This window comes from Neoarius graeffei, chromosome 16, assembly GCF_027579695.1.
Source record: "Neoarius graeffei isolate fNeoGra1 chromosome 16, fNeoGra1.pri, whole genome shotgun sequence".
Classification (NCBI taxonomy): Eukaryota; Metazoa; Chordata; class Actinopteri; order Siluriformes; family Ariidae; genus Neoarius; species Neoarius graeffei.
Genome location: NC_083584.1, coordinates 16,404,919 through 16,477,007, shown reverse-complemented (window position 1 = coordinate 16,477,007; position 72,089 = coordinate 16,404,919). Strand labels below are relative to the sequence as shown.

The 72,089-nt window shown below is 43.6% G+C and overlaps 1 protein-coding gene across 1 annotated transcript; it reads left to right on the top strand.

Moving 5' to 3' along the window:
* Nucleotides 1–36,331: 36,331 nt before the first annotated feature.
* On the top strand, nucleotides 36,332–65,327 carry rdh8a (retinol dehydrogenase 8a). The gene is made up of 6 exons (XM_060941995.1): nucleotides 36,332–36,443; nucleotides 57,428–57,589; nucleotides 57,770–57,949; nucleotides 60,100–60,193; nucleotides 60,294–60,477; nucleotides 65,100–65,327. Exons 1-6 carry the CDS (start codon nucleotides 36,338–36,340, stop codon nucleotides 65,325–65,327), a joined length of 954 nt encoding a protein of 317 aa, XP_060797978.1. The 5' UTR covers nucleotides 36,332–36,337.
* Nucleotides 65,328–72,089: the final 6,762 nt, after the last annotated feature.

Sequence of the window (72,089 nt, the reverse complement as noted above, 5' to 3'; positions counted from 1 at the left end):
AGTATCCTGCTGGCCAACATTCAATCCACCAAGAACAAGTTTGATGACCTCAGGGTCAGAGTCAGGTTCCAGAGGGACATTCAGGACTGCAACCTTGTCTGCTTTACTGAGACATGGCTGAACCCAGCGGTACAGGGGCGGGGTTCTTGGTTTGCCATATGGACAGAACAATGGAGTTGGGGAAGGCAAGAGGAGGTGGTGTGTGTCTGATGGTGAATAACAAATGGTGCGCTAGTGCGAGCATTTCTCCACTCACATGCTCATGTTCACCCAACCTAGAACTTCTGATCATCAAATGTCGCCCTTTGTATCTTCCATGGGAATTCACTGCATGTCGTACTTTGTATGATTGTGTAGGTGAATTTGAATTTGAAAATGCCTTGTTGATAAGAGAGGTCAGAGGAAAATGGCCAGTGCAGTTTCCCAAAAGCATCGTAACACAAAGATCATCGTTAAATGGTTGAGCGAGCAGCACAATGAACGCTCTCTCTCCTAGTTAAGCTGCCCTACGCATTAAGAGGCTCTTGGGAAACGCACCACTGATTGGTTTAAGTGTTTTGTTTTGTTTTTGCCAGGAAGGATATAGTAACTCATATCATCACTCTTTACAACTGTGGTGAGCAGAAAAGCATCACAGCATGCAACAGAAAACAGAAGACCACATTGGGTTCCACTCCTGCAGCCAAGAACAGGGATCTTAGAATCAAGAACAAGTTCCTATTAAAGTGGCCAGTGAGTGTACAGTGTAAGTCTTTTAAAAATAAGAAGTGCTGCTTTATTTACTGTTGATCCTGTCGGCCGCCATGTTTGTTCGAGGTCATTTCCTGAACTCGGGGCTGAGGAGACCGTTCCGAGGTTTCAGGGGCCATTGTCTTTTGGATTTTCCTACAACCCTGATTCCAAAAAAGTTGGGAGAGAGTACAAATTGTAAATAAAAATGGAATGCAATAATTTACAAATCTCAAAAACTGATATTGTATTCACAATAGAACATAGACAACATATCAAATGTTGAAAGTGAGACATTTTGAAATTTCATGCCAAATATTGGCTCATTTGAAATTTCATGACAGCAACACATCTCAAAAAAGTTGGGACAGGGGCAATAAGAGGCTGGAAAAGTTAAAGGTACAAAAAAGGAACAGCTGGAGGAGCAAATTGCAACTCATTAGGTCAATTGGCAATAGGTCATTAACATGACTGGGTATAAAAAGAGCATCTTGGAGTGGCAGCGGCTCTCAGAAGTAAAGATGGGAAGAGGATCACCAATCCCCCTAATTCTGCGCCGACAAATAGTGGAGCAATATCAGAAAGGAGTTCGACAGTGTAAAATTGCAAAGAGTTTGAACATATCGTCATCTACAGTGCATAATATCATCAAAAGATTCAGAGAATCTGGAAGAATCTCTGTGCATAAGGGTCAAGGCCGAAAAACCATACTGGGTGCCCGTGATCTTCGGGCCCTTAGACGGCACTGCATCACATACAGGCATGCTTCTGTATTGGAAATCACAAAATGGGCTCAGGAATATTTCCAGAGAGCATTATCTGTGAACACAATTCACCGTGCCATCCGCCATTGCCAGCTAAAACTCTATAGTTCAAAGAAGAAGCCGTATCTAAACATGATCCAGAAGCGCAGACGTCTTCTCTGGGCCAAGGCTCATTTAAAATGGACTGTGGCAAAGTGGAAAACTGTTCTGTGGTTAGACGAATCAAAATTTGAAGTTCTTTATGGAAATCAGGGACGCCGTGTCATTCGGACTAAAGAGGAGAAGGACGACCCAAGTTGTTCTCAGCGCTCAGTTCAGAAGCCTGCATCTCTGATGGCATGGGGTGCATTAGTGCGTGTGGCATGGGCAGCTTACACATCTGGAAAGACACCATCAATGCTGAAAGGTATATCCAGGTTCTAGAGCAACATATGCTCCCATCCAGACGACGTCTCTTTCAGGGAAGACCTTGCATTTTCCAACATGACAATGCCAAACCACATACTGCATCAATTCCAGCATCATGGCTGCGTAGAAGAAGGGTCCGGGTACTGAACTGGCCAGCCTGCAGTCCAGATCTTTCACCCATAGAAAACATTTGGCACATCATAAAACGGAAGATACGATAAAAAAGACCTAAGACAGTTGAGCAACTAGAATCCTACATTAGACAAGAATGGGTTAACATTCCTATCGCTAGACTTGAGCAACTTGTCTCCTCAGTCCCCAGACGTTTACAGACTGTTGTAAAGAGAAAAGGGGATGTCTCACAGTGGCCTTGTCCCAACTTTTTTGAGATGTGTTGTTGTCATGAAATTTAAAATCACCTAATTTTTCTCTTTAAATGATGCATTATCTCAGTTTAAACATTTGATATGTCATCTATGTTCTATTCTGAATAAAATATGGAATTTTGAAATTTCCACATCATTGCATTCCGTTTTTATTTACAATTTGTACTTTGTCCCAAATTTTTTGGAATTGGGGTTGTAGTTGGAGGTTGGAAATTACAAGTTATAACCTTGCAGCTCGGTGGTGTAGTGGTTAGCGCTGTCGCCTCACAGCAAGAAGGTTCTGGGTTCGAGCCCCGTGGCCAGCGAGGGTCTTTCTGTGTGGAGTTTGCATGTTCTCCCCGTGTCCGCGTGGGTTTCCTCCGGGTGCTCTGGTTTCCCCCACAGTCCAAAGACATGCAGGTTAGGTTAACTGGTGACTCTAAATTGACCGTAGGTGTGAATGTGAGTGTGAATGGTTGTCTGTGTCTATGTGTCAGCCCTGTGATGACCTGGTGACTTGTCCAGGGTGTACCCCGCCTTTCGCCCGTAGTCAGCTGGGATAGGCTCCAGCTTGCCTGCGACCCTGTAGAGCAGGATAAAGTGGCTAGAGATGATGAGATGAGAACCTTGCAGCTGAATGTATTGAGGCCTTCTAGCGAGAGTTAATGCAGCAACCAATAAAAGATGCTGTCATGCCCTGCTCTGGACACGCCAGCGCCGATCCGAATCCGGAATGGGAATTCGTTCATGCCTACATTCACTTCCTGGTTTTCTCTGCTGTTATAAAAACGCTGTTCTCAGACAGGAACTTTGCCAGAACATCCCGCATTGCTTCTCACCATTTCTGTGGCTCTGTTATGTTTCATGGTTGTTTGCTCAAGCTCAATTTTCTAGTTCATGTTTTTTGCACTAAGGGTTTATTCTAGTTCATGTTTTTTTGCACTTGGTTTTTTTTCTTGTTTTTGTTTTTTTTGTCCTAGCATTTTTTGTCCTTGCCTGTTTTTTGTCTAATTTTCTGCCTCTTGTTATCTGGATTATTTTTGCCATTTGTTTTTGTCCTGTTTGTTTACCCTTTTGCCATGCCCTTTTCCCTGGATTAAATCTCGCTATCTATTTGATTACTGTTTGCGTTCTGCTTGTGGATCCTTATCTCACCACACCTCCACGACCCCTAACAGAAGCAGAATTTCTAACCTCCAACAAGCAAAAATATATAATTCCAATTCAGAAAATCAGGAAAGTCTCCTCAGTCCCCAGTGCCACATCGGTTGGTACAATCTGTAACACAGAACATAGACTTTTATTGTTTTGAGAAAGTCAGTGCATCGTTAAAGATAAAGCGAGCTAGAGATTGCTGCTAGTTGATGAGTTTTGGGTGTTCAGATAGAGCAAATAAAAGACAAGCTTTCATGCCATCATTCATGTTGCTCCTACATTGTAGCTTGCGGTTAAAAAAAAAAACACGTAATTATACATGCTAAGGATAACATAAACATAAACTACATGCCTTGACTTTCCACTTCCAAAATGGTATGGATTACAGCATAATTTTAGCTCATGGTTCTAATTTTATGAGAAAAAAACGATCCTTTATAAAGAATCATGTGCAATAAGATGGACAAAACTCATTTAAAATCAGCTCGATGTACAATTGTATTTCAGTATTATTTTAGTATTAGTTCCTCCGATCCCTGGGGGGACAAAGGGTGGCAAGTCCTCTCCATCGTCTTCTATCTTGAGCGGCGTTGTTTACCTCTTCCCATGTGAGTCCCCTCACTGCCAAGTCCTCTCTAAATGTTAACCTCCATGTCGTCTTAGGTCTGCCCCTCCTGCGTCTTCCATCTGTTGGTGACCAATGTATCGCTTGCTTCACCAACCTGTTGTTTTCCAGTCTAAGTATGTGTCCGGCGAACCTCATTCTGCATTGTTCTACTGTTACACTTAGTGGCTGTTGTCCAGTTCTTGTTAGTATTTCTTCATTTCTGATTCTGTCTCTGTATGTGATCTTCAGTATTTTCCTCAGGCATCTTTGGTGGCATACGTCAAGTTTGTGTGCTATTTTGTTCGTGCTTTTCCAGGTCTTGCATGCATAAGTTGCTGTTGAGTTCACTATGGATGTGTATAGTTGTAATTTTAATACTCAGTGAGATGGTCTTCGAGTTCCATATGTTGTTAAGCTTCCCAAAAATTGCTGCTGCTTTTCCCAGTCTGACGCTGATGTCTTGGTCTGTGTTGCCATCACTAGCCATAGTGCTTCCCAAATATATGAAGTGGCTCACATCTTCAACAGGTTGTTGGTTGACAGTAACTGGCTGTGGACTAACATGCAGTGTCTTTGTCTTCTCACTACTTACAGTATATGTAGACCCACCTTGGCAGCATTTTGTTCCAAACTTCTTGTCATATCTTGTAGAGTTGTGTCATCCACTGCTAGTATTGCAAGATCGTCTGCAAAATCTAAGTCTGTAAGCTTCATCTGACAGACCATTCAAGGTTATTCCATATAATGGATTGTTCATTGCAGTTATCATAACGTAGTCAATGAGGATGATAAAGAGAAAAGGGGATTGGATGCATCCCTGTCTCACACCAGACACAATATCAAATTTTTCAATGTATCCACTGTGTGTTTGAACACAGCATTTTGAATTGCTGTAGAGGCTTTGAAAGGTATTATGGTAATATCTCATCTCATCTCATTATCTCTAGCCGCTTTATCCTGTTCTACAGGGTCGCAGGCAAGCTGGAGCCTATCCCAGCTGACTATGGGCAAAAGGCAGGGTACACCCTGGACAAGTCGCCAGGTCATCACAGGGCTGACACATAGACACAGACAACCATTCACACCTACGGTCAATTTAGAGTCACCAGTTAACCTAACCTGCATGTCTTTGGGGGAAACCGGAGCACCCAGAGGAAACCCACGCGGACACGGGGAGAACATGCAAACTCCACACAGAAAGGCCCTCACCAGCCGCAGGGCTCGAACCTGGACCTTCTTGCTGTGAGGCAACAGCGCTAACCACTATACCACTGTGCTGCCCCTGGTAATATCTCGACAATTAAATTACAAGCATTTCGGCATTTAGAATTGAATATGTGTGTGTGTATATGTGTGTGTATATGGTTTCCCCTAAAGCATCATAGTGTAGCGGCCCCACTATGCTTAATTTATTGACCGATACGCTTAGTGACCTGCTGCTACCCATTAAACCGCCACCACGACACTTACAATTTAGGCCTATGGTATAAAACTGGAATCAACATGCATGTGTTTTGTAACCTTTGAGCAGGTAATCAATACAGTCCATGCAGGTCCATGACCCTAAACTTGACCTAAGTTCACAGCTGATGTCAGAGAGGGGTATTCCACGCTGATTGGCTGAGTGTGTGCGGTATCCCGTGTTGATTGGATGAGCGATGCACAATTAATATTCATAGGTAACTTATACCAAAATGGTGGAGCCTTCAAGCCAGGTATGAGTGAGCAAAACACAGACGGGTCGCAGCTTAAATGAGAACTGAAGTCATTTTAAAACCTGTTTTATTTCTTAATTAACATGTTATTCAATTACGTTTTCTGTTTTAGTAACCTTATATCGTGACTCGTATTGGCAACTAATTGCAATTAAATATTATACTTATGGGCTTATTCGTTTTTTAGCCATGTTGAATTTAGTTCGTTTGGTCCACGGCAGGTGTCACTTATCCGCGCGATCTTCACGAGACTTGTGCGAGACTTCGAAACGTGAAGTGTCAGCCAGGTGTCAGTGCTGCCATTTTGAAAACTGTTTTCCAAACTAAATATTGCACAAAAACAAGTTTAAATGACGATTACTGCCGACTTTTTTCAAACTTTCCTGATTGCGATCAAAACAAACAAAACTTCCGGCTTGATTATGTCAGCATTCGAAAGAGGGCGCGCGCGTCTTTTGACAACCTTGGCAGATGTTGGTCACTTTGATTTCCGCTGTACATTTTACTTCCATCTTACGATGTCTCGCACAGGTCTCAACGAATCTCGTTTACGGCCATTGCTCTTGAATAATCATAATTATGATTGGGGCAGCATGATGGTGTAGTGGTTAGTGCTGTCGCCTCACAGCAAGAAGGTTCTAGGTTCAAGCCCAGCGGCCGTCGAGGGCCTTTCTGTGCGGAGTTTGCATGTTCTCCCCGTGTCCGCGTGGGTTTCCTCCGGGTGCTCCGGTTTCCCCTACAGTCCGAAGACATGCAGGTTAGGTTAACTGGTGACTCTAAATTGAGCGTAGGTGTGAATGTGAGTGTGAATGGTTGTCTGTGTCTATGTGTCAGCCCTGTGATGACCTGGCGACTTGTCCAGGGTGTACCCCGCCTTTCGCCCGTAGTCAGCTGGGATAGGCTCCAGCTTGCCTGCGACCCTGTAGAACAGGATAAGTGGCTACAGATAATGGATGGATGGATGTTCTATTCAGTTCCTTTAAATCTTATTTTCTGTTGTATTATGTCTGTTATATTCCGTTCAATCCCATTCCTTTTGAATTAATTTCTATTCTATTCTGTTAGACCCATTCCATTAATTTCTATTCTTTTCTATTTAATTCTATTCCTTTCAGTCATATTATTTCCTGGTGTATTATTTCTATTCTGTGGTACACCTTTCGAATTCCTTTCTATTCTATTCTGTTGTATGAATATCTATTCTCTTCTATTCTCCTGTATTCTAGTCTATTCTGTTCCAGTCTCTCCTGTTCTCTTCCATTAGACTTCTATTCGATTCCTTTTGAATTTATTTCTGTTCTCTTCTATCCGATGTCTATTCTATTTGTTCCTTTAAATCATTATTATCTGTTGTATTATCTCCACTCCATTCTTTTTAAATTCCTTTCTATTCTGTTAGACCTATTATATTTATTACCTCACCCGGGATGGAGTCCACCAGGGGGTGAGGTATTGTTTTCAGTCAGGTTTCTTTGTTTGTCTGTTTCTTTTTTTTTTTTAATTTGTTAATGATATTACGGGAAAACAGCTGGATCAATCTTCATGAACCTTTCAGGATAGATGGGCATTGGTCTCAAATAGAACCTCCAACATTTTGAGGGCCATCCGGTCAAGGTCACCAAAAAGGTCAAAATCATTTTTGTTATGGCTACTGCCTCATATAGAGGCGCTAGCCACTACGTCATCATGCTGTAAGAGTGTAACAATCACGCATTGCGCATACACGTGTTCCGATTAAAATGGCCGGTGTGTGTATGCAGTTCGGTTCACCATTCGAAATAAATGGACGAGACTAAAGAAATCACTTTCAGACATGTTTATGCTTATTACAGAGGGAAAGTGCGTTCCACTGAGCTCTAGCGCCGGGCCATTTCCGGGAAATAAGAGTTTGGGTCATGGCGACAGCGTGTGTATGTCAGCCTCGGTTCGGAGTTTTCAGTATCGAAAACTGTAAGAGGTAAGAGTAGAATAATATAAAGTACAGACACTTGGTACACTGTAAAAAAAAAATCCGTTGTTTTTACGGAAAAATACTGGCAGCTGTGGTTGCCAGAATAATCCTGTTAAATATACAGTGAAATGTAAACAACATTACAGAATAACTTGTACATTTCACTGGGATTCCATGTACAATTAATGATAACTAAATGTACATTTTACAGGTATTCAATGTACAATAATCAATACATAACTGTTAATTTTACGGATATTCATTGTACAATAAAAAAGCATCTAGGAATGAATTGCGAGTGTTCTCGATTATTGGTTTTTGTGGCTCCAAAATGATGGTTACAAGCAATGATCTACGAGACAGATATTTTATTTGATTTAGAGTTTTACGAAATGTGCCGGAGAGCCTCTACTGACATTTTTTTTAATTTTTTTAACAGGGCAATGATGTAATTTTAACTATCACATTCTGTTTTAGTATTACAGTTTGTCTGTGTTTAAACTACAACAATTTGTAAATTCTACAAAAAAATATGATCAATTCAACATATTCTTACTGTTAAATTAACAGTGGTATTTGGTTAGGAGCTTTACAGTATATTGATGTAAATTACACACTGCTTCATTGTTTTTGTATTTACAGTTTTTTTATGTCATGATTTTACATAAATTCACTGTTAATTCTACGGACATTTTTTACAGTGTATACTTTACGTCTGTGATTTTTGAATTGTTCATTTTTGGATTACGTTTCATTTTTGTTGCTACTGCCTCATAGAGTAAATATATATGTTATATTTACTGTATGGACATGGGATCAGAAAACTATTTTATTTGTAAGCAGTAGCTACATGTACCCATAGGGTACCTATTTTTTTTCCGTGATATCTTCCTTCATATTCGTCATACAGTAAGTGCTACTGGGCGAGATTTGTTTTGCCTGGCAACACTTGTTTCTATTGTATTCTATTCGATTAAAAGTTTATTCTATTCTCTTCCTTTAAACCATATTCTTTTCTTGTGTATTATGTCTATTATCTTCTATTCTGCCGTATTCTACTCTATTCTGTTCCATTCTATCCTGTTCTTTTCTATTAGACTTCTGTTCTATTGTAGGTCAAACTTTGGCTTCAACATTGCTTTAAGTTCTTTTTCATTTTTTTTTATCTCTCAGTGTGATTGTAAACATTTCTTTTCAGCCCCTGCTCCAGAGAGAGAGAGAGAGAGAGAGAGAGAGATCCTAAGTCCTTCCTAATATTTTTTGGTTGTTGTTGTTATTGTTGTTGTTTTTTTATGAGCCCCAGGGCAGAAGGGAATCCTCTGTACATGTCCACAGGGGAAGGAAGTGAGGGATGAAGTGGCTGTAATTGTGCATGCATGAATGTGTTTGATTGTGTTCCTTTTTTCCTGCTTCTTATGTTACAGATCAGTTTTATTGCTCTGCAGCTGGGGCAACAGTACACACACACACACACACACACAGTCCAATACACACATACACATATTCCGAACATTTGTATACACAATTCCTGACTTGAATATGTGACCTCTCTGGCTCACTGACTCCCATCACATGCACCTGAACATCTTGTGCTCCAACACTGGGGGAAAAAATCCCACTCCACCTTTTATGCCAAGTCCATTTCACATGTGTTTGATAGTCAAACTTGCTCGTTATTTATTATATTGACTCTTTTACATCCTGTCTTCTTTCCATGATATTTAGCTTTAATCCTTTTTTTCCAGAATGGAAAAGATAAAATGTTCCTGAAGTGAATGAACTGAGATGAATCGGAGTCCTCCTGCAGTGTTGTGGCAGCAGGGGGCGCTACAGGCTCTCATTAGCTCTCTGCTCTGCTTGGCTCAGGGGTGGGTGTGTGATCTGACAGTGGCCTTCTGTGTTGCGAATGAAAGAGAAGAATGCTGAAAAGTTTCAGGGCGTAAATGAGCTGCTTCAGGAGGACAATAGCTTCTGTCAGTCCGGGCTCAGGGCTCAAGTCTACTTAATTAATCTCAATTTCACACAGGATTGCACGTGACTGTGTGTTTTCACCTCTATCTCTTTCTCTCTCTGTTTAACCCTCATGGATCAATTCATCTTGTGTCTGTTTAAGGGCTTTATTCAACACAATCACTGCTTTTTAAAGGTTTTATGCATTACAAATCCGATCAGAGAACATCTGGATTATTGATATATCTCATCTCATCTCATCTCATTATCTGTAGCCGCTTTATCCTGTTCTACAGGGTTGCAGGCAAGCTGGAGCCTATCCCAGCTGACTACGGGCGAAAGACGGGGTACACCCTGGACAAGTCGCCAGGTCATCACAGGGCTGACACATAGACACAGACAACCATTCACACTCACATTCACACCTACGGTCAATTTAGAGTCACCAGTTAACCTAACCTGCATGTCTTTGGACTGTGGGGGAAACCGGAGCACCCGGAGGAAACCCACACGGACACGGGGAGAACATGCAAACTCCGCACAGAAAGGCCCTCGCCGGCCACGGGGCTCGAACCCAGACCTTCTTGCTGCGAGGCGACAGCGCTAACCACTACACCACCGTGCCGCCCCAAGTCTGACTCATCAGTGCTCAAGTCCAAGTCAAGTCACGAGTCCTTAAAATTAGGGCATGAGCATACATGTCAACCTTTGGTCAATCAAACCTGTATAACCAACCTCCAAAATCCGTATTTCCCTTATAAATTCCTTATAAGATGCAAATTAAAATAATTTACCTAAAATTTGAATGATAATTAACAATGATATATCCCAGTTACTTTTTATTCAATATTAATAACAATAAACCTTCAGAATGAATACAAAGCTCCAGTGTTTGACAAAAACACAAAATGTCACTCTAATATTCTGAATTGTACTCCATGACAGCTTTTTTTAGCACTCTGCACCAATACCTCACAAGGCTGCATGTCACAGCAAGTGTCTGTGTTGATCTTGCCGGAGTGCCCATTCAGAATCTTTTCAGTCGCTGGTGAAAGTCGCTCAGGTGGAAATACGCTTTTCAAACAAAATGCTCCTTCCCGGTTGGCAGGATTCTCGCAATGCGGTGTGCGAATGATCAAAAGTGGAATGAAGTCTCGCTACCACAAGATAACGCGTAATTTCATAAGACTCTTTACTGGCTGTTTGTGCTTTCTGTGGTGTACAGTACATTTGTAAATGTTATGCGCTCTTTTATCATCGTGGGAATTGATTATAGCCCTAAATAAATATTGAAGTTTTTTTTAAAGAATCCGTATAACTCTATTTGTACGCCCGTATACTACGTTTATTGAATCAAATCCGTATAAAATACGAACATTCCGTATAGGTTGACATGTATGCATGAGTCGGACTCGAGTACTACAAGCCTGATCATGAGTACGTAAAAACAAAAATAATAACTGTGTGAGCAGGTGGGATTAGTCAAACTATTGAGAGGGAATAAACAAACAGTCACATACATGCTTCTATTTCAGAGTCCATGATACTGGTCAGGTCACATACAGTGAAATGCTGTAGAGCAAAGATGCCTTCAGAAATAATTAAATTAAGTGTTTCTCCATTAAAAAAAAATACCATAAAGATCAGTAAGCAGTAATGCATGAAAAAAGTCAATATTTGGTGAGACGACTCTTTGCTTAAAAAAAAAATAATAGTAGTCTCAGGTCCAATGAGTGCAGTTTTATGCAGAAATGAGCTGTAGGTTTTCCTGAGCATCTTACAGAACCAGCCACAGTTCTTCTGGACACTTTGTCACACTCGTGTCTTCATTTTGCAGCAAAATTTTTCCAGCAGCCTTCATTATGTTTTCTTTTTTAATCTGAAAAGTGCGCGCTTGTGTAATATGCTGCTTTCTTTCCTGACGTACAAACATTTTTCTGTAACATTTACTTTTTTGCTGGAAAATGAACGTTTGGAACTCTAAAATGTTTTGACTCGATAATGTAGAAGTCATAAAACAGAAATCTATAACAAAGTTTGTATTAAAAGTAAAAAATCGGGTCCCTAAGACTTTTGCACAGTACTGTAGACTAATATATCCACTCTGAATAAATTATATACGACTTGGCGAGGAAAAATTGACAGCATCGCCACCAATCATGCGATGCACAGCATTCATAATGTTCTCCGAGCTCTGCAAGTTGTTTTTGTTGTGTCTCCACCTTGTGATTGGTCAAAAACATTGTGAAAAATTTCAATGCATGCATTGAATTTTGGTGATGTTTTCATCAGCAAACTCAGCGGCGAATACTCGCAGGTAGGATAAGTTTGAGAATATTTCCCAAAGCTCGGTATAGCATTGCCACCAAACACTTTATTTTCATCAATAACCCATCACAAAGCATCGCGAGCTGTAGTGTGACTATAGTCTAAAAGGGAATTATTGTCGCCAATCAGTCATGTTAGTCACTTATTAGCTCATCCAGCCAACAGGCGATGAACTTATGCCATCATGTGTTGTCCGTCATCCATATGGCGTCGTCCACATTTCAGGAAAATCGCTTCTTCTCCCTCAATTCTTCATCGATTTTGATTCTTTCTGGCATGAAGGTTGGGGTACCTAGGGTGCATATAGCTTCTAGCCAAATGTGCTTAATTACAATTATTAATGAAGTTAATAGTGGACTAATTAAGCCTTAATGAGTACTTCAACAAAAATCGCTTCTTCCTCGCCATTTTGGATTCTTTCTTGCAAATAGGTCGGTATTCCTAGGGTGTATATTGCTTCTATATATAGCTTGCAACATTCATTGCGCAAGGTGGCCCACTTTAGATCATTCCTTCTGGACTAGATGGGGCCGGAGTGAGCTACGCCGTCATTGATGCTTTCGTCCAGATCTTTGCAAGCAAATAATTTTACCTAACTGGACCTTCAGAAATTTTATTTGGCATAAACAGATAAAAAGTATAATGTTAGAAATAGCAATCCTTGGACATTTCTATGGAGTAAATCACTTCAGAAAGTGTTGTTAATGGAAAGTAATCAACTCTAGGGTAATATTCGTGCAAACCATCGAACCGTCTTCTGTAACCGTCTGACCTTCTCATGGTTGTTGTGACCTGGAGTGCAGGATGGGAATACACTCTGGAAGGGACACCGGTCCACACGGGCTGAACCCGATGCAAACGACCCCAAACAATTGGTTTTGCTCACCTGCATCCAGCTCGGCCCATGCAAAGTACGGCGCCTGACCCAGGCCCACCAATTTAGCGTAGCCAATTGCTAGGTTTCAGTCATGTGACTTTTCTTAGCGTTTTTACCAGAAGTGAAATAGCTGGTGGTCTAAACGGCTGCCGTAGTGCAAATAACTAGCGATAACTTATCAGAGAACACTCGTAATCTAGAAGCCACTGCTGGCTTTAGATATATTCAGAAGATTGCTATGTGCAATGGAATCGACCCCTACAGTCTGGGAAAGAAGGATTTGTCATACGATCTCAAAAAGACCCTTCAATCGAGTTCCCCGACATCTCGAACTATCTGGTGTTGCAGACGTCCTTCTACACCGCAAAACAGATGAAAGCGTGGAAGAGTATGGAGGCTTACAACTGTTTTGTATGTGGCTGGGTAAAGGACCTCGCTATCAAGTCGCTGCCGAATGAATCCTGGATTGTTTTTGCCCGTGTAAGTGTTTTTTTAAGCTTTTTGTTCGCATCTTTACAACGAAGCGCTGCAAGTTGAAGTGTAAACAACCAACAGTTGGCTTGATTCTCACTTGTCTTGGCTCTTATCTCTCAGCTAAATCATTCACAAAGATCATCAGAAACCCCTTTAAAGACCTGGATCTTAGTTAAACAAGACGGAGAAGTGATCACAGCGCACTGTAACTGTATAGCTGGGTAAGAATTTTGTCGCGACCTTCATGCATACAGACTTTGTGAGGAGTGAGGAGAAAACAAAGAAACAGCTGGGGACTTTAGCGCTTCATGACTAAAAAAGTACCGTCAAATAACGACACATAGCAAGAAAAGTACTTTGAAAACCCTAAGGACAGAGCTGAGAGGGAAATACAAACCTTTCACCAAGTGAAACTCGAGCGTGCTTCGACTCGGCTCCCTTTGATTTCACTGAAAGGTTCCCACCTTTCTCGACATCTTTTTGTGAAATCCTGTGTGCGTTCACCCTTTTTTATTAGTTCACGGGGAACCCTGAAGAAACTTTTATCGGTTTCACGGTTTGATCGATTTGAACAACGCAAGCGTGAGGCATTTTTCATGCGAGTGAGCAATGAAAGAAAGAAAGCACAACTTTATTCATCACACACTTGTGAAATTTCCTCTCTCAAATTTAACCCATCTGAAGCAGTGAACACACACATGCACACACACGTGAGCAATGAGCACACACACACACCCAGAGCAGTGGGCAGCCATGCTAACAGCACCCGGGGAGCAGTTGGGAGTTAGGTGCCTCGCTCAAGGGCACCTCAGCCCAAGGCCGTCCCATATTAACTTAACCGCATGTCTTTGGGGGAAACCGGAGCACCCGGAGGAAACCCACGCAGACACGGGGAAAACATGCAAACTCCACACAGAAAGGCCCTCGCCGCTGTGAGGCGACCGTACTAACCACTACACCCTGTACTCGAGTTGAGGGGGGATGCCATCCCCCCGGAATAAAAAATGGTCAAAATCATCCCCCCTCTAAAACGGGCATCCCCCCTCCCTTCTCTTGAGCAATTTTATCAATAAATGTGGACATTACTTCTATTTAACATTGGAATTAGAAATGCCATTCCACGTAGCTTTGCTGAAACTGAGCACACAATAAGCTACCGCGAGAGAGGGCGCGCGCAAGCGAAGCGTTTGAGGAGGTGACATTCAGTTGGGGTTCCGTTATTTTTTGATTTCATTCGGCGTCAGTGACAGCAGCGGACTGCAGCATCATGGCCAAGCGGAGTGGACAGCAAGACCTAAGCAAGTTTGGATTTAAGATCGCAAGAAAAAACATTTCAGGAGGTAAGTCAAGAGTTACGAATATCAGTCACACTTTCTGTGAGCCCACTATCATGCTGTAAAGTTACCGATATGTAGCCTAATTTGTGGGCGGCGGATAATAACACAGCTATCATAATGAATGTTAGTTTGGAGTCTATCCAGCTATCGATAGCTTACTCAGGTTCATGTTAGCTTTGATTTCTTGTATAAGGCCATTAATTTAATCAGCCTGGATGTTCGTTTGTTATTATTCAGGCAACAAAAAGTGTTATTCAAGACAGGAAGGCTAAAATAAACGACACTAGCAGTTTTGAAGGCTTCATTGCCTCATTAGAGAGCCGGTCACAACATGTAAGACTGATTTACAATTTACTGTTGCTTGTTTTAGCTTATTGGTTCCCTACCTACCTCTGTATTTAACTCAATGTTCCCAATGTTCAGCTTTGAATAAAAATTCTATTGACTTGATATGAAAAGATTCAGTTGTTCATTTACATTGCCTGCTGAGGTTTTAATAAATTATTTACCAAACGATTTAAAAGGAGCCTACCATGACTATGAAGTTACACTTCAAATTTGTCATCTGCATTTCACCCTAATATGGAGAATGCGGTAGGTATGTCAACCAGGAGACTGACTAAATATGACACATGACATCCACACTGTGCATGCTTTACAGTAAAATACCAGTGTATTATGTTTTTTACAACAATAAAAAGGGTACACAGTGTGTACTACACACTTTATCAGCACAAAATACTGTATGGCTGGTAAATGAACAAGGTCCACAGACCTACGTTGTGTGCAAACCCTCCTAAAAGCAAACCAGTTTCCCACCGACGGACCGACCGATGGGTCGACACGCGACTAAAAATTTCACCATCCCCCCAGTTTGATTTTACAACTCGACCACACCACCGTGCTGCCCAATGGACCTTCTCCATACAAACGCTTTGTCAACTGAGCTTTGGTAGACCGCCAGCTAAAGTTCTGAATAACTTCATGTGACGTCACGTGAAACCCAGGAGTCTCATCTCATCTCATCTCATCTCATTTTCTTCCGCTTATCCGGGGCCGGGTCGCGGAGGCAGCAGTCTGAGCATGGAAGCCCAAACTTCCCTCTCCCCAGACACCTCGGCCAGCTCCTCAGGAAGAACACTGAGGCGTTCCCAGGACATAGTCCCTCCAGTGTGTCCTGGGTCTTCCCCAGGGGGACATGCCTGGAACACCTCCCCAGGGAGGTGTCCAGGAGGCATCCGAAAGAGATGCCCGAGCCACCTCAGCTGATTCGTCTCGATGTGGAGGAGCAGCGGCTCTACTCCAAGCTCCTCCCGAGTGACTGTGCTTGTCACCCTATGTCTAAGGGAGCGTCCAGCCACCCTGCGAAGGAAACTCATTTCGGCCGCTTGTATCCGCGACCCAGGAGTGTTTTGGAGGGGACATGAGGAGAGCATGGAAGGAACTCAACGCTGACAGCAACCTGAGCTCAGCATCAACACACACACACACACACACACATACACACACACACGTCCATCTCAGTGTGCAACAATCAGGAATTACTGATATATCTACAGCATGGGTGTCAAACTCTGGCCCGTGGGCCAAATTTGGCCCGCAGTGTAATTATATATGGCCCGCGAGGCAATCCCAAATGACTACTCGTCGGATTTGTGTATACAGCGCATTCACCGCTAATACTATAAATCCCATAATGCTCTGCTGTTGTTTTGGCACGTCAATCAGGACAGGACCCAGAAACGCAGTAGGATGTCCAAATGTTCAACAACAAACGGACAGTTGCCATAGTGACTTCACGCTACAACTTTCACCGTGCTACCCCTTCCCAAAAATGCATACATGCCAACCTTTGGTCAATCAAACCTGTATAACCAACCTCCAAAATCCGTATTTCCCTTATAAATTCCTTATAAGATGCAAATTAAAATAATTTACCTAAAATTTGAATGATAATTAACAATGGCATATCCCAGTTACTTTTTATTCAATATTAATAACAATAAACCTTCAGAATGAATACAAAGCTCCAATGTTCGACAAAAACACAAAGTGTCACTCTAATGTTCTGAATTGTACTCCATGACAGCTTTTTTAGCACTCTGCACCAATACCTCACTAGGCTGCATGTCACAGCAAGTGTCTGTGTTGATCTTGCCGGAGTGCCCATTCAGAATCTTTTCAGTCGCTAGTGAAAGTCGCTCAGGTGGAAATACACTTTTCAAACAAAATGTTCCTTCCCGGTTGGCGGGATTCTCGCAATGCGGTGTGCGCATGATCAAAAGTGGAACGAAGTCTCGCTACCACAAGATAACGTGCGATTTCATAAGACTCTTTACTGGCTGTTTGTGCTTTCTGTGGTGTACAGTACGTTTGTAAATGTTATGCGCTCTTTTATCATCATGGGAATTGATTATAGCTCTAAATAAATATTGAAGTTTTTTTTAAAGAATCCGTATAACTTTATTTGTACGCCCGTATACTACGTTTATTGAATCAAATCCGTATAAAATACGGACATTCCGTATAGATTGACATGTATGAAAATGGCGAAAAGAAAGGCAGAAAACCGGAGCTTTATGGACAGGTGGGAGGAAGAATACCTTCGCTCGATACTGAGGATTTCCTCAGCTCAGAGCCTGAGCCCAGACATTGATGAACTAGCATCCAAGAAGAGATGCCAGGTCGTATCTGGCTTGGGCACATCAGATTAGATCAGTGTGTAGCAAACTGAGCAATAATTAACCTTTTCTTTATGCACTTTTTCTTGCTACTCCAAGGCACGGGCTTGAATGGTTGATTGATTTATTATTGTTGTTTTATTTTTAAAATTATTAGCCTGTGGAAAAAGTTTATTTTGATATTTAAATCAGAAGGCTGCAAATAGAAAAGAGGCATACAATTTTTATTTAAATTTCATTTAATAAATTAATGCCATTGATGTGTTTTTTTTTTTATTTGAAATTTGATTTAGCATGTGGGCGGCACGGTGGTGTAGTGGTTAGCGCTGTCGCCTCACAGCAAGAAGGTCCGGGTTCGAGCCCCGTGGCCAGAGAGTTCCTTTCTGTGTGGAGTTTGCATGTTCTCCCCGTGTCCGCGTGGGTTTCCTCCGGGTGCTCCGGTTTCCCCCACAGTCCAAAGACATGCAGGTTAGGTTAGCTGGTGACTCTAAATTGACCGTAGGTGTGAATGTGAGTGTGAATGGCTGTCTGTGTCTATGTGTCAGACCTATGATGACCTGGCGACTTGTCCAGGGTGTACCCTGCCTTTCGCCTGTAGTCAGCTGGGATAGGCTCCAGCTCGCCTGCGACCCTGTAGAACAGGATAAAGCGGCTAGAGATAATGAGATGAGATGAGATGAGATTTAGCATGTCTGCACTATTGTTATATATTGTATAGTAATATATGGAATCAATTTTGTGCCAAAATGTTCATACAATACTTTTGAAATATCAAACAAAAACAACAAATCAAAATACAAAAAAACAAAAAAAAGTAAATTTTTTTTAGACTGGCAAACAAATTATTCGTGTAATCGTGCAAAATATCAGTCTATTACTCTTCAGAAACCTTTTATTTTTGTTCCGCCTCTTTCTCAGTTTTGTTTGACGTAATTTATTTTGTTGCGATTCCAGCTTTCTTGTTTGCGCTCCCTGACTTTTTGCTTGCAGTTTTGGCACAAACTTCACGTGTGGGTGGGCTGTCCAGGAATGCATTCCCATTGGCTAACTTGTGTTTGACTGACAGCTACGCTCAGCCATTCCCTACTCGGATTCTGGCGGACTGTTTGACGAGTGACCGATCCATTGACGGTAAACAAGGATCGAGTGGACTTCAGTGGCGACTATGATATTGAATTAATTCAACAAAGTGTAAGCATGGGCACCGCCAGGGGGGGAAAGGTTAGAACAATTCTAGGGGCCCAGCACTGCCATGGGGCCCTTTAAGGGGCTGATAATATGCTTTTAATGATTTTAATAAGACTTTTGAAATAACAACAATGCAATATTCCATCTGGTAAAATGAGCTAATTGAACAAGGTTGTCTATTTCTTGAGTTCTTCAACATATTGTCATTTAACCCTCCCCCTTTTGCGAAATGGCATGGTCCAGTTCTGGTAGCGCGATGCGTTAAATCTGTGTGCTGATCAGTGCAACGCTACTTGCTGCTGTGTCGCGGTGCAGCAGCCAGCCAGCCAGCAGTGGAGTGCATACAGTCTATGATCGCTAAATATGAAGAGTGGCTGTCAAAAACGTAAAGAAAGGCAGCTGAAAGCTGAGAGGGACCGGAGAGGCAGGCAACTGGTCACTCAGTTTTTCCCAAAGAAAGCTAGCTATCGTTCACACGTGTATTCAAAATATTAGCGAATGGTAAATGAACAGTATGAACGTGGTTGGATTAGCCTATCAAGAGAACACTTTTACAGTTTGTACAGTGACATTTTTTCCATTTTAATAACTGAACTGACTTGTGTGATAAACAAGATGAAATATTACGTTATGCTGGTGCTAATAACTAGTGCTAATAACCAGTTTCATAACTAATGGGGTGTCCTAAATATGCACAGATTCAGCCTCAGGGGGACCTCCGCCCTACCAAACCACGGATTGAAGTTTTTAATGAGCGAGCGCCATATACAGTTTGCTAGATTAAAGTGTTGCTAATAACGGACACCAGTCAAGTGTTTGACATGGTTACGTGTGTGGAATGTTCACACGTTCTAAACCATTGGTTTCAAATTGAGGAGCTGGAGAAAGCGCAGCACACAGAAAAGAGGGATAGAGGTTACAACATATGAAGAAATACGTACGTAATTGATCAAATTGAAATGTCACTCCGTGTCACTTTGAAATAAATTTATAATAAGATGTTTCCTGTCTTTTATGGATAACATTTGTAAGGCTACTGAGTATGGCGTTCATTTAAATGCATCAAACTTGAATGTTGGGGGGCCCAAAATTCTAATCTTTCATGGGGCCCCCAAAATTTCTGGCGGCGCCCGAGTGTAAGTTCGGGACAAATGTGTTGTATGTGTTGCAGTAGTACACATTATGCAGGCGTGTTTAACGTTAGCAAGACAGCTATTATATTGGGTAGTGGAGCTAAACCCTACTAACAATTTTACGTTCCGGGAACGTTCTGGGAGCCTTTGGTTCCCGTTACGTTCCCTGAAAGTAACTTTTGGTTGTGTGAAGGTTGTCACTTTGTTTTTTTTGGAAAGGTTTTTTTTTCGTTCCCTAAACGTTAGCTGCTAGCTGTCTGCAACGTTCCAATGATGTTTGTGGTTTGTGTTCTTCTAACGTTCCCCCAACCTTGTTCATTGTGTGTGTTGGTTCCCACAAGGTTCCCCCACAACATTCCTGTAACCCTGTTTGGTTCCCTCAGTGTTCCCCTAACGTTCCTTCAACATAGTTGCATGTTTGGCTCCCTCAATGTTACCATAATACTGTCAATGTAATCAGTGATGAATAGCCAGGCAAATTTTGCAGGACATGAAAGTTTAATTTAAAATGGACATTTCAAAAACTATCCAGAGCAATAAAAAGCAATATATTAAAAAAACAATGTAAACACAGTGATATATAAAATAATTTAAAAACAAAAAAAGAATAATAATAACAATAAAAAATAATAAAAATGCTTTTAGAAATAAAGTGTTGGATCTTGTGTTCAAGTGGGTGTGTCTTGGGTCTTCAAGTGAGTGTGGCTTGGGTCTCCAGGGTCTTTACTCTTGAGGACCAGCTGACCTAAAAAGAATACGAAACCTTTGTTAGGTTCTTTGCATAACAAAAGGGAACGTTCTTTAAATGTTAGGTTTTGGTTTGGTTCTAACCTAACCTTTAGAGAACCAAATGCTAACGTTCTCCTTACGTTCTCTGTTACTAGTCAAATGTTAGCCTTAAGGCTAACATTTGACTTGCCACGAAACACCTGCATAATGTGTACTACTGCAACACATTTGTCCCGCACTTACACTTTGTTGAATTAATTCAATATCATAGTCGCCACTGAAGTCCACTCGATCCTTGTTTACCGTCAATGGATCAGTCACTCGTCAAACAGTCCGCCAGAATCCGAGTAGGGAATGGCTGAGCGTAGCTGTCAGTCAAACACAAGTTAGCCAATGGGAATGCATTCCTGGACAGCCCACCCACACGTGAAGTTTGTGCCAAAACTGCAAGCAAAAAGTCAGGGAGCGCAAACGAGAAAGCTGGAATCGCAACCAAAATAAATTACGTCAAACAAAACTGAGAAAGACACGGAACAAAAATAAAAGGTTTCTGAAGAGTAATAGACTGATATTTTGCACGATTACGCGAATAATTTGTTTGCCAGTCTAAAAAAAATTGACTTTTTTTGTTTTTTTGTATTTTGATTTGTCGTTTTTGTTTGATATTTCAAAAGTATTGTATGAACATTTTGGCACAAAATTGATTCGAGTAGAGTGGGGTAATATGCCCCCGTGGGGTAATACGCCCCCGGCCTGTTTTACCCAAAATAACCACCAGATGGCGCAAAGTTACATTTCTATTGTTGCTATGGACTGGCTTGACAACGGGGATATACAAATATTCACTGTGGATCGCATATCAGCAACGCAGCAGAGAGAAATCAAATTTCATGGTAAGTGATATAATTTTCAGATATCAGTAAAACTGTATTTAGATAGCTGCTATTTCGTCAGATATTACAGCTGTGTATGTGGTATGAGTAGACAAGTCAGTACATTAAAAAAAATACATTAGGTATAAAAAGTTGAATCACATTTTGAAAGTAAGCCCCTTTTTTGTAAAAGTGTAGTCTGTGGGGTAAAACGCCCCCTTAATGGCGGGGTAAATGGCCCCCAGGGGGCATCGTTTCCTTTTATCATAATTGCTGTATTTCATACATTTCTGAATTGCAGATACTTAGTTTTTAATAACATCTCGCTTACCTGGTTGAGTAAAGCAAGTAATTTGAACTTAATATTAAAAATTATTGAAATAAAAAAAAATTGAAATTAAAATGCGAAATATAGTAAAATAATGCATCTATTCATTAATTCAGGGATATTTTCTTGTTTCTTTCACATTATAGGCTTAAGTAAACACTTTTGCTATCCAAACAGCTTTTTTTGAGTGAGGGGGCCTATTGCCCCACCTCAGGGGGCCTTTTACCCCACTGGGGGGGTAAAAGGCCCCCTTGGCACAATGTTTGTTTTTGTTAAAAAAAAAATTAAGTATTAACTTTAGGCAAACTTTAGGTGGCATTATTGTTCATGTCACTGTTGTCAAAAACTATGATTAAAACTAAACACACGGTTCATTTCAACTTGGAGAAAAACTGAATTTTCCTTAAAGTGCTGATGACACGTTTTTGACATCTTTGGCGATGTTTTATAACATAAAAAGTAATTCCCGATGATCCATACATTAATTCACGAAGGTGCCTATTTTACAAGTTATGATAAAAAATGCGGCTATTTGGGCAAATTTGACGGGGCTGCAGCACCCAGGAGACGAAAGAGGAGAAGGAGCTATATGACGTCAGCGAAAGAACCTTCCTCCTAACTTACCAGTTTGTTGTTGATGCGACAGGTGTTCAGTTTGTCATTATTAGTATTATTATTATACATTATATATATATTTATATATATATATATATATATATATATAAAGTTTTATATATATATAATATTATAATAATATATAATATAATAATAATAATCATATAATAATATCAGCTGGATAGTACAGTGGTAATGCTCACTGACTACGACGCAGGAGATCGGGGTTCGAATCCCGGTCGGGGCAAAACATCATCCAGTAAGGGTCCTTAGGTAAAACCCCTCATGATATATCAGCCTACCTCAGGAATGAGTGAAAACATAACTGATAGAGTCATACCGGCTCAGACGTCGCCCGGGTCAACAAGGTCTGCGTCAGTTGCTAGGGAACCAGGGCAAACTGATGAGAAATGGGCTACTGGAACAAGACATCGATGGACGAGGACAGAAAATACGGATTTGCTGGAATGCTACTATACAAGCAATCCCAGAGAGAGGGGATACATGCAGAGAATGTGGGACCATTGGATACTTCGAAACCCACAATCAAGGCTAACAAAGAAACATCCATAATCGAAATCTGCTATCACAACTAGAGATTAATGAAATACAACAACGATGCTACGGCAAGGGGGAGCCAGGAAGACAGGTCAGCGGGGAGATGTCATCATCCCCACAACCAGAGATTGGGTACCAAGCCTCAACACAAGAGCTGCTGACCTGAGAAGAAAGATCGTGACCCAACTGGAAACCTGGAGCCCCCGACAAATACCGAAGCTGAGTTGCCAAGTACCTTCAGAAGATCTACTAGTAGATGTGAATGCTGCTCTGAAGACAATCTCCACAAGAACCATCACTGAGACCAACAAGCTGATACACAGTACAGCAACAGTAATCATGGAGATGCTTGGACACAAGGTGGGCTCGGGACATAACAAACAGTATCCACCATGGAAGAGACGATTAGAGGCCAAGATAAAGGCAGCAAGGAGAGAAGTTAGCCAGCTAGCTGAACTACAGAAAGGGAACATGGTGAATAAAGGGGCGCCCAGGAAGTACAACTCACTCTCCAGTTCGAAACTGCCGAACAGCGACTAACAGCTCTGGCCACCCGGTTGAGGAGATACACCAAGGAAGGAGAGGCCAGGAGAATCTCCACTGAACCAGCCAAGGTGTACTCTCAATGGCAGGGGAACAACAACCGGTCAGACCCACCAAGAGCTGAGGTGGAAAAATACTGGAAAGACATATGGGAAAGAAAGGCATCACACAACACCGATGCCCAATGGTTAGTGGACCTAAGAGCTGACCACAGCAACCTCCCAGAACAAGAACCAGTAACCATCTCAATGGCAGACGTCCAAGAAAGAGTGTCAAAGATGAAGAGCTGGACAGCACCAGGCCCCGATATGATCCATACGTACTGGCTGAAGAAGCTAACTGCACTCCATGAACGCCTAGCAGCACAGATGAACCAGCTGCTGAGGGATGGAACCCACCCAGAATGGCTAACCCAAGGCAGGACAGTCCTAATCATGAAGGACCCCCAGAAGGGACCCATCCCATCCAACTACCGGCCAATTACCTGTCTCTGCACAACATGGAAGGCCCTGTCAGGCATCATTGCGGCAAAAATGAGTAAGCATGTGGCTCAATACATGAGCGAGGCACAGAAAGGAATTGGCAGTAACACCAGAGGAGCCAAACACCAGCTACTGGCCGATAGAACAGTCGCCCGAGACTGTAAGAAGAGACAGACCAACCTGTGCACTGCCTGGATTGACTACAAGAAAGCCTACCACTCAATGCCACACACATGGATACTGGAATGTCTGGAACTGTATAAGATCAACAGGAACCTAAGGACCTTCATACAGAACTCAATGGAAATGTGGAAGACAACCCTAGAGGCCAACTCAAAACCCATTGCCCAAGTCAACATCAAGTGCGGCATATGCCAAGGGGATGCGCTATCACCTCTGCTGTTCTGCATAGGCCTGAACCCCCTCAGTCAGATCATCATGAAGAGCGGCTACGGGTACCGATTCCGTAGTGGGGCAACAATCAGCCACCTGCTCTACATGGATGACATCAAGCTGTATGCCAGGAATGAGCGAGAAATAGACTCGCTGATCCACACCACCCAGATCTACAGTGATGACATAGGGATGTCATTCGGATTGGACAAGTGTGGCCGGATGGTCTCAAAGAGAGGCAAGATGATCCGGACTGAAGGGACTGACCTACCAGAGGGCAACATGGGTGATATCCAAGACAGCTACAAGTACCTTGGCATCCCACAGGCTAATGGAAACCATGAAGAGGCCACAAGGAAGTCAACCACAGCCAAATACCTCCAGAGAGTAAGGCAGGTCCTGAAAAGTCAGCTGAATGGTAAAAACAAGGTCCGAGCCATCAACATGTACGCACTACCAGTCATCAGATACCCCGCTGGTATCATAAACTGGCCAAAGGAGGAGATAGAAGCCACAGATATCAAGACTAGAAAGCTCGTCACCATGCATGGAGGGTTCCACCCCAAGTCCAGCACCCTGAGACTATACACTAAGCGGAAAGAGGGAGGCCGAGGGCTAGTGAGCGTCAAGACCACGGTCCAGGATGAAACATCGAAAATCCGAGAATACATCAGAAAGATGGCCCCAAAGGATGAACTGCTAAGTGAATGTCTCAGGCAGCAGAACCCTGATGAGAGTGCAGAGGAGGAGGAGGAACAGACAACCTGGAGAGACAAACCCCTACATGGCATGTACCACCGTCAGATAGAGGAAGTGGCTGATATCAAGAAATCCTACCAGTGGCTGGATAATGCAGGACTGACAGACAGCACAGAGGCACTAATCATGGCAGCACAAGAACAGGCCATAAGCACAAGAGCCATAGAGGCCAGGATCTACCAGAGTAGATCAGACCCAAGATGCAGACTGTGCAAAGAAGCCCCTGAAACAGTCCAGCACATAGTAGCAGGGTGTAAGATGCTAGCTGGATCAGCGTACATGGAGAGGCACAACCAAGTGGCTGGGATAGTATACAGGAACATCTGCAACCAGTATGGAATAGAAATACCCAAGTCCCAATGGGCCATACCACAGAAGGTGGCTGAGAACAACAGGGCCAAGATTCTGTGGGACTTCAGCTTCCAGACTGACAAACAGATCCTGGCTAACCAACCGGACATAGTGGTGGTGGACAAAGAGCAGAAGAGGGTGGTGGTGATAGATGTGGCGATCCCAGCTGACGCCAACATCAGGAAGAAGGAACATGAGAAACTTGAGAAGTATCAAGGGTTGAAAGAGCAGCTGGAACGGATGTGGAAGGTCAAGGGTTGCGTGGTCCCCGTGGTAGTGGGGGCACTTGGGGCAGTAACCCCCAAACTGGGAGAGTGGCTCCAGCAAATCCCAGGAACAACATCTGAAGCCTCAGTCCAGAAGAGCGCAGTCCTAGGAACATCGAAGATACTGCGCAGAACCCTCAAACTCCCAGGCCTCTGGTAGAGGACCCGAGCTTGAGGATGACATGGATACCACCCCCCCGCCGGGGGTGAGAAGGAGATTTTTTTTTTTTAGTTATTATGCCTTCGCGTTGTGTTGCCGGCTTTTGCTCCAAAACCTACTGTTAGGACTAGGACTGTTTTGGCCTCTAGAGGCCGCTGTTATTTCCTTTTCATGTCGTGTTTATTTTGGCCTCTAGAGGCCGCCACTGTTCCTGTGTTTTGTGTTTGTGTTAATTGCCTAATTATCTTCACCTGTGTCCTTAATTAGTTTGTCTATTTATACCCCTGAGTTCAGTCCTCTTGTCACGGAGTCTTTGTGCTGTTATGTTTATCTCCAGTTTCCTTTGTACTGTGTTTTTTGATCTTCTTAGCTTTTGTATTTTTGCACTTTGCTTTTCTTTTGGATTATACTCTTTGGTTTTTTTTGTCTTTTGTTTTGCCCTGTATATAGTGTATATAGTTTAAATAAACCTTTTGATTCTTTTTCTACTTCCGCCTCACGCCTCTGCATTTGAGTCATCCCCCTGGTGGCCTAGTGGGGGTTTGCTGGATTATCACACCAACGAACCAGGTTCGAATCCCAGCAAAAACCCTAACAGAAAGACTCCGTCATGACCGACTCAGCAGAGGCTGCTTCAACTGTCTACCCGGCCAACCTTCAGGGAATTATGGCAGCTTTGACACGCTTCGGAGCGACCATGGACGCTCATGGACGTACGCTCACCAGCCAACGTGAGGCCCTCGCTCGCCACGAGGAACTGCTTCAGCAAATTGGGAAAACCCTGGCACAGCTGACATCTCTGCCTGCATCTCCTGATCCAGTTCCTGCTCCTGATCCAGTTCCTGCTCCTGATCCAGCTCCCACTCCTGCTCCAGTGCCTCCTGCAATGCTGCCTTCTTCACCTCGCGAACCCAGCCTTCCTGCACCACAGAGGTATGACGGCAAGCACAGTGAGTGCCGAGAGTTCCTTACCCAGTGTCAACTCACCTTTGAGCTTCAGCCTACCACCTACACTACGGATCGCCGCAAGATTGCCTTTGTGATCACCTTATTAGCTGGTAAGGCGCGAGCCTGGGCTACTGCTATCTGGCAAAGACAGGGACCTGAGTGCTTTGATTTCCAGCTGTTTTCTGAAGAGATGCTTCGGGTCTTCGATCAGGCAGACATCAGTACCGACGCAGCCCGAAAGCTCATGTCCATCCGGCAAGGAGGAAGCGTCGCAGATTACGCCATCTCGTTCCGAACACTCGCAGCAGTAAGTGGATGGAACGAGACTGCCCTGGTGTCAGCCTTCCACCATGGTCTGTCTGACCCCATCAAGGACGGTCTGGCCTCTATTGGATGCCCAAGTGACCTCGAAACCCTAATCTCACATGCTATTCGTCTGGACAACAGGATGAGAGAACGCCACCAAGCCTTGAGCCCCCCCAGCCTCCCTACCTCTACCTGGAGACCGTCTACCTCCTTCAGTGACTGTCCAGAACCCATGCAAGTGGGTCGTACTCGCCTCTCCGCATCTGAGAGGGAGCGCAGAAGGAGGGACAAGTGCTGCATCTACTGTGGCAAGCCTGGTCACTTCCGAGCATCATGTCCCGAACTCTTGGGAAAAGGACCGCCCCGTCCAGCCGAGGGAGGGTTGTGACGGGGCCTACCCTCTCTCCCGGACCAGGAGGAGGACGCGGGGGTGCCCTCGGTCAACCAATATGTGAGACGGTGTCGCAAGACCTGGAGCAAGGTCAGGAAGACCCTCATACAGACCTCCAGAACCAACCAGACTCAGGCCAACCGCCATAGAAGACCTGCACACGCTTTCCGCCCTGGGCAGCGTGTTTGGCTGTCCACTAAGGACCTTCCACTGCGGGTGGAGAACCGCAAGCTTGCTCCTCGCTACATTGGCCCCTTCAAGGTGGTGCGCAGGGTGAACCCTGTCTCCTACCGGCTCCAGTTGCCCCGGACTCTGAGGATCAACCCCACTTTCCATGTTTCCCTGTTACGGCCCGTACTGACGTCTACGTATGCCCCTGCCCCTAGGAACCCCCCACCCCCCCGCATCTTCCAGGGGCAGACTGTGTTCACTGTGAATCGCCTGCTTGACTCCCGCCGGGTCCGCGGCGGGTTGCAATATCTGGTGGACTGGGAGGGCTATGGTCCTGAGGAGCGCTGCTGGGTTCCTGCTCGGGATGTCCTTGATAAAGAACTATGTCGGGACTTCCATTCGGCCCATCCGGATCGCCCTGGGAACGTCAGGAGACGCTCCTAGAGGGGGGGGTCCTGTTAGGACTAGGACTGTTTTGGCCTCTAGAGGCCGCTGTTATTTCCTTTTCATGTCGTGTTTATTTTGGCCTCTAGAGGCCGCCACTGTTCCTGTGTTTTGTGTTTGTGTTAATTGCCTAATTATCTTCACCTGTGTCCTTAATTAGTTTGTCTATTTATACCCCTGAGTTCAGTCCTCTTGTCACGGAGTCTTTGTGCTGTTATGTTTATCTCCAGTTTCCTTTGTACTGTGTTTTTTGATCTTCTTAGCTTTTGTATTTTTGCACTTTGCTTTTCTTTTGGATTATACTCTTTGGTTTTTTTTGTCTTTTGTTTTGCCCTGTATATAGTGTATATAGTTTAAATAAACCTTTTGATTCTTTTTCTACTTCCGCCTCACGCCTCTGCATTTGAGTCATCCCCCTGGTGGCCTAGTGGGGGTTTGCTGGATTATCACACCAACGAACCAGGTTCGAATCCCAGCAAAAACCCTAACACCTACAAGGATGGGGTAAGTTTATTCAAGTTTCCCAGAGATCCCAAGCTGCATGCGAAGTGGGTGAAGCAAGTCAGGCGCACTCGTGACAAGTGGGAGCCCTCACCAACATCCGTCCTGTGCTCTGAACACTTCGATTTGGATTGTTTTGACACCCTTCCCAGCTTAAAAGAATCTCTTGGGTGTTCAGTTCATCACAAACGTGTGTTACTACCATCAGCAGTGCCTACGCAGTGTTGCCAGATTGGGAGGTTTCCCGCCCAGTTGAGCGGTTTCAAGTGCATTTTGGTGGGTTTTGAACATATTTTGGGCTGGAAAACGTCAGCAGTATCTGTTGCCAGATACTGCTGACGTTTTCCAGCCCAAAATATGTTCAAAACCCACCAAAATGCACTTGAAACCGCCCAACTGGCAACACTGCCAGTATTCCGGAGGGGGTCTACTAGTAGCTATGCCGGATCCAAAGACAGTCCTCCTGTCAGAACATGTGTTGTGAAATGACATAAGATAAAGGTACGTAGAGCTATAGATTCTACATGATAATCATAAATGTAATCATAAAGTCGGCGTGATATCAGTCATGTATTTGCTTGTGAAAGCTTGCGGCTTTCATGTAACTGCCGCCTAGCAATGAGAGGCAAAGGGTAAAGAGGGTAGGCTATCATAGATTCTATTCAGAAGAGATCAACACAATTCTAGACTCCCAGAAGAGGAAGAGCTAGCACTAGAGAGTTCACCGGCGTTTTCATGCGCCATTTCCATTGAGTAGAACCAGAGCAGAACAGCCAGTGAACCGCAGTGTGTTCTCCCGCTGACGTCACAACATGGCCGCGAGCCACGGACCCAGTTTTCTTGCGCTGTGCAATTAAAAGTTGGATATTTGTGTAACAACAGCTTCTTTTCACGTAATTATAACAGAAATCTAACATGTTTTGTTAGGACTGGGACTGTTTTGGCCTCTAGAGGCTGCTGTTATTTCCTTTGCATGTCATGTTTGTTTTGGCCTCTAGAGGCCACCACTGTTCCTGTGTTTTGTGTCTGTGTTAATTCCCTGTTTAGTCCTGATTATTTTCACCTGTGTTCAATTTAGTTTGTGTATTTATACCCCCTGAGTTCAGTCCTCTTGTCACGGAGTCTTTGTGCTGTTATGTTTATCTCCAGTTTCCTCTGTACCGTGTTCTTTGTTTTGCACTTTGCTTTTCTGGTTTTTTGGCTTTTGTTTTGTACCTTTGGATAGTTTTATTTTTGTTATCTTCTGAGCTTTTGGATTTTCTTTTTTTTTTGTTTTTTCATCGGATTGTAAATATTGTACATAGTGTAAATAAACTGTTGTTTGATACTTTTTCTACTTCCGCCTCACGCCTCTGCATTTGAGTCATCCCCCTGGTGGCCTAGTGGGGGTTTGCTGGATTATCACACCAACGAACCAGGTTTGAATCCCAGCAAATCCCTAACAGAAAGACTCCGTCATGACCGACTCAGCAGAGGCTGCTTCAACTGTCTACCCGGCCAACCTTCAGGGAATTATGGCAGCTTTGACACGCTTCAGAGTGACCATGGACGCTCATGGACGTACGCTCACCAGCTAACGTGAGGCCCTTGCTCGCCACGAGGAACTGCTTCAGCAAATTGGGAAAACCCTGGCACAGCTGACATCTCTGCCTGCATCTCCTCATCCTGATCCAGCTCCTGCTCCTGATCCAGCTCCCGCTCCTGCTCCAGTGCCTCCTGCCATGCTGCCTTCTTCACCTCGCGAACCCAGCCTTCCTGCACCACAGAGGTATGACGGCAAGCACAGTGAGTGCCAAGAGTTCCTTACCCAGTGTCAACTCACCTTTGAGCTTCAGCCTACCACCTACACTACGGATCGCCGCAAGATTGCCTTTGTGATAACCTTATTAGCTGGTAAGGCGCGAGCCTGGGCTACTGCTATCTGGCAGAGACAGGGACCTGAGTGCTTTGATTTCCAGCTGTTTTCTGAAGAGATGCTTCGGGTCTTTGATCAGGCAGACATCAGTACCGACGCAGCCCGAAAGCTCATGTCCATCCGGCAAGGAGGAAGCGTCGCAGATTACGCCATCTCGTTCCGAACGCTCGCAGCAGTAAGTGGATGGAATGAGACTGCCCTGGTGTCAGCCTTCCACCATGGTCTGTCTGACCCCATCAAGGACGGTCTGGCCTCTATTGGATGCCCAAGTGACCTCGAAACCCTCATCTCACATGCTATTCGTCTGGACAACAGGATGAGAGAACGCCACCAAGCCTTGAGCCCCCCCGGCCTCCCTACCTCTACCTGGAAACTGTCTACCTCCTTCAGTGACTGCCCAGAACCCATGCAAGTGGGTCATACTCGCCTCTCCGCATCTGACAGGGAGCGCAGAAGGAGGGACAAGTGCTGCATCTACTGTGGCAAGCCTGGTCACTTCCGAGCATCATGTCCCGAACTCTTGGGAAAAGGACCGCCCTGTCCAGCCGAGGGAGGGTTGTGACGGGGCCTACCCTCTCTCCTGGACTCCCTGGCCAAGGAATCTACATCCCGGTCTCCATCTCCTGGGGTGAGTCTGTCCACTCTTGTCAAGCTTTGTTAGACTCAGGGGCGGCTGGGAACTTTATGGATATTCACTTCGCCCAAAGCATCAATATTCCGACTGCACCTCTTGAAGTCCCACTGTCTGTGTCTGCCCTCGATGGCCAAGCGTTAGGTGATGGAAGAGTCACCCAAGTTACTTCTCCAGTCTTCCTCCAGTCTCAAGGTCACAAGGAAGAAATATCCCTGCACCTGATTCCTTCACCTGAGTTCCCAGTTATTCTAGGCCTTCCTTGGCTTACTCGCCACAACCCTCGCATAGACTGGGTAACAAGCCAGGTTGTGGAATGGGGCCCTGCATGCCATGCCTCTTGTCTGCTCTCTAGCTCTCCTGTGTCTCCTGCCGAGCCCCCTGATCTCACCGAGTTATCTCAAGTTCCCACAGAGTACTGGGATCTCAAAGAGGTCTTCAGCAAGAGCAGGGCCACCGTTCTTCCTCCGCACCGGGCCTACGACTGTGCCATCGACTTGCTCCCTGGGACTACCCCTCCTCGTGGCAGACTGTTTTCCCTCTCTCAGCCAGAACGCAAGGCCATGGAGGAATACCTCAAAGACGCCCTGGTCTCTGGGTTCATTCGACCCTCCACCTCACCTGCTGGTGCCGGCTTCTTCTTTGTCGGCAAGAAGGATGGGGGCTCCGACCATGTATTGACTACAGGGGCCTGAACAAGATCACTGTGCGCAACCGATATCCCCTTCCGCTGATGTCCACAGCTTTCGACCTGCTCCAAGGTGCCACCGTCTTCACCAAGTTGGACCTACGGAACGCATACCACCTCATCCGTATCCGACAGGGAGACGAGTGGAAGACTGCCTTTAACACCCCGTCTGGGCACTATGAATACCAGGTGATGCCCTTCGGACTCACCAACGCACCAGCTGTTTTTCAGGCCCTAATCAACGACGTCTTAAGTGACATGATTAACCTGTACGTTTTTGTCTACCTCGACGACATCCTTATTTTTTCCAAGACCATGCAGGAGCACCACCACCATGTCTGCCAGGTTCTCCAGAGGCTGCTATAGAACAATCTGTTCGCCAAGGCCCAGAAATGCGAATTTCATGTTTCCGAGGTCTCCTTTCTGGGATTTATTGTATGGACAGGCCAACTCCAAATGGACCCTGCCAAGACCCTGGCCATCCGGGACTGGCCTACTCCCAAGTCCATTAAGGAGGTTCAGCGGTTCTTAGGATTCGCTAACTTCTACCGCAAGTTCATCAGGAACTTCAGTTCTGTAGCAGCACCCATGTCGGACCTCACCAAAGGGACAGGTGGATCTTATGTCTGGTCTCCTCAGGCGGAAAAGGCATTCAAAGACCTCAAGGACCGCTTCTGCATGGCACCCATTCTGGTCCTCCCGGACACCTCCCAACCATTCATCGTGGAGGTGGACGCCTCGGACAGTGGTGTCGGCGCGGTGCTCTCTCAACGTTCGGAAGGAAAGCTGCACCCCTGCGCTTACTTCTCCCACCGCCTGAGTCCTGCGGAGTCCCGGTACGATGTGGGGGATCGAGAACTGCTAGCAGTCAAACTGGCCCTTGAGGAGTGGAGGCACTGGCTGGAGGGAGCGCAACATCCATTCCTGGTTTGGACTGACCACAAGAACCTGGAGTACCTCCAGCAAGCCAAGAGACTGAACCCTCGACAGGCTAGGTGGGCCCTGTTTTTCAGTCAGTTTGACTTCACCCTCTCGTACCGCCCCGGCTCCAAGAACACCAAACCTGACGCACTGTCCAGGCTGTTCTCTGCCACTAACAGGGAGAGTGAAGTTGGGCCTATTATCCCTGTGTCCCGGATTGTGGCCCCTGTCCGCTGGGGTATTGAGGAGGCTGTCCGACGAGCCCAACGCCAGGACCCCGGTCCTGGGACAGGGCCACCGGGCCTCTTGTACGTCCCACATCAAGCCCGGGCCAAGGTTCTCCAGTGGGGTCACTCTTCCCCTCTCACCGCCCACCCGGGAGCTCGGAGGACCCTGGACTTCCTGAAAAGACGCTTCTGGTGGCCTAACATGGAGAAGGAAGTAAGGTCATTTGTCCTGTCCTGTGAGGTCTGCACCAGAACCAAGAACCCGCGACAGCGTCCCCAGGGTCTTCTGCATCCTCTGACCATTCCCCGGCGTCCCTGGTCCCACGTGGCAGTCGACTTCATCACGGGTCTCGCTGAGTCACAAGGTAACACAGTCATTTTGGTCATAGTTGACAGATTCTCCAAGGCCTGCCACTTCATACCACTGTGCAAACTCCCCTCTGCCCTTGAAACAGCTAAACTTATGTTTAATCATGTCTTCCGAGTCTTTGGTCTCCCACAGGACATCGTCTCAGACCGAGGGCCCCAGTTCTTCTCCCGAGTGTGGTACGGGTTCTGCAAGGTCATCGGAGCCACTGCCAGCCTCTCCTCTGGGTTTCACCCACAGTCCAATGGTCAGACGGAGAGGCTCAACCAGGACCTGGAAACCACCCTGCGAGGCCTGGCTATGGATAACCCGACATCGTGGAGCACCTGGCTGCCATGGGCGGAGTACGCCCACAACACCCTGCAGTCATCGGCCACCAAGCTGTCGCCATTCCAGTGCCAATTCGGGTTCCAGCCACCTCTGTTCCCGGACCAGGAGGAGGACGCGGGGGTGCCCTCGGTCAAGCAATATGTGAGACAGTGTCGCAAGACCTGGAGCAAGGTCAGGAAGACCCTCATACAGACCTCCAGAACCAACCAGACTCAGGCCAACCGCCATAGAAGACCTGCACACGCTTTCCGCCTTGGGCAGCGGGTTTGGCTGTCCACTAAGGACCTTCCGCTGCGGGTGGAGAACCGCAAGCTTGCTCCTCACTACATTGGCCCTTTCAAGGTGGAGCGCAGGGTGAACCCTGTCTCCTACCGGCTCCAGTTGCCCCGGACTCTAAGGATCAACCCCACTTTCCATGTTTCCCTGTTGCGGCCCGTACTGACGTCTACGTATGCCCCTGCCCCTAGGAACCCCCCACCCCCCCGCATCTTCCAGGGTCAGACTGTGTTCACTGTGCATCGCCTGCTTGACTCCCGCCGGGTCCGCGGCGGGTTGCAATATCTGGTGGACTGGGAGGGCTATGGTCCTGAGGAGCGCTGCTGGGTTCCTGCTCGGGATGTCCTAGATAAAGAACTGTGTCGGGACTTCCATTCGGCCCATCCGGATCGCCCTGGGAACGTCAGGAGACGCTCCTGGGGGGGGGAGGGGGGTCCTGTTAGGACTGGGACTGTTTTGGCCTCTAGAGGCCGCTGTTATTTCCTTTGCGTGTCATGTTTGTTTTGGCCTCTAGAGGCCACCACTGTTCCTGTGTTTTGTGTCTGTGTTAATTGCCTGTTTAGTCCTGATTATTTTCACCTGTGTTCAATTTAGTTTGTGTATTTATACCCCCTGAGTTCAGTCCTCTTGTCACGGAGTCTTTGTGCTGTTATGTTTATCTCCAGTTTCCTCTGTACCGTGTTCTTTGTTTTGCACTTTGCTTTTCTGGTTTTTTGGCTTTTGTTTTGTACCTTTGGATATTTTTATTTTTGTTATCTTCTGAGCTTTTGGATTTTCTTTTTTTTTGTTTTTTCATCGGATTGTAAATATTGTACATAGTGTAAATAAACTGTTGTTTGATACTTTTTCTACTTCCGCCTCACGCCTCTGCATTTGAGTCATCCCCCTGGTGGCCTAGTGGGGGTTTGCTGGATTATCACACCAACGAACCAGGTTCGAATCCCAGCAAATCCCTAACAGTTTGCCATATTGTATAGTTTATTTAAGAAATTGCATAGAGTGATGTTCGTGTCATAAGCACTTTAAGGGGGGCTTTTTCCCCCACTCTACTCTAGTCATAAGCGTTGCTTTTTCCTTATTCAATGTTAAAGCAAAACTTGTTTGGGTCCATATTAAAAGGTTCATTTGTAGGACTCCCTAAAGTGAATGACGCATGAAATGGAATGACGAATGACAGGTAGTAAATTTGAACAATAAATGGTCCCTTGTCATTCAGATTCTTACAAATGGAATAACGATTGAAATCTTTAGTTTTAGACCTCCCTAGGATAAGATAAGTGGGTGCTTGGTGGGATATCAGCTTTTACAAATGGAATGACAGGGTTTCTATATGTATTGACTTACTTTGAGCTAATGTTGTAACATTGCCTCAAAGTATGTCATTCCACCTAAAAACACTGTCATTCCATTTGTAAAAGGGGATTTCACTGATAACATAACCTAAAAGTATGTCATTCCACTTAGAAACAATGTCCTTCCATTTCATGAGCTGAAAGCATGTCATTCCACCTACATTTCAATTGTTATTCCATTTATAAGAATCTGAATGACAAGGGACCATTTATTGTTCAAATCACTAGCTGTCATTCGTCATTCCATTTCATGCATCATTCACTTTGGGGAGTCCCTGGAATGACATACTTTGAGGCAATGTTATCAGTGATATCACCTATAACCTAACCCTAACCCTAGAAACAATGTCATTCCATTTGTTAATTTGATATCACTGATAAAATTGCCTCAAAGTATGTCATTCCACCTATAAACCTTATCATTCCATTTGTAAAAGGTGATATCACTGACAACATTAGCTCAAAGTAAGTCAATACATATAGAAACCCTGTCATTCCATTTGTAAAAGCTGATATCCCACCAAGCACCCACTTATCTTATCCTAGGGAGGTCTAAAACTAAAGATTTCAATCGTTATTCCATTTGTAAGAATCTGAATGACAAGGGACCATTTATTGTTCAAATTTACTACCTGTCATTCGTCATTCCATTTCATGCGTCATTCACTTTAGGGAGTCCCGTCATTCCACCTGGAAACGCTGTCATTCCATTTGTAAAAGGTAATATCACTGATAACATAACCTAAAAGTATGTCATTCCACTTAGAAACAATGTCCTTCCATTTCATGAGCTGAAAGCATGTCATTCCACCTACATTTCAATCGTTATTCCATTTATAAGAATCTGAATGACAAGGGACCATTTATTGTTCAAATCACTAGCTGTCATTCGTCATTCCATTTCATGCGTCATTCACTTTAGGGAGTCCCTCATTTGTTCAATGTTGGCCCGCGACTTTGTTCAAGTTTGAAATTGTGGCCCGCTGTGTGTTTGGGTTTGACCCTCCTGCTCTGCAGTGTGTTAGTGCGCGTTAATCACAGGTCGCGCATGTCCTCGGCCATGTGACCATGTCGCGCGCTCCCGCGGCCCCCTCGCGCTGTGAGAGAGAGAGAGAGACGGGAGCGGAGAGTGAGCAGCGCGCGCAGTGGTCATGGCGAGCGCGAGCCAGAAAGTGGTCCTCATTACCGGCTGTTCTTCCGGGATCGGGCTGCGGATCGCCGTCCTATTGGCCAAAGACGAGCAGAAGCGCTACCAGGGTAAACTCTTCCTCTAGCACAACCACCATGTGCGCGCGTGTGTGTGTGTCTATATATATATATATATATAAACTTTATTGCACATTTTTATTATTCCACAAGAAAGAAAGAAAGAAAGAAAGAAAGAAAGAAGCCTTGTGCATTTATTATTATTATTATTATTATTATTATTATTATTATTCTTTAATCTTTGGGAACTACTTTCGGATTGGCACGCAAGCTGAACTCGTGCCCGAGCTGAACTCTGGTGTGTATCGGTTTAGTCCCGCGCCAAAGGTCGATGCCCGGCGCAGATGCTCTTGCCTCGCGCGCAACTGCGATCTTTGCACCGGGTGACTCCGCCGATGCCGGTTTGCGCTGATTAGCATGTGAAAGGTCGGTTTCTAGGGGACGGCGATGCGGCGGAGTTCATAAAGACACTGCCAGCTCTTTAACAAGCCACTTCTCCGGCACAAAGCGCCCTTTATGGTCGCCAGTGGTGGACTTTAGTGGCGTGTCTAATGCGCCTGTGTGTGTGTGTGTGTGTGTGTGCTGGGGAGAGTTGGAGACCTGGATGAGAGAGAGAGGGAACTCTGAAATCTTCATCTGGAACACTATCTCATCCAGCCCACTCCAGGGTTACAGTAGTACAAACACAGGGTGAAATGAACACCTACAGAACTCTTATAATAATATGGAATAAACATATACAGGGTTCAGGGCGGCACGGTGGTGTAGTGGTGAATTAGCACTGTTGCCTCACCTGACAGCAAGAAGGTCCTGGGTTCGCAGCCGGCGAGGGCCTTTCTGTGTGGAGTTTGCATGTTCTCCCCGTGTCCGCGTGGGTTTCCTCCGGGTGCTCCGGTTTCCCCCACAGTCCAAAGACATGCAGGTTAGGTTAACTGGTGACTCTAAATTGACCGTAGGTGTGAATGTGAGTGTGAATGGTTGTCTGTGTCTATGTGTCAGCCCTGTGATGACCTGGCGACTTGTCCAGGGTGTACCCCGCCTTTCGCCCGTATAGCTGGGATAGGCTCCAGCTTGCCTGCAACCCTGTAGAACAGGATAAAGCGTCTAGAGATAATGAGATGAGATGAGATGAGATACCACTCAATGCCAGTCAATATTATTTAAATATGTCACTCAGATCTGTGATGTATTTCGTATGAAAAATACAAGTTTTTCAACGCGAGACGATAAACTTCATACCTTCACGCCATCATATGATTTTCTTTTTATTATATCGACACATTCGCAAACAAAAAGGACCCGAATTTATCAAAACTATTCATTGATTTCATCACAAGTGACATATAGAGATTTATGTCACGGTTTTGCTTCTCCATGTCCCGGATGGGGCTCGTATGGAAAATACAAGTGGCGTATTTCCCAGTAAAACACTTGTGTCCATATAACATAAACACTTACATACTTGCATTAAACATGATTGAATTGACTCTTCAAAAATAAATTAACAGTTATATCGTTAAAGAACATATTCTGGACCAATTTCATTTTTTTTAATATGAAAGTATGTGGCGGCACGGTGGTGTAGTGGTTAGCGCTGTCGCCTCACAGCAAGAAGGTCCGGGTTCGAGCCCCGTGGCCGGCGAGGGCCTTTCTGTGCGGAGTTTGCATGTTCTCCCCGTGTCCGCGTGGGTTTCCTCCGGGTGCTCCGGTTTCCCCCACAGTCCAAAGACATGCAGTTAGGTTAACTGGTGACTCTAAATTGACCGTAGGTGTGAGTGTGAATGGTTGTCTGTGTCTATGTGTCAGCCCTGTGATGACCTGGCGACTTGTCCAGGGTGTACCCCGCCTTTCGCCAGTAGTCAGCTGGGATAGGCTCCAGCTTGCCTGCGACCCTGTAGAACAGGATAAAGCGGCTACAGATAATGAGATGAGATGAGATGAAAGTATGTCCCTTTACACACTCATCCAGAAGGGTCATTTTGCACAAGGCCATCTGTCTACAGCAGAAAAAAATAAAATAACCAAATGCGTCTGGAAAAATCCCAAGGGAGTCTGGAGCCAGATTTGTGATGTCACCTGAGGAAGCGCCAGCAGGCTGCGTGAGCTTGCGCAGTTTCAGTGCACAGCCTGTGTAGACCAAGCTCTCTCATTGTCCGGTCTTTTGGAAAACGATGAGTACTAATCCCATCAAGATTGGTGTTGCTACACCCTCCTACGATACATCTGTTAACCATTTTAATAATTACGCGATAACGTTGAAGAAATTTGCAGAAAACCACCAGGTCGTTTTCCCATAAACAAACCAGCGCTGACGTAGGATTCAGAAGGAGGCGTCCCGCAGATGATGTCATGAAAATCAGTGTTTGCCTGGAAATCCAAATGCCAAGTTTTTTCAGAGGCGGACCATCTCATCTCATCTCATCTCATTATCTCTAGCCACTTTATCCTTCTACAGGGTCGCAGGCAAGCTGGAGCCTATCCCAGCTGACTACGGGCGAAAGGCGGGGTACACCCTGGACAAGTCACCAGGTCATCACAGGGCTGACACATAGACACAGACAACCATTCACACTCACACCTACGGTCAATTTAGAGTCACCAGTTAACCTAACCTGCATGTCTTTGGACTGTGGGGGAAACCGGAGCACCCGAAGGAAACCCACGCGGACACGGAGAGAACATGCAAACTCCACATAGAAAGGCCCTCGCCGGCCCCAGGGCTCGAACCCAGGACCTTAACTGTTAAAATATTGTATAAAAACATATACACTACCGTTCAAAAGTTTGGGGTCACCCAGACAATTTTGTGTTTTCCATGAAAAGTCACACTTTTATTTACCACCATAAGTTGTAAAATGAATAGAAAATATAGTCAAGACATTTTTCTGGCCATTTTGAGCATTTAATCGACCCCACAAATGTGATGCTCCAGAAACTCAATCTGCTCAAAGGAAGGTCAGTTTTATAGCTTCTCTAAAGAGCTCAACTGTTTTCAGCTGTGCTAACATGATTGTACAAGGGTTTTCTAATCATCCATTAGCCTTCTGAGGCAATGAGCAAACACATTGTACCATTAGAACACTGGAGTGATAGTTGCTGGAAATGGGCCTCTATACACCTATGGAGATATTGCACCAAAAACCAGACATTTGCAGCTAGAATAGTCATTTACCACATTAGCAATGTATAGAGTGGATTTCTGATTAGTTTAAAGTGATCTTCATTGAAAAGAACAGTGCTTTTCTTTCAAAAATAAGGACATTTCAAAGTGACCCCAAACTTTTGAACGGTAGCGTGTAGTTAATTTTAACAGCTGTATTGTTAAATACCTATTGTGTTGAATGAATTCTTAAAGTGTTAAATTAACACATACAAGGTTGAATTAAAGCGAGACAGCCTTTCGATTTCATAAAATCTGTGAAATTTAGTTCCCTCTGAAATGTGGTCATTGTGATATGTTTATTTGTGTAATATCTCACAAAATATCAGGCCATTCTGTGGCTGGGAAGTTATTTAATTTGAGGGGATTCCTGAGCAAATAATGCGCATGAAAATCACTCACTTTGCGCAGTCAAGCAGACAGAGGAGGTCCGTGTGCGCATGCGCAGGTTTACCTTTGACCGTGTACTGACAGTTCCATCATTGTCACTAAACGAACAGCTGATCACACCGAGGTGCTTGCTGACCACCAATATTTATTAGTTTGGTCCTGCGTTTCCTTTCCTTTGCAATATAACATCTTTTCTTTTCACTTTCCATTACTGTAGTCGGTCTTTCAGGTTTCATTCGCACACTCGTGTCCTCCATTTTTCTCTCCTGTTTCAAATTTGTATCCCACAACACCTTGCGTGAACAGGGAAAGCCCACCACGTGATGCATGACGTAGTATCTTGTATTGGGTCATGGTGAAGCAGGAAAAAATAGCAGAGAATTTAGGGCCACGTGGCCCTAAATTCGTTAATTTTTCTATTAAAAAAAACTAATAAAATTAGAAGTATGTGATTCGAATTCAGTAGCTTTCAATCACTAAACAAAAATAATTGTGTGTCGGAGAAAATTATTTTTATGACCTACACTTGAAAAATCTGAAAGGCAGTCTAGCTTTTACTCTTCCAGCAATGCGTCAGTTTTAACACCTACATCGTTCAGTTAACACCAACAGGATTGAAAGAACGCAAAGTGTTCAGTTAACAATGACATGGTTAAACTAGCATCTGCATAGCTAAATTAACACCTGCAGGGTTGAATGAACACTTAGAGATAAATTAACAGGATTAAATTGGCACCTACGTAGTTAATTGTAGCACATACACAGCTAAATTAACATCTCCAAGACTACATTAATGATAATCTGGCAGTGGTGAATCAACACCAATGGGATGAGATTAACATTTACAGCGCTGAATTAGCAACGAATGGGTTGAATGAACCCCAAAGTGTGTAACACATACTGTACATCGTCTAATTAACTAACAACACTGAATAAATACAAGCAGGATTTAATTAAATCCTAACAGGTCAAATTATTGTTTAGTGTTAAATCAACCCCTACATGGCTGAACAATTATTTACAGGATTTTATTAACTCGTAAAGGTTTTAATGATAAGCTATATGTTAAATCAGCAAAAGTCTTAAGCGCATGAAAAAAGCTGTCAACCAAAAATGGCTTAAAAAATAATGAAATGAAATGTTTCAACATAAAAAAAATACTATAAACTATAAGCAGTAAGCCATAATAAATGAAACAAGGTTGATATTTGGTGTGAGACGACCCTTTGCTTAAAAAAAAAAGTAGTCTCAGGTACAGTGAGTGCAGTTTAATGCGGAAATGAGCTGTAGGTTTTACTGAGCATCTTACAGAACCAGCCACAGTTCTTCTGGACACTTTGACTGTCACACTCGCTTCTTCATTTTGTACCAAAACCCAGTAGCCTTCATTATGTTTTCTTTTTTTAATCTGAAAAGTGCTCTCTTATGGAAAATGCTGCTCAGATACAAAAAAAACAAAAACCTAACATTTAATTTTGTGCTGGAAAATAAACGAACGTTTGGACTCTAAAATATTTTTCTGACTCAATGTTGAAGTCATAAAATAGAAATTGATAAAGTTTGTACGAAAAAAAAAACATAGGGTGCCTAAGACTTTTGCTCAGTACTGTATATAAAACCTTGGATTGTTGAATTAACAACCAAAAGTTTCAATGAACCAACTTTTACCCTGTTAAATTAACACCTAGAGGGTTTAATGAGCAAGATTCAAGATTCAAAGATTTTTATTGTCAATTCACTATATATCCAGGACATAAAGGAGAATTGAAATGCCGTTTCTCTCTCACCTTACTTGTAAAATCAGATAAAAATATTTATATTAAAAAAGAAAAAAGATAGATAGATAGATAGATAGATAGATAGATAGATAGATAGATAGATAGATAGATAGATAGATAGATAATATAGGTAAAAATACACTCAAAAATCAAACAATGTACAAAATAACAGTTGTGCAAATACAGTACATTAAAGCTTATGAGGTGTGAGAGAGCGGGGCCGCTGCGTCCGTTCACACCGCCATCTTGATGTTTTCTTTTTGTTTGTTTTTTTTTTTTTGGGGGGAGAAACAGCCTTCCTCCAGGGATTGTAATGCTGAAAGGACTGAATGATCTAACTCTAAAGGTGAGGATACGGGGGGCAAATTTTTGGGCAATGATGCCAGCAATGGGCAACCTAGTGAAACACAGGGCAACTAATTTGGACAATAGACAATTAGCAACAAGGGCAGCACGGTGGTGTAGTGGTTAGCGCTGTCACCTCACAGCAAGAAGGTCCAGGTTCGAGCCCCGTGGCCGGTGAGGGCCTTTCTGTGTGGAGTTTGCATGTTCTCCCCGTGTCCGCGTGGGTTTCCTCCGGGTGCTCCGGTTTCCCCCACAGTCCAAAGACATGCAGGTTAGGTTAACTGGTGACTCTAAATTGACCGTAGATGTGAGTGTGAATGGTTATCTGTGTCTATGTGTCAGCCCTGTGATGACCTGGCGACTTGTCCAGGGTGTACCCCGCCTTTCGCCCGTAGTCAGCTTGGATAGGCTCCAGCTTGCCTGTGACCCTGTAGGACAGGACAAAGCGGCTAGAGATAATGAGATGAGATGAGACAATTAGCAACAACCAGTCAGATAAGAGCAAAGTTATTGCCAAGGAGACCGACACGGCAAAGATGGACACAGACATTTGCAGCTGTCACTTTTGTCTTGGCTCCAACCTTTATTTCACTCAAGTAAGTATCACTTCTGGAACAAAACTGAATAGATCCTCTGGTCAAAAGATACTTTCCCATTATTTTATCATTTATAAGTCAAAATAACCACATTATTCTGTTGATAAACAAATGCCTTTTAAATCTCTTTAAAAATGCTATGAGCCTCAATGACATATGCTAGAACCAGAGGTGGACAGTAACAAAGTACATTTACTTGAGTACATTTACATTTACATACACTGCCGTTCAAAAGTTTGGGGTCACCCAGACAATTTTGTGTTTTCCATGAAAAGTCACACTTTTATTTACCACCATAAGTTGTAAAATGAATAGAAAATATAGTCAAGACATTTTTCTGGCCATTTTGAGCATTTAATCGACCCCACAAATGTGATGCTCCAGAAACTCAATCTGCTCAAAGGAAGGTCAGTTTTATAGCTTCTCTAAAGAGCTCAACTGTTTTCAGCTGTGCTAACATGATTGTACAAGGGTTTTCTAATCATCCATTAGCCTTCTGAGGCAATGAGCAAACACATTGTACCATTAGAACACTGGAGTGATAGTTGCTGGAAATGGGCCTCTATACACCTATGGAGATATTGCACCAAAAACCAGACATTTGCAGCTAGAATAGTCATTTACCACATTAGCAATGTATAGAGTGGATTTCTGATTAGTTTAAAGTGATCTTCATTGAAAAGAACAGTGCTTTTCTTTCAAAAATAAGGAAATTTCAAAGTGAACCCAAACTTTTGAACTTAAGTACACTTTTTGAGTATCTGTACTTTACTTGAGTATTTTTTTTTTGGCAACTTATGACTTTAATGTCACTACCTTTGAAAGACAAATATCGTACGTTTTTACTCGACTACATTTCGATCAAGGTTCTCGTTACTCGTTACTATGAAGCAGCTTTGAAAGTGGATGTTTTTTCTTTTCTAAAACGTGATTATTTTTTTTAGCAGGTGACACTGAGACAGCCGATCACTAATCACAAGGGTCACGTCACGTCCATAGACTGTATAAAATCAAGTTCAATGATTTCTCAAGAACATTATTTGAACACGGTCAGTTGCTGGCAGAATGGAAGGAGGCGGTTCTTCACGCACCCATGACCATACCTAGAACCCATGTTTCAGTTTTCTGAAAGGATTAAAGATTCATTTTGTTTTAAATGTTTGCTTTGTTTGCCTGAAACGAACCACATCACGGCCTTGAAACTCGCCATCCAACCTGCAGAAGCATATTGAGGAATGTAAATATTTTATTCCAAGAGAAAGCTTGCAGTGAAGCTGTCTGTGCTTTTAGAGCTAGCGATAACGTTGTAGTAGCTTTGCAGTCTGGTTAGTCAAATGACTTTCTATGGATTTGCCCACCAAGTTGCCGTCACCTTGTCCACGACTAACGATTACACAGAGCTAGTTAACTTGGACACTGTTAGTTAGCATGTAAAAACAGAGTTATGCTAACATGAATAACGTTAACTTATCTGAAGTGCTTTCAGAAAAGTTTTAGCATAATCTTGCCAAATAAACAGAATGTAGAAATCTTTCTTTTCTAGTAATGTTAGCTACCCAATATGATTATGAGTTTGAAAAGAGTTTGCTAGCATGTCAGATAGAGCTTCAGCTCTACAGGTTCTACAAGCTAGTCAGTAAATCCAGTCAGTCGCTTCAGGGGCATTAGATTTTGTAAGTGTTGTGTCAATAATACAACAATGCGTTGACATAAAATGTGCTTTTAATACTTAAGTATTTTTAAAAGCAAGTACTTCAGTACTTTAACTTAAGTAAAAATTTGACTGGACAACTTTCACTTGTATTGGAGTAACATCTGACCAGTGGGATCTGTACTTTGACTGAAGCAGTGAAGTTGGGTACTTTGTCCACCTCTGGCTATAATTAATAACTGACACACACATCACAAAAAACATAATGTCAAAAATGTAATTATTGAATTCTCACCTAAGCAAAAAAGAAAAAAGGACATGGAGCAGGAGATGGCTGCTGAGGAGGAAAAGGGAGTGACGGAGTTCCCGAAAGACTCTCTTTTTTAGATCCCTAAGTTTGTACTGTTTTGCCATCAGGTTCCACAAGCAGTCGTGCTCTGTAGGTGAATTAGATCAGACGATAAGTTCAACAATCTCTATTACAACTCAAAAAAAAAAACATGAGCTGCCCATCACTTTTAACTTGACACAAGAGAGCTAACATTATCCCTACATAGCTAATGATAACGGCGGCACGGTGGTGTAGTGGTTAGCGCTGTCGCCTCACAATAAGAAGGTCCGGGTTCGAGCCCCGTGGCCGGCGAGGGCCTTTCTGTGCGGAGTTTGCATGTTCTCCCCGTGGGTTTCCTCTGGGTGCTCCGGTTTCCCCCACAGTCCAAAGACATGCAGGTTAGGTTAACTGGTGACTCTAAATTGACCGTAGATGTGAGTGTGAATGGTTGTCTGTGTCTATGTGTCAGCCCTGTCATGGCCTGGCGACTTGTCCAGGGTGTACCCCGCCTTTCGCCCGTAGTCAGCTGGGATAGGCTCCAGCTTGCCTGTGATCCTGTAGAACAGGATAAAGCGGCTAGAGATAATGAGATGAGATGAGCTAATGATAACTTTCTGCTAACTATGTTAGCAACAATCACCTGTAGTTAGCTAAATCCCATTCAGTCTCTGTGGAGCGGTGGTTAGCTAACAGCAGTTTACACTTAGCCGAAAAAAACCCACAAAAACGTTGATGTCTTAATTACAACCTGAGCACATAAAAATAGACGTTTGTTGGTTTTTTAAGCATTTGATGAGATTCACTACTTTGGGTTTATACAGAACAACTTACCGGCATAAAAAGATACAAGTTGTCTCTCTTTTTCTTCGCTCCACTGCCGGAGACGTCGCCATGCTTGTTGAAAATTTCAGAAGCTCTCAGGTGGTCATGTGATTCGCTGCGAACACTCTGATTGGATGATTTTAAAAAGTTGCCGAAAACGATCAAAACTGTTCAGATAGAAATGATGTTGTCCAATCTCAATGGGAAAGTGTCGAAGCACAATTACCTGGCAACACTGCCCAAAAAGCTGCCCCGTGTATCATCGCCTTTACACTTACTCAGTTAACCCTTCATGTGCTGAATGAATGCAGTTTAACACTCAGAGCACTGAAAGAACACTTGTGGTTAATTAAAGTTTATAGTGTTTGTGTGTTGTCTGAATGGTTGATTTAATCTTTGCAGTGTTGCATTAAAACCTAGAAGACTGAATAAACACTTACAGGGGAGAAATTAAAGTTTACAGTGTTGAATTAACGAATGCGGGATTGAATTAATGTTTCCAGTTTCAGTGAACTCTTATAGTGTTAAAGTGTTGAATTAAAAAGTCAAATTTAACTACCAAAGTGTTGAATTAATACCAAGAAGGTTAAATAGACTCTTAAATTGTTTATTTTTTTATTCATATTTTAATTTTTGGGAGGGGGGAAAAAACTCAATTGGGCTAAACCTCATTCGTTAATTCTAACAACGTTGAATAAACTTTTCCAGATCTAAATGAGTTCCTGTGAGGTTCAAGTACAGGCTTTACTCAAACAAACACTGGGAAAGTAAATTCAACTCAGTAGATGTTAATTAAATATAGCGAGAGCAGCTTAACCAACCACGCACTGTAATTGTAGCCTTGAATGTAGACAAAATAACTCCTAAATGCACTTCCACCCATTTCACAGAGAAACACAGGAGACGATCTGTTCAGGCTGAAGGGAATTAAACAGAACAAAACAAAACAAAAAAAAAATCCCTGCGAGACCCCATTCAGTAACATTTAATCCGTCTTAAGTCTTATTTCACAAAAACAGCATGAATAATGGCGTGATTGTTCACTCCAGAATGTTAAAGCTTTGCCTGGTTTGTTTTCTCTGGCTTTAACGCACCGTCACGTGTGTTCAGATGAAAAGTGTGACTGACTGAATCACATTCACAGAAGAAGAACGTAGGATGGGACTCAAACTGAGAGCACAGTGTGTCGGAACATGAGATAAGATGCTTGTAGCCATGCATAGAAAATAAACCAGAATGGATCCAGCAGCTTGAAGAAGAAAGCTGCTTAACAGCTTAATGACTGTGCCCTTTAATATGACTTATTTCCACACCGCTGATATCAGAGCACCTCCCACACGTTTCCTTTGCTCTATAGCTCATTGGATGTTGGTATCGTCAGGCCACATAGCTACTGGTGTTCCCATGTGACCGACTTCAACCAGCTTGATGTTGTTTCAGCCGAGATTTGTTACAGATTGAAATCATTCTTTTGTTTCTCGGTAATCCGAGCCAACATTTTTTGCTGTTTGCATTCTGACACCAATCCTGGGTATCGACTCAGGGCCATCTCTAATAATAATCTCTTAATGAGAAATCATAGATTTGCTCATATCCAAAACTTGCTAAGACAGGGTTCTTGTCATCCTGGGCCTGTTTTTTTTATTTCTTTGGGAAAACTTGTTTATATCTGAAAATGCACCATGAGGAAGAGCACACATCATCAGATATCGTTCATATTTTTTTAATAAAAGGAATTTGTACTACTCTCTCTTGGTCGGCTCCATCTCATCCTAAACTGGAGAAACGAGAGACGGCTTTAACCACAGATTGCCATGCAACTCTGTCCTTGGCAGCGTTATGCAATTCACACTCATCGAATCTAGTCGCTGAGGTGCACAACCCAGTGCATTCTTAGTGCTGGTCCCAAGCCTGGATAAATGAGGAGAGTTGCATCAGGAAGGGCATCCAGCATAAAACTCATGCCAAATCAACTATGTGGGTGATGAAGGAGGGCGGCATGGTGGTGTAGTGGTTAGCATTGTCACCTCACAGCAAGAAGGTTCTGGGTTCAAGCCCAGTGGCCAACGGGGGCCTTTCTGTGTGGAGCTTGCATGTTTGCTCCGTGTCTGCGTGGGTTTCCTCTGGATGCTCTGGTTTGCCCTACAGTCCAAATACATGCAGGTTAGGCTTATTGGTGGCTCTAAATTGACTGTAGGTGTGAATGTGAGTGTGAATGGTTGTTTGTCTCTATGTGTCAGCCCTGCGATGACCTGGCAACTTGTCCAGGGTGTACCCTGCCTCTCGCCCATAGTCAGCTGGGATAGGCTCCAGCTTGCCCGTGACCCTGCACAGGATAAGCGTTTACAGATAATGGATGGATGATGATTGAGATTCATGGATGTGGTGAAGAAGGACATGAGGATGGTTGGTGCTACAGGAAAAGATACGGAGGACAGGAGGAGATGGAGGGACTTTCACCGCTATGGTGACCCCTAACAGGAACAGCCAAAAGAAGAAGAAGAGTTGAATTTCTTGGTTGGCATGCTTGGCAATATACTGCAAATAGCTGGATTTCTGCTGCTATCTGCTTCACTGACCATGTTGTGGAACATCCAAGCAATATGGTTGTATCAGGTCTTTCTTCTGCCTTCTGACGGACTGTCTGAGGAAAGAGAGCTGGCATTGTATGACAGTGTTGATTAGTGTTGATTATTGTCAAATTCAAGTCCTGTGGTGATGGGCAAGTGGCGAAGCAGCAGATGTGGAAACACTGGAAGCTGTAGTCATGAACCTGCACACAGGTGGCCCAGGATATAGGGTCGCTCTCTGCTGGAACGAAGCAGCAGCGGAGTTCGGCAGCACCCTGGGTGCCTGAGCAGCCCTGTGCTCACCTCCATGGAGGAAGGGGCTAGAAAAGTACTTCAAACGTAGCCTACTTCACCTCACCCTGGCCAGCACACTGTGGCTGACGGGGATCCCACTCAGTGGTCGAAATGCAACAAATAAGAAAATTAATAAGATAGCGAAGGTACTCAACATTGGCACATGGAACATGCACACTCTCCTGGATAACATCAAAGCAGACAGGCCGGAGAAAAGAATTGCACTAGACACCAGGGAACTAGCTCACTACAATGTGGGCATAGCTGCCCTCAGCGAAACACATCTAGCAGACAAGGGCCAACTCATGGAATGTGGTGGTGGTTATACCTTCTTCTGGAGTGGTTGTAGCAGCACTGAACGGTGAGAGGCAGGCATTGGGTTTGCTGTAAAGTCTCACCTTGCCCAGAAACTTACCAAACTCCCAGAGAGCATCAACGATCCCTCCAATGACACTTCAGCTCCCACTTGGAGGCAAGAAGAATGCAACGTTGATTAGTGTGTATGCTCCCACAATAGATGAAATGCATTGCTGAGGCCCAGAAGAAACGAGCTATGTGGAAGGCTCGAACTGTCACCACCCCCACTACAGCACCTGCCCACGCATGCCCAACATGTGAGTGTACCTTCAAAGCCCAGACTGGCCTCATCAGTCACCTCTGGACCCACAACCACCACCTACCAAATTGAAGTCATGGTCATCTTCAACCCTGGAGGACGTACATCATCATAATTATTGTCTCTGTTTGCTCATATATTTGCTGGTTTGATAAATGATCAGTTTGACTGATGTTCAGAATGATTCAGAGGCACTGTGAATCAATTCAAAGATCAATTCAAATCAATTAAAAGACATTGATTTTCTCCACAAATTTTTTTGTTAATCATGTGTGTCTCAGTAGCATAAAGAAGCATGGTGAGCACAGAGGCCTTGAAGAACATGATTTTCAATTAAATCAAAGCTACTTTTGAGTTGTGTTTTTAGATTTGAATATTGACAATACATGTTGTCGTTGTGGGCGGCACGGTGGTGTAGTGGTTAGCGCTGTCGCCTCACAGCAAGAAGGTCCGGGTTCGAGCCCCGTGGCTGGCGAGGGCCTTTCTGTGCGGAGTTTGCATGTTCTCCCCGTGTCCGTGTGGGTTTCCTCCAGGTGCTCCGGTTTCCCCCACAGTCCAAAGACATGCAGGTTAGGTTAACTGGTGACTCTAAATTGACCGTAGGTGTGAATGTGAGTGTGAATGGTTATCTGTGTCAGGCGTCTAGTTCGGGCTGCCCCCTCTGCTCTCGCTCTCCCTCCTTAAGTAGGGCGCGGTCACTGGGAAGACACACACATACACAGGTTAATTGATGTCAGGTGTAGTGATTCTGCCACTTACCTTTCCTGACTCCGCCCTCCTGTCACAGACCGGCGCTTGACCACACCCCCGCTGCCACATACCCCCACCGCCAGACTCAGGCCCGGCGGCCGTCCAGCCTGCAGCCGACTCCCCCCCCCCCCCCCCGACGGGAGAGGAAGTCCGCCACGACCATCTGCGCCCCCAGCCTGTGGACCACCTTGAAATTAAAGGGTTGGAGTGCCAGATACCAACGGGTGAGCCGCGCGTTGGCATCCTTCATGCGGTGGAGCCACTGGAGGGGCATGTGGTCCGAACAGAGGGTGAAAGCGCGCCCCAGCAGGTAGTACCGGAGGGCGAGGACCCACTCTTTACTAAGTGTCATTAAATCCCGAAATCCCAGCCAATCAGTCCCCAAAATTAAAGAGTGGGTAAGGCGAGGATTAACCGCTGCCTTCACTATGACTTTTTCCCCTCGGAAAAAAATGTGGACCGAAACCAAAGGGTAGCTGTGAACATCCCCATGCACACACAACACCTTCACCCCCTGTGCTCCCCCCAATGCCTTGTTTTGCACCAGGCTTTGGTGAATTGAGGTCTGATTACAACCCGAATCCACCAACGCCTGATATGTATCCCCTTGAATACTCACCGGTATGCGATACGCTCTGGCCCGATCGAGGGCGGCTTCTGGCGCGTCGGGGATCCGAACCACCGTGCCCACCTCCATTGCCGTGCACTGCTGTTGGAGGTGGCCCGGTTCCCCGCAGCGCCAGCAAACCGGCCCGGGCTTCCTCTCTGCACCGGTGTTCTGGGGCTCACTCACCTGAGGGGGGGGAGAGACAGACACAGAAGGGAGAAACGGGAGGGCACCGTGGGTACGGCAGGACGGCTGGGGTGGTGCCGGCCCCTGCCTCCACGGTGGGGGAATGGAGCGAGGACGGGACACAGGAGGAGGGGGAGAGAGAGAAGAGGAGAGAAGAGAAGACGCTGTCTGCTGTCCTGCCACCGGAACAGCCGCCAAATGGTCCTCCGCCAGCTCGACTGCCTGATCCAGCGATGCCGGGCGGTGGCACTGGACCCACTCCGCGGTTCCTACTGGCAAGCGAGCGATGAATTGCTCCAGCACTGCCTGGTCGATGATCCCCTCGGCGTCGCGGTTGTCGGCCCTCAACCACCGCCAGCAGGTGTCCCGGAGCTGCTGGCCAAACGCGAACGGCCGGCCGACTTCCTCCAAGCGCAAGGCGCGGAAGCACTAGCGCTGCTGTTCCGGGGTGCACCCCACGCGCTGGAGGACGGCCCGGCGGAGGTCCGCGTAGGCCAGCCGGCGGTCGGCGGGGAGCTGTAGCGTGGCCAGCTGCGCCTCTCCCGTTAGCAGGGGGAGGAGGCGCGCTGCGTGCTGCTCCATCGGCCACCCCGAGACCTCTGCGACTTGCTCGAAGAGCGTGATAAAAGCCTCGGGGTTGTCCTGCAGACCCATCTTAGTTACGGTGAGGGGGGACGGGCCCTCGGTGGGAGCGCTGGTGGACCCCGCCAACGCGAGGAGGTGCCGGAATGCCTCCTGATCTTCTTGCTGGGCCAGCACCAGGGCCTCGAAGCGCCGTTCTTGTTCCTTTCGGAGAGTGACTAGCGCCTGGTGCTGGCTTTGCTGGGCCGTGGCGAGGGCGTGGACCAAGTCGGCGAACGGGGAGGACTCCATGGGGCTGATCGGCTGCTGTGCTCCACAATTCTCCCAGGTTTCAGCACCACTGTAGCGGTTCACTATGCGTGGGTGGAGCACAGAGGATGGCAGGACAGAGATCAGGTTTGCAAATAGCCTTTATTGCCACACTTTTCAGTCTAACAATTTCCTAGACAACCATACATGCAACCAGCGTCTAGTTCGGGCTGCCCCCTCTGCTCTCGCTCTCCCTCCTTAAGTAGGGCGCGGTCACTGGGAAGACACACACAAACACAGGTTAATCGATGTCAGGTGTAGTGATTCTGCCACTTACCTTCCCTGACTCCGCCCTCCTGTCACAGACCGGCGCTTGACCACGCCCCTGCTGCCACAGTACACAATCTGTCTGACTGTGGATTGGTGGAGTCCAAACTCTTTAGAGATGGTTTTGTAACCTTTTCCAGCCTGATGAGCATCAACAATGCTTTTTCTGAGGTCCTCAGAAATCTCCTTTGTTTGTGCCATGATACACTTCCACAAACGTGTTGTGAAGATCAGACTTTGATAGATCCCTGTTCTTGAAATAAAACAGGGTGCCCACTCACACCTGATTGCCATCCCATTGATTGAAAACACCTGACTCTAATTTCACCTTCAAATTAACTGCTAATCCTAGAGGTTCACATACTTTTGCCACTCACAGATATGTAATATTGGATCATTTTCCTAAATAAATAAAAGTATAATATTTTTGTCTCATTTGTTTAACTGGGTTCTCTTTATCTACTTTTAGGACTTGTGTGAAAATCTGATGTTGTTTTAGGTCATATTTATGCAGAAATATAGAAAATTCTAAAGGGCTCACAAATTTTCAAACACCACTGTACATAATGGGTGACTTGAATTGAATTAATGCAACTCCACCTACAGGCATGTTTTTGGACAGCTGGAGGAAACTGGAGAACCCAGAGGGAACCTGCATAGATACAGAAACTACACACACACACACACACACACACACAGGATCCTGGAGCTGTGATGCAGTAACACTCTGCACTACACCACCATATCACCTTTAAATATTTATTTAATATAATAAACCTGGGCAGCACGGTGGTGTAGTGGTCAGCGCTGTCGCCTCACAGCAAGAAGGTCCGGGTTCGAGCCCCGTGGTCGGCGAGGGCCTTTCTGTGTGGAGTTTGCATGTTCTTCCCGTGTCCGTGTGGGTTTCCTCCGGGTGCTCCGGTTTCCCCCACAGTCCAAAGACATGCAGGTTAGGTTAACTGGTGACTCTAAATTGACTGTAGGTGTGAATGTGAGTGTGAATGGTTGTCTGTGTCTATGTGTCAGCCCTGTGATGACCTGGCGACTTGTCCAGGGTGTACCCCGCCTCTCGCCCGTAGTCAGCTGGGATAGGCTCCAGCTTGCCTGCGACCCTGTAGAACAGGATAAAGCGGCTAGAGATAATGAGATGAGATGAGATAATAAACCTGCTCATGACCACAAAAACTGTACAAGCGTGTTTTTTTTTTTAAAATATTAGTCCCTTTGTTATTTTTTTTTTAATTGCTGCTTGTGTGTGTATCTGTTGTTTTATTATTACTGTTGGCCATGTCTGGCTTTTTCTGACCCCAGTTACAGCCTATGATTTACTAAACTATTATTTAAAAGACCACACAGTTAGACTTAATTGCATTTCACTTCATTGCCATAAAACTATTTACCAAGTGAATTAACACAAAGCTGTTTATTATCAATCACAGACCAATTATTTCATATTTCAGCTAATGATGGCCTAGCCTGTTTGATTTGTGCAGATAAATGTGTTCATGGACACGAGGCAGCGTGATTTAGGTTAATGTTTAAAGGTTCAAAGTGCAGAAGGGGATCAGCTCAGTACTCTTGGCTCAAGTTTTTATCTTCTATCCCTAATGTGATTAGCACTAGTGCGCACTAAATAAAGTGTGTGTGTGTGAGAGAGAGAGAGAGAGAGAGAGAGAGAGAGAGAGAGAGAAATAAACAGACAGAGGGCTGACTGAGGACAATTTGCTGTATTGAACACAGTTTGTGTAATGTCTAATGTCCGTATTCAGATTTGAGCTCCATCTTAATCAGAGATATAATGAGGTTTACAAAGAGGACTAAATTCTTTATCGAACGTATTATGGATCAGATTATGAAGTGAGTTCTACGTGTACCAGAGGAGTGCTGGGTCAGCTTGACCTTCAAAGCACAAGCATGTTTTTGTTACAGGAGAAGCGAACTGAATTAACAATAAAACCACTGCCATTATTTTATGAATTCAACATCTCAAAGTACCTAATTGAAAGCATTTTAGTATCGTGTGGCTTCATTAAATTGTGCAAAAAAAAAAAATTCAACCATTGGTGTCCAGTTTTAAAAAAATACAAAATAATAATATAATAAGATATGCTGGATCAAGTGCTATTTTATACAGTCGTATAGGCTGCTGAATAATGGCACAGGAAGTTGAATATTGCACTGATCAATGTTATAATTACAACTAGGATTATTCATGTAGAAATGTATTCACAGTATTTATTGACAAGAATTCCTTAAATGTTTATTTTAATACTTATCAAAGTCTTGTTTGGGGCGGCACAGTGGTGTAGTGGTTAGCACTCTCGCCTCATAGCAAGAAGGTTCTGGGTTCGAGCCCAGTGACCGATGGAGGCCTTTCTGTGTGGAGTTTACATGTTCTCCCTGTATCTACGTATGTGGGTTTCCTCTGGGCGCTCTGGTTTCCCCCACAGTACAAAGACATGTAGGTTAGGTTAACTGGCTACTTTAAACTGTCCATAGGTGTGAATGGATGTTTCCCAAGCCCAGAAATGGGAGGGTTGCGGTAGGAACAGCATCGGCATAAACCTATGCTCCGATTAATATGACATGTGGATCAGTAGGGTCCACGTGGACCCTGACCTGATAGTAGTGCTGGACAAGGGAGAAGAAGATCCATCCATCCATTATCCGTAACCACTTATCCTGTGCAAGGTCACAGGCAAGCTGAAGCCTATCCCAGCTGACTATGGGCGAGAGGCGGGGTACACCCTGGACAAGTTGCCAGGTCATTGCAGGGCTGACACACAGAGACACACAACCATTCACACTTACATTCACACCTACGGTCAATTTAGAGCCACCAATTAGCCTAACCTGCATGTCTTTGGACTGTGGGGGAAAACGGAGCACCCGGAGGAAACCCACGCGGACACGGGGAGAACATGCAAACTCCACACAGAAAGACCCCCGTCGGCTACCAGGCTTAAACCCAGAACCTTCTTGCTGTGAGCCAACAGTACTAACCACCACACCACCATGCCACCCCGGAGAACAAGATAGTCTTGTTTCTATTTTTTGCATTTAGGGACACATTTGGATTTTTTTCACTACATTATTTATCATTTTTAAATTGTCTCATGTTTATATTACATTTGACAGCAAAGAGAGAGAGAGAGAAAGCATTATTCCTGTCCAGTCCGCATTTTCTAGCCCAAATTTAGTTGTTTTTTTTTTTTTCTAGTTTGAAGGCAGGTACTTAGGTTGAAAGGAATAGAAAAGGCAAAGTAAATACATGCATGGGTGGGTAGCTTGTAATATTGAGAGCCCGTAAGAAAAGTTTCAGGCATGTTTGACCATTTATAAGAAAGTTATGAGCGTTGTTGTATCGCTGCTCTAATGCCACCAGGAGGGTGCCATGTTGCCTGTTGGAAGGGCAATGCATGGCATCATTTGGGCGCAAGGCCGAGTGTCGCTCTTCAGTACTGAAGGGGCAAAGCGAAAGGTCTACTAAGGTGACAATGTCGATTTTTTCACGATGCATCTGAAATAGTGTATTAATGAGCTGCAACCCTGACTTATGGACAAACACCTGTAAAATGAGGCTGAAACTATGCGTTATACTACTCGTTAGCATGCTTAGTATGCTCTCGACTCATTCATGAAAAACTTCATCAAGATGTCCCCAGGCTAGCCTACCATAATTACCATAGTAGGCAGTCCAACCCCCGCGGCAACGCAGAAAGAGGGTAAACAAACACCGATTTACTATACAGGATTCATGTGAACATCACAGCAGGATGCACTTGTACGAAAAAAGGCGGAAATACTGCCAGAAACACTCGAACTGCTGGTATGGTATGGATTTATTTGGTAAAATTCATAAATGGAGAAGATACAGTATAAATAGCACTGAGGACAACACAAAGTATAAAATACACTTATTTCCAATGTGGTCCTCTTGATGACAGCAGGAAACTATAAAATATAAGAGACAATAATAAATTGACAAAATTGTATAAACAATGATGAAAAAGTCATAAACAAAAAATATATACTAACTGTAATTATCACAGAGTACAACTAGATTACAGAAATAGCACCAAAATAATTAAAAATTAGTTATATACACATCATAAAACTGGGTTTGGAATTTACTCCATAAAAACCATTTCACCCGTTTCTTAAAATTATCACGTGTTCGACTAGATTGCAGTGATCGAGGTCGGCTATTCCACAAACAAATTCCTGTAAACCTAAAAGAACTCCGAATGGTTTCTGTAAAGTGTGACGTCACTTACAATACACGGCCGTCTCATCTCATCTCATTATCTCTAGCTGCTTTATCCTGTTCTACAGGGTCGCAGGCAAGCTGGAGCCTATCCCAGCTGACTACGGGCGAAAGGCGGGGTACACCCTGGACAAGTCGCCAGGTCATCACAGGGCTGACACATAGACACAGACAACCATTCACACTCACATTCACACCTACGGTCAATTTAGAGTCACCAGTTAACCTAACCTGCATGTCTTTGGACTGTGGGGGAAACCGGAGCACCCGGAGGAAACCCACGCGGACACGGGGAGAACATGCAAACTCCGCACAGAAAGGCCCTCGCCGGCCACGGGGCTCGAACCAAGGACTTTCTTGCTGTGAGGCAACAGCGCTAACCACTACACCACCGTGCCACCCTGTACCAGGGATATAAATATGAAAAGTTACCTTCCGCCATTCAGTCACATAGGAGTAGATCAGCTGTTCACTATTCCGTCACTGTTTATTAGTGACATCTGTATTATCTTTCCCCCTCCACTTTTTTGTTAGATAAATGGATTCTCAAATTTTTTTTTAATATAAACTTTTAATGAAATAATCTCCAGCCAGGGACAGCTTTGAGTCTCACTTGCCATGCGGAGCTTCCTTGTCTTGCACCCAAATGATGTCAGAGCATTGCTGGAAACGAGCCGGGGGATTTTTCTCATCTCATCTCATTATCTGTAGCCGCTTTATCCTGTTCTACAGGGTCGCAGGCAAGCTGGAGCCTATCCCAGCTGACTACGGGCGAAAAGCAGGGTACACCCTGGACAAGTCGCCAGGTCATCACAGGGCTGACACATAGACACAGACAACCATTCACACTCACATTCACACCTACGGTCAATTTAGAGCCACCAGTTAACCTAACCTGCATGTCTTTGGACTGTGGGGGAAACCGGAGCACCCGGAAGAAACCCATGCGGACACGGGGAGAACATGCAAACTCCACACAGAAAGGCCCTCACCGGCCGCGGGGCTCGAACCCGGACCTTCTTGCTGTGAGGCGACAGCGTTAACCACTACACCACCGTTCCGCCCCGGGGATTTTTCTGATTGGTTAAAATATTTGCAATGGCGGCCTCCATGAAATCATCCATTCTGCATCGAAACTGACTTTTGGAGATGGATATCTTAGTTGTGTGAGCGCCTTATTTTCAATTATTCACATGAATCGTTAGTTTATATCATAATCTATCTTCATAACTGTATTTTAAAAATGGGTTTTCTTTTCTTTTAAAGCTGGTGGTCTAGAAGGTATTGAGTAGACAGTCTGAATTTTTTACTCAAGAGAAATGTGGGAGGCTTGAACTACATGCAGGTGATTTGCATAATCTGCACAGGGAGCTCAGAAAGCATGAGGAAATGTAAATATTGACATGACATTTGGATTTAAGTCACTGAACTCTGAATGTCATTACGTATATCCATGCCAACGTGTCATTTGGTCATATTCTCTCTCTCTCTCTCTCTCTCTCTCTGGTTTTAAGTGATCGCCACCATGCGGGACCTGAAGAAGAAGGATAAGCTGGTGCAGGCAGCAGGAGACGCTTTTGGAAACACCCTGACATTACAAGCTCTGGATGTGTGCAGCGATGACTCAGTTAGGCAGTGCATCAGCAGGGTTAAAGACCGACACATCGACATTCTCAGTAAGTCTCAGCTGTAATGACAATGGCTTTGCCCTGCAGAGACTGTAATGGAAGCCTGTGTTTCCTTTACACATTAACTTTAGCACATAGGCATGCACACTGACCTTGACCCAGTATTGTTAATCAGGCACAGTGCCATCCATCCAGCCAGCCATCCATCCTCTCCATCTCTCCCTGCAGTAAACAATGCAGGCGTCGGGTTGCTGGGCCCAGTGGAAAGCATCAGCCTGGACCAGATGAAGATGGTGTTCGAGACCAACTTTTTTGGCACTGTGCGCATGATTAAAGAGATCATGCCTGACATGAAGAAACGCAGATCAGGGCACATCATTGTCATGAGCAGCGTCATGGGCATGCAGGGTAATGTTCAGAAATATAGATCATGTCAAATAGAGATGATATCATGATACCGCTTTTTCTTTAAGGATACTAAAATCTTGAAAATCAATATCCATTTGATCTTTTTTTCCTTTAAAAACTATTAAAACAATTTTTAAACAGACACATTTATAACCCCAGTTCCAAAAGTGTTGGGACGCTGTGTAAACTGAAAATAAAAACAGAGTGTGATAATTTGCAAATCATGGAAACCCTATATTTCATTGAAAATAGTACAAAGACAACATATCAAGTGTTGAAACTGAGAAATTTTATTGTTTTTTGAAAAATATATGCTCATTTTGAATTTGATGTCAGCAACATGTTTCAAAAAAGTTGAGACAGGGACATGTTTACCACTGTGTTGCATCACCTCTACTTTTAACAACACTCTGTAAACATTTGGGAACTGAGGAGGCCAATTGCTGTAGTTTTGAAAGAGAAATGTTGTCCCATTCTTGCCTGATATACAATTTCAGTTGCTCAACAGTTCAGGATTTCCTTTGTCGTATTTTGCGCTTCATAATGCACTAAATGTTTTAAATGGGAGACAGGTCTGGACTACAGGCAGGCCACTTTAGCACCCCGACTCATTTACTACGGAGCCATGTAGTTTTAATATGTGCAGAAAGCAGTTTGGCATTGTCTTGCTGAAAGAAGGAAGGCCTTCCATGAAAAAGATTTAGTCTGGATGGCAGCATATTGCTCTGAAACATGTATATATCATTCAGCATTAATGCTGCCTTCCCAGATGTACAAGCTACCCATGTCATGTGCACTAATGCCCCCTCATACCATCACAGATTCTGGCTTTTGAACTGTGCACTGATGACAAGCCGGATGGTCTCTTCTCCTCTTTAGCCTGGAGGATGTGGTGTCCATGATTTCTAAAAATAATTTCTACTTTTGATTCGTCAGACCTCTGGACAGTTTTCCACTTCGCCTCAGTCTACCGTAAAAGAGCTCGGGCCCAGAGAAGGTGGCGGTGTTTCTGGATATTGTATATATCTGGTTTTAACTTGCATTTGTGGAAACAGTAATGAACTGTTTTCACAAACGATGGTTTTCTGAAGTGTTCCTGAGCCCATACAGTGATTCCCACTACAGACATGTGTCTGCTTTTAATGCAGTGTCTCCTGAGGGCCTGAAGATCACAGGCATCCAATGTCAGTTTTCAGCCTTGTCTCTTGCATACAGAGATTTCTCCAGATTCTCTGAATCTTTTAATGATATTATGGACCAAAGATGATGTGATCTACAAATTCTTTGCAATTTTACATTGAGGAATGTTATTCTTAAATTGTTGCACTGTTTGCCCACGCAGTCTTTCACAGAGCAGTGAACCCCTCCCCATCTTTACTTCTGAGAGACTCCGCCTCTCTGGGATGCTCTTTTTATACCCAATCGTGTTACTGACCTGTTGCTAATTAACCAAATTAGTTTTTTTAGTATTACACAAATTTTTCAGTCTTTTGTTGCCCCTGTCCCAGCTTTTTTGAAACATGTTGCTGACATCGAATTCAAAATGAGCATATATTTTTCAAAAAACAAAAACATTTCTCAATTTCAACATTTGAAATGTTGTCTTTGTACTATTTTCAATGAAATATAGGGTTTCCAAGATTTGCAAATTATCACATTATGTTTTTGTTTTTAGTTTACACAGCATCCCAACTTTTTTGGAATTGGGATTGTAAAAATACATGAAGAAATACAGAGCTAAAGTACATCTTGCACAAAATGGTAGGTTTTTTGTTTTGTTTTTTAGCAATGAATGAATGAATGAATAAATAAATAAAATTAAGCATAAAGTAAAAGTGTATAATAAAAAAATAATAATCCTAACATAAAAGTGCAATTAAGTCTACTTAATATGATACTGTATTTAAGCATTTCTAATTTTAAAATAAATTCCAAATATTTTCTGTTCAAATTCATTCTTTTTTTCCCCCTCTGATATCCGATCCACCTTTTCTTTTTTTTTTTGCTGGTATCAGTCCAATAACTGACCCTAGGCATCAGATCGGTGCCATGTCTAGTCCCAAAGCATGTTAACAGACTTTATAGACTTTCTTAGATGGAACCTTGAACTTGTAATATCTTAGAACATATGTTTGTGTCTGTCTGCGCAGGCGTAGTGTTTAATGACGTCTACACAGCCTCCAAGTTTGCCATCGAGGGTTTCTGTGAAAGCTTGGCAGTCCAGCTGCTCAAGTTTAATGTCAAGTCTGTATACTGGCTCCTCACACTGATACATAAGATCTAAATCCATGAGATAATGTGATAAAGTAAGAACACCACTCTTCCCTGCCCTCTCCACCCACAGGTTATCTCTGATTGAGCCTGGGCCTGTGCACACTGAGTTTGAGGCGAAGATGATGGAAGAAGTGGCCAAGATGGAGTTTCCGGGAGCAGACCCAGACACAGTGAGATACTTCAAGGACGTGTACATGCCGTCCTCCATTGATATCTTCGAGGCAATGGGGCAGACTCCAGACGTCATCGCTAAAGTAAGCTGAAACCTCTGCTGTGGTCTGGAGGGTTTGTTATTCATACATGGCCAAAACATAAACCACTAATTAACCTCCATAAAAGAAACAAGTTGAAACACTTGTTGGGGAAGAATCTCCAGTTACCTTGTGATTAGATTTGATTTCTGTTTAGTGTGCCAAGATGCAATTACAAATCTTGCTCCTGTACATGTTTTTTTTTTTTTTCATTTTTAAAGCCTACTTTCTTTTTTTCAGGTTCTACTTTTGAAACATAATATTCCATCTAATAAGAAACCTACATTTAACCTTTTAAACTTTTATAATATCATATAATACATACGGGCCACTTTTTCCATGGAATAAAAACATGTATTCTATTCCTTTCTAGTGGGTTTATCGATGGCATGCAATATACATGTCACTTATCCTCCATGTATTACGCCACTGAACCCAATGGAGAATGAGCGTGCAATATTGTCACGACAACACAACGTTATACATCAGAGCTCATGCGAAGATCCGCGAACAAAACTTTTCTGCTGCATATACGCAGAATCATTTCTTTGTCCACCGGGAAAGATAGAAGACGAGGCTAATCCAGTGCTACTGCTAGGAAAATAAACTGAAAACTGAAACTGAAGTGGCGCTGAACACCCGAAAGGCTACCAAAACTTGATTATATATTCTTCATGCACATTTACAGCAGAAAAACAGACCAACGGACATCGAAAAACTGGAAAAGAGACATGTCGTAGATGTAAAACTGCAGTGCTAGTGAGTGATTGTGACAGTTTGTAAACAAACATGGCCACCAGGATTGCTTCAATAGAAGCGGAAGATTTTGAGAGAATTTTGGCTACCAGGTCACTCCGTTGTGTGTAGCTGTCGATGTTGATTTTAAAAGTAACTAAGTAAATTACACTGGGAAAATAATGATAATAATAATAATATTTGGCTTGACTGTGCTAGCATTGGCCTTCGCTAACACTACTGCTACACTGGCTGGAAGGTAACTGGACTGCTGCGCTAACAGCACCGAGTCGCAGGTAAATTAGCGTTGGCCTTTGAGAATGCTGATATGAAGAGAGTGTGTATATAATAATAATAATAATAATAATAATAATAATAATAATGGCTCTTTTTCATGGTATATCAGATATATTCCATTCAGCTACTCATCTTCGACTATTCAGTATCATGCTAGCTGAATGGAATATATCTGATATACCACTCAATGCCAGATAATATAATATCTCATCTCATTATCTCTAGCCACTTTATCCTGTTCTACAGGGTCGCAGGCAAGCTGGAGCCTATCCCAGCTGACTATGGGCGAAAGGCGGGGTACACCCTGGACAAGTCGCCAGGTCATCACAGAGCTGACACATAGACACAGACAACCATTCACACTCACATTCACACCTACGGTCAATTTAGAGTCACCAGTTAACCTAACCTGCATGTCTTTGGACTGTGGGGGAAACCGGAGCACCCAGAGGAAACCCAAGCGAACACGGGGAGAACATGCAAACTCCGCACAGAAAGGCCCTCGCCGGCCATGGGGCTTAAACCCGGACCTTCTTGCTGTGAGGCGACAGCGCTAACCACTACACCACTGTGCCGCCATAATATAATATAATAATACTACATATTTCACAGAGTGTTTAGGTGTGTATTTCCAGTGTTCATTTTTTTAGGTTTGGTAGTGTTGATATCTTTTAATACTTAAAAACAAAAATCTGATTTAAGCACAACAACATTCATCAGAGTTTTCTACAAGAGTACTGACACACCCTTGGAGCAAAGTAAGCTTTAGGTACACTTTTTACCAGTTTACACTTAATATAGTAATAGTTTACTTTTGAAATACTAGCATTTCTCAGCTGTAGTGGACTCAGAGGTCTTCTAAGATATCTGTACAGTAGATAAAACATGATTAATGCCCTTACGCTACTCTTACAGTGGAGAAAATGTGATGAAATGCCATCTAGGATGCACCTGTGTCTGAGGAACCATGATGAAGTGACCTGTAGGGTGCCACTATGGCTGAGAAACCATGACGTGCCCTCTAGGGTGCCCCTACATGTGAGAAACCATAATGAAGTGCCCTCTAGGGTGCCACAGTGTCTGAGAAACATGATGAAGTGTCCTGTAAGGTGTGCCTGTGTCCAAAAAAACATGATGAAATTCCCCTAGGGTGTTGCTATGTCTGAGAAACAATGAACTGCCCTCTAGGATGCCCTTACATGTGAGAAACCATGATGAAGTGCCCTCTAGGGTGCCACTGTCTGAGAAACCATGATGAAGTGATCTCTAGGCTGCTCCATGTCTAAGAAACCATGATGGCATGCCCTATAGTGTGCCCCATGTCTGAGAAACCATGATGAAGTGCCCTCTAGGGTGCTTCTACATCCAAGAAAACATGATCAAGTTCCATCTAGGGTGCCCCTATATCTGAGAAACCATGATGAAGTGATCTCTAGAGTGCTCAATGTCCAAGAAACCATGATGAAATGCCTTCTAGGGTGCCACTATGTCTGAGAATCCATGAAGTGCCCTCTAGAGTGCCCCTATATCTAAGAGACCATGATGAAGTGACCGCTAGAGTGCTGTTATGACTGAGAAACTAGAAAGTGCCCTGTGGAGTGCCCTGATGTCTGAGAAACCATGATGAAGTGCCCTCTAGGGTGCCGCTATGTCTGAGAAACTATGAAGTGCCCTGTAGAGTGCCCTGATATCTGTGAAACCATGATGAAGTGCCCCATAGTGTGCCCCCTGTCTGAGAAACCATGATGAAGTGCCCTCTAGGGTGCTTCTACATGCAAGAAAACATGATAAAGTTCTCTTTAGGGTGCCCCTACATCCATGAAAACATGATGAAGTGCTCTCTGGGGTGCCTCTATATCTGACAAACCATGATGAAGTGCCCTCGAGTGTGCCCCATGTCTCAGAAACCATTATGAAGTGCCCTCTCAGGTGCCCCATGTCTGTGAAAACATGATGAAGTACCCTCTAGGGTGCCCGTACATGCAAGAAGTCATGATGAAGTGCCTTCTAGGGTGCCCCTATATAAAAAAAAACATGATGAAGTGTCATCTAGGGTGCCTCTATATCTGAGAAACCATGATTAAGTGCCCTCTAGTTTGCGCTTCCAGTAAAGAATATGCAATGCAGTGCCCTGTAGGGTCCCCGTACATGCAAGGAAACATGATGGCATGCCCTAATGGCTGTCCTTCCAGTGGATAAAACAAGATGCAGTGCCCTATAGGCAACCCTAAAGATGAGAACATGAGATGAAGTGCCTTCTAGATGCTCCTCCATGTGAGATTTTTTTTTTTTTAATTAGATTCAACTTTGTTATTGTGCAGAGTGCAAAGTCAGTGAAATACATTTAGCATCTAAACAACCGTGCAAATAGCAATGTAGCAGAAAAAAAATGTGCCCTCTAGGCCACCATAGTAGTAAAAAAAAAAAAATCAGTTAATGCCCTCAAGGTGTCTTGTTTCTGCAGTGTAAGTCCAAGAGTTGCATCAGTACTGTATTCATATTCATATTCATAATCAGGTTCTGCACCGACTTAAGCTGATTTTCATTCAGATTATTAAAATCATCTGCACGCTGTCAGAAATATGGCTGCAGTAGGAGTCCATTTCTGTCCCCTTAGGTACAATCTACACTAATTGTACGTACCTTTTAAGGGCCCAAAAGGTACATATATGTTCCCAAGCAGTATATAAAGGATACAAATAAGTACCTTAGAGCTTACTGCCCCAGTGACAAGCCATTGTACTCTTAAAGGGAAAATAAGGTACTTGATTTTTCGAGAGTGCATGTACATAGATCACTCCGTTGAGGTTGCCAGATTCCTGGGGGGATTGAACAGCATCTAGACCACCACCTATAAACACATGTACTTGCCTTTTGGCCAAAAAATAAATCAGAGTTGGAAAAAGCACACTGAGGAAGGAAATATGTTTTTTTTCCTCCTGTTGTCAAACATAAAAGCAAGAGACCATTTAAAATATGAGAAATAAAAAAAGAACTAATATAGTGTTGTATGAATGAGAAAATGTAAAGCATTTAAATAAATAAATAAAAACTTCTAATAGAAGTCTTAGTTAACAATTATTTGCCGAAGGTGAATAAATTGAATATCAGTGAAATAATTCACTGAGCCTGAGGTGGAAAATTGTTTTAGCATAAATACACAGGTGATTATTTTTAAAAAAATAATTTTTAAAAATAATTTATTTCAAAAGCGGCATGCAAATGTAATAAAGGCACGGTGCAGACTTGTCACTTATCTACGCCGAGTCACATAAAATCCTTTGTTTTGAAATCGATAAAATAAATCACAATCTCGCCTTACCTTTGAATAGTTTTCGACCAAACTTTGTAGCATCTTTAGTGCTTTTATGAACAGCAATTTCTTTCATAATTAGTCATTCTTCCTCACTTACGGTGACAAAGTGATCGGCCGCCATTTTGCCGAGTCGCTCGAGATGATTATCGAGAAATAGTCCGAATTTCTCGACCAATCAGTGCACACGATTTCCTATAATCACCTTTGTATTTATACTAATTGTAATTATCACATTTAATTCACACAACTTGCTACCTGGATTTTTTTTCCCCTGTAGTGCACTAAGAAGGTGATCGAGTCGAGTAACCCTCGCTTCAGGAACCTCACGAACAGCCTTTACACCCCCATCGTAGCCATGAAGTACGCAGACGAGACGGGCGGCCTGTCAGTACACACCTTCTACAACCTGCTGTTTAACTTCGGCTCCCTAATGCACATCACCATGAACATCCTGAAATGCCTGACCTGCAGCTGCCTGCGCAGACGCACTGTATCACCTGACTGAACACACACACACGTTCACAATGAACAGACTGATATACAGTATATGATGCTGATACGAATACATTTGTGGATTTCAGACTTCCTGAAGTGTGTGACTTGATTTCCTGTTCTGACGCTTCGGATTCAACTCACCAACTAACTCAGACATTTGTGTTCTTAATAGTATTAAACAGCTGCAGAAGATGTTAGAGTTAAAGATGTTAAAGCAAATCAGCAGTAAATTATCATGTTATTTATGAGGACTGATATTATATCGGGAAATTGAGAATTTAAAAAAATGTTTTTGAAATCAGACGATATAACACAAGTTAACCAAGAGCAGTGTAAAAAAAAAAAAAGTGACCTTGTAAAATTAATCCTTGTAAGACTAAGTCTTAATCTTAGTGCTTGTACAGTAATTAGATGTTTTTATGCACTAATGATTTCAGTGAAGTCTATTGTGAAAGTGTGTTAAAGCTTTTCATTGTATTGTATTTGATATAGTCTCGTGTTTTTGTCCTATCTCCATCCTGATTTGGAAATAATATATTTTTATATTGAATGTGAATATTTAACAGTTATTCCATGAAATCGAGTCGTACATGAGCTGATAGTCGACGAGGAGCGTAGCACCGAGTTGTCTATAAGCCATGTATGATGAGATTGAGTGGAATAACTGTTTTATTCTATCCACATTCACTGGATTTTGAAAAACAGAGCATTTTTATTTTTAGCAAATTTGATAAATAAAAACTTTATACAAACGGTCCGACAAAACCATTTCTGCTTTCAGTGTAAACAAACCGGCAAAATGACAGTAGCAATTTGTGAAAAATGCTATAATAATAATTCTTGAAAAATAAAAAAGGCATGTTCTTACTATGAAATACTTTCATTCCATATTTTTTGGGTTTTTTCTTTTTTGTATTTTTGGGGGTTTTGTTTTCAAGTCGAGTTTTTATTTCGTCCTCGGTTGGTTCAGCAACACGCTCCGCCATTTTGTTTTCTTCTTCTGTAGGGTTTTTTGGTGATTGGCAAACCAACTTATAGGTGCATTACTGCCACCAACTGGGCTGGAGTGTGGAACAGGAGATGGGGGGGGGGGGGTTTTCCTCATTCTCATCTCATTATCTCTAGCCGCTTTATCTTGTTCTACAGGGTCGCAGGCAAGCTGGAGCCTATCCCAGCTGACTACGGGCGAAAGGCAGGGTACACCCTGGACAAGTCGCCAGGTCATCACAGGGCTGACACATAGACACACAACCATTCACACTCTCATTCACACCTACGGTCAATTTAGAGTCACCAGTTAACCTAACCTGCATGTCTTTGGACTGTGGGGGAAACCGGAGCACCCGGAGGAAACCCACGCAGACACAGGGAGAACATGCAAACTCCGCACAGAAAGGCCCTTGCCGGCCACAGGGCTCGAACCCAGACCTTCTTGCTGTGAGGCGACAGCGCTAACCACTACACCACCGTGCCGCCCCGGGGGGTGTTCTGTTTCTTTTAAATACTTGATAACAAAGTGATATATCTGACTTGATGTGTGCTACCATTTTTTTCTCTAATCACAGTATATGAGCTGATATCCTAGTAGTAGAGTAGCCAATCAGATTGCGTGATTGCTCATATCCAGTGAACGTGGATAGAATAATTTAGAATATATTGTAAACTAAATGTGCTTTAATTTTGAAATAAAACCAGGCTGTAATCTAATCATACAGGTTATAATTTTACGAATACATATACCGTACGAACACAACAAGGAGGAAGATTCTAGAAAGTGGAATATGGCGAGAAGCAAAATCATTTATACCAGAGTAATGGATCTGGTATAAACGTGTAGATTGAACAGTCATACTTATTGAAGTATTGATGTGTTGTTCAGGTTGGGTTGTGTGACATACTATGTGTATGTAGTAGTGCATGTTGGACAGCAGAGAGCAGCAGAACATTTTCTGCCAAGGGCCACACTCACACAGCTTGATATTTGGTTCTGTGAAGGAATTTGAACTTCCCACATGAAAAACATTCCTTCATCCAAAGTACTCCAAGAACCAGGATGCACACTGGATACATTATGTGAACATCACTGAACTGCACATTAATGACAAAAAGCTCTGGCGACATGAACCCGACTCTTAAGGACAAGAGTTGAATCATCAGAGCACACAGTTGCCCTCAGAGCAGGGTGTTCTGGTGTGTCGTGTCTTGGAGCATTCAGGAGCCATCATAAATTTCTCTCTGTTGTGGTCTTGAAGGGAGAAAGAGCTGTGTTTGTGAAAATGTGCACACAACCATGAAGACATGACGAAAGTACATGGGATCTGTTCAGTCCTACTGCTCTTGAGCTAAATATAGAGAATTAATGTGAATCAGATTTCTTTCCATGCCTACTGAAGCCTTTTAAAGTAAATCAGTCACACACTGGATTTATTATTATTATTATTATTATTATTATTATTATTATTATTATTATTATTATTATTATTATATTAAAAATGACACACTGCAGATAGAAATGACCATTTTGGTCAATCCTTTTTTCAGATTTCTGGATAATCCTATAAAATCTTTCCCATATATTTTCTTAAAATATAATAAATCTGTCAAAACTGAAGAGAATTTTGTTGTTTTGTTTTTTTAGCAAATTTGATTAAGCATTTAATCTCCGCCCACTTGGCACAACCTCTCCATCTCAACTTTCTTCACAAATCTTATAATCCGTACTAATTAGAGTGAAACACATCAATCCACATTGCATTTTTAACTGTTTTTAATAATAATAATAATAATTTTAAAAAGGGGTGGCACGGTGGTGTAGTGGTTAGCGCTGTCACCTCACAGCAAGAAGGTCAGGGTTCGAGCCCCGTGGCTGGTGAGGGCCTTTCTGTGCGGAGTTTGCATGTTCTCCCCGTGTCCGCGTGGGTTTCCTCCGGGTGCTCTGGTTTCCCCCACAGTCCAAAGACATGCAGGTTAGGTTAACTGGTGACTCTAAATTGACCGTAGGTGTGAATGTGAGTGTGAATCGTTGTCTGTGTCTATGTGTCGGCCCTGTGATGACCTGGCGACTTGTCCAGGGTGTACCCCGCCTTTCGCCCGTAGTCAGCTGGGATAGGCTCCAGCTTGCCTGTGGCCCTGTAGAACAGGATAAAGTGGCTAGAGATAATGAGATGAGATGAGATAATTTTAAAAACATTTTCACAAGGAAAAATAGCATAATGTGTGTGTATATATGGCCGGCACAGTGGTGTAGTGGTTAGCACGGTCACCTAACAGCAAGAAGGTTCTGGGTTTGAACCCAGCAGTCAGTGAGGGCCTTTCTGTGTGGAGTTTGCATGTTCTCCCCATGTCTGTGTGGGTTTCCTCTGGGTGATCCGGTTTTCCCCACAGTCCAAAGGTGTGTGTTTAGGTTAACATAGGTTGGCCTTGGGATGAAGTGCCCTTGAGCAAGGCACCAAACCCCCAACTGCTCCCTGAGTGCTGTAGCATAGCTGCCCACTGCTCCGGGTATGTGTGTACGCTCATTGCTCACTTGTGTGCGTGTGTGTTCACTGCTTCAGATGGGTTAAATGCAGAGGAGGAATTTCACTTTGCTTGAGTGTGCATCTCATTCTCATCTCATCTCATTATCTCTAGCCGTTTTATCCTTCTACAGGGTCGCAGGCAAGCTGGAGCCTATCCCAGCTGACTACGGGCGAAAGGCGGGGTACACCCTGGACAAGTTGCCAGGTCATCGGGGCTTCTTCTAATAGTAGTAGTACATGTCCTCCTTAATTCCTCTTGGATAGCTTTCAATCAAACAAATTAGCGTTTGGGTCAAAGTTATTAACCCAGTGCTAAATTCATTACCGTGTTACAAGTTAGCTCAGTTAGTGTTAAATAAGCTTTTAACATGGATGATGTGCTTGAAGGAAACTTTTAGCTGCTGAATATGTCTTAAGCTAGCTAGTTATCTTCGCTAATCTGGGTTTGTCTTCTGTTAAATCAATCTCAGAGTGTTTGATGATGCGAATAAAGCCTCAGATTTAAAAAAAGAACATTTTAAACATTGCTGGTTTTTAGCTACTCAGCAGTCTAAGTTGTTAGTGTTAGCATGCAAAAGTTTGCTTGTCCTAATTTAGCTAGGCAACATAGCTCATCTAGCTGATGAACAAAATTGTGTTTGTCAGGATAGATGTGTATTTTGATATGTTTTTCTCCTGTTCTGTGTAAATTTGTGTATTTAAGGCTGCAGATAGCGCCTTCAATCCTGAACTCCAACAGTATAAATAATTTGCTAAGTGTTAGCTCGTGAGTTAGCTAACTTAGCCAGTATTAGCAAGTAAATTTGTGGTCATTATGGCACATTTTGACATGTTTGTCTCCTGTTGAGTAAATCTGAAGTCATATGAAGATGAAAATTGAAACGTAGATACAGAAATCCCACTGTAATGATAGTTAGATAGTTGATAGAGTAGAGTGGGGGAAAAAGCCCCCCTTAAGGAAAATTCAGTTTTTCTCCAAGTTGAAATGAACTATGTGTTTAGTTTTAATCATAGTTTTGACAACAGTGACATGAACAATAATGCCACCTAAAGTTTGCCTAAAGTTAATACTTAATTTTTTTTTTTAACAAAAACAAACATTGTGCCAAGGGGGCCTTTTACCCCCCCAGTGCGGTAAAAGGCCCCCTGAGGTGGGGCAATAGGCCCCCTCACTCAAAAAAAGCTGTTTGGATAGCAAAAGTGTTTACTTAAGCCTATAATGTGAAAGAAACAAGAAAATATCCCTGAATTAATGAATAGATGCATTATTTTATTATATTTCGCATTTTAATTTCAATTTTTTTTTAAATTTCAATTATTTTTAATATTAAGTTCAAATTACTTGCTTTACTCAACCAGGTAAGCGAGATGTTATTAAAAACTATGTATCTGCTATTCATGTATAAAATACAGTAATTATGATAAAAGGAAACGATGCCCCCTGGGGGCCATTTACCCCGCCATTAAGGGGGAGTTTTACTCCACAGGCTACACTTTTACAAAAAAGGGTCTTACTTTCAAAATGTGATTCAACTTTTTATACCTAATGTATTTTTTTAACGTACTGACTTGTCTACTCATACCACATACACAGCTGTGATATCTGACGAAATAGCAGCTATCTAAATACAGTTTTACTGATATCTGAAAATTATATCACTTACCATGAAATTTGATTTCTCTCTGCTACGTTGCTGATATGCGATCCACAGTGGATATTTGTATATCCCCGTTCTCAAGCCAGTCCATAGCAACAATAGAAATGTAACTTTGTGCCATCTGGTGGTTATTTTGGGTAAAACAGGCCGGGGGCATATTACCTCATGGGGGCTTTTTCCCCCACTCTATCAATGATATTAACTCTGAATGATAGATAAATCAAGTGTTGTGTGGGTATTCTTTAAAAAATGAGGCATTATGTTAATATTTCAACTCTTATTATGCTATATTATACCCTAATCTGTTCTTTTTTAATCTATGCAATTATAACCTGGGGGCGGCACGGTGGTGTAGTGGTTAGCGCTGTCGCCTCACAGCAAGAAGGTCCTGGGTTCGAACCCCGGGTCCGGCGAGGGCCTTTCTGTGTGGAGTTTGCATGTTCTCCCCGTGTCCGCGTGGGTTTCCTCCGGGTGCTCCGGTTTCCCCCACAGTCCAAAGACATGCAGGTTAGGTTAACTGGTGACTCTAAATTGACCGTAGGTGTGAATGTGAGTGTGAATGGTTGTCTGTGTCTATGTGTCAGCCCTGTGATGACCTGGCGACTTGTCCAGGGTGTACCCCGCCTTTCGCCCGTAGTCAGCTGGGATAGGCTCCAGCTTGCCTGCGACCCTGTAGAAGGATAAAGCGGCTAGAGATAATGAGATGAGATGAATTATAACCTGGGGTAAAACCTACACAACCATCTTAAAGAATCTTACTAACCTTCAGAAGAAAGCAGTCAGAATAATGACTTTTTGGGAATTCAGGGCTCATTCATCACTGTTTTTGATTTGACTGCTTAAATTTCTGTTTTTTTTATAATGCTTTATGTATGACTTTCATGTAGACACTTTACCAGATGTTTTCAAATGTGTCTTCATATTTGTAAGCAGAATACATCAATATAACACTAGACTTGTCAGTAAGAAGTCGTATACTTTCCGAAAATTAGAACTAATTTTGGAAAATTTAACAACTGTTTTCTTGGTGCTAAAATCTGGAATTCAATTCAAGAAGACTTCAAGTGTAAGTCCCATTCTTCCTTCAACAGACTCAAAACTGATTCTTTTCTGGATAGCTATACTGATAGCAAGCTTTACCTTGTAGCTTGGTCAGGTCTTCATCCGTCTTGTGATGGGTCTGCCTGCTCGCAATTTCTTAATCGTTGTTTGGCACAGTGTAGGATTCAGTGCCACCTATAGTGCCTTGCAAAAGTATTCATCTCCTTGGTGTTTGTCCTGTTTTGTCGCATTACAAGTTGGAATTAAAATGGATGTTTGGGGGGTTAGCACCATTAGATTAACACAAAATGCCTACCACTTTAAAGTTGCAAATTGTTGTTTTATTGTGTCATAAACAATCATTAAGATGGGGGAAAAAACAGAAATCTGGCGTGTGCATAGGTATTCACCCCCTTTCATATGAAACCCCTAAATAAGAGCTAGTCCAACCAATTCACTTCACAAGTCACATAATTAGTTGATTAAGATCCACCTGTGTGCAATCAAAGTGTCACATGATCTGTCACATGATGTCTGTATAAATCAACCTGTTCT

Excerpts from the sequence above, each read along its gene's own strand:
- rdh8a (XM_060941995.1), top strand. The coding sequence starts at position 36,338 with ATGGCGAGCGCGAGCCAGAAAGTGGTCCTCATTACCGGCTGTTCTTCC. Across the intron at positions 36,444-57,427 it reads CGAGCAGAAGCGCTACCAGG|TGATCGCCACCATGCGGGAC; the intron begins GTAAACTCTTCC and ends TCTGGTTTTAAG. Across the intron at positions 57,950-60,099 it reads CAGCGTCATGGGCATGCAGG|GCGTAGTGTTTAATGACGTC; the intron begins GTAATGTTCAGA and ends CTGTCTGCGCAG.